Source organism: Erythrolamprus reginae, chromosome Z (genome assembly GCF_031021105.1).
Source record: "Erythrolamprus reginae isolate rEryReg1 chromosome Z, rEryReg1.hap1, whole genome shotgun sequence".
In the NCBI taxonomy this organism is placed as follows: domain Eukaryota; kingdom Metazoa; phylum Chordata; class Lepidosauria; order Squamata; family Dipsadidae; genus Erythrolamprus; species Erythrolamprus reginae.
In genome coordinates, this window is record NC_091963.1 from 1,660,000 (window position 1) to 1,732,088 (window position 72,089).

The 72,089-nt window shown below is 43.7% G+C and overlaps 2 protein-coding genes across 5 annotated transcripts; both read left to right on the forward strand.

Moving 5' to 3' along the window:
* The first annotated feature begins 20,556 nt into the window (after positions 1-20,556).
* LOC139153037 (zinc finger protein 282-like) lies at positions 20,557-53,125 on the forward strand. Of its 2 annotated transcripts, none has more exons than XM_070726557.1 (7): positions 20,557-20,684; positions 23,960-24,361; positions 27,161-27,242; positions 32,311-32,427; positions 33,896-34,012; positions 35,546-35,668; positions 50,953-53,125. In XM_070726557.1, exons 1-7 carry the CDS (start codon positions 20,661-20,663, stop codon positions 51,672-51,674), a joined length of 1,587 nt encoding a protein of 528 aa, XP_070582658.1. In that variant the 5' UTR covers positions 20,557-20,660; the 3' UTR covers positions 51,675-53,125. The 2 variants fall into 2 exon arrangements, with proteins under 2 accessions (XP_070582658.1, XP_070582657.1); XM_070726556.1 differs by lacking the exon at positions 27,161-27,242 and adding an exon at positions 27,312-27,438.
* Positions 53,126-62,328: 9,203 nt separating this feature from the next.
* Positions 62,329-70,813, forward strand: LOC139175705 (zinc finger protein 777-like). 3 transcript variants are annotated; one of them, XM_070766925.1, is made up of 5 exons: positions 62,329-62,447; positions 65,536-65,671; positions 66,146-66,235; positions 67,471-68,819; positions 68,910-70,813. In XM_070766925.1, exons 1-5 carry the CDS (start codon positions 62,430-62,432, stop codon positions 68,934-68,936), a joined length of 1,620 nt encoding a protein of 539 aa, XP_070623026.1. In that variant the 5' UTR covers positions 62,329-62,429; the 3' UTR covers positions 68,937-70,813. The 3 variants fall into 3 exon arrangements, with proteins under 3 accessions (XP_070623026.1, XP_070623028.1, XP_070623027.1); XM_070766927.1 differs by having other exon boundaries at positions 62,353-62,447; positions 66,150-66,235; XM_070766926.1 differs by lacking the exon at positions 62,329-62,447 and adding an exon at positions 64,799-64,874.
* Positions 70,814-72,089: the final 1,276 nt, after the last annotated feature.

Here is a 72,089-nt window from a genome sequence, read left to right on the forward strand (position 1 = left end):
GTAGATGATCCCTTAAAGAGCTTATAATGGAATATTATGAATGGGGACCTGAAAGAGATTGGACAAAGGGAATAATCCGTTTGTGTAAAATGCCAGAAAGGCATAGGATTCCACGAGAGAAATTTAAAAGAATCACCAAAACAAATCAATAAATGATAAAATTCTAAAAAGGCTGAGAGATGGCGGATAGAGAAACAGTATTTTGTAAGGGAGTAACAATATTGAAAAACAATAGAAATAAGTAGAACATTTAAATTGGGAAAATAGTAGCGCACACACATATATAATAGGACTTATCTTAAATACAGATACATTAGGATTAGAAAATGGAACACTAGGACTAGGTATATTTAAACATGATTATCATTAACAGGATGGGAAAATATATTGGAAAATATAACCTATAAGAACTACAAATCCAGGAAACTTCGAGATATAAACTTGGGGCTGATTAGATCTTACTGATAAATGGTTTTAATGGTGTTTATAGAAAGTTGAGAAACTGAAAATGTGGTTGAACGCTGAGTGACATCTATAATATCAAAATGTTAGCAGTTAATAAGTATATAAAGAATATATTACAACTATAATGAGCACATTAACGTTACAAGTTTGAAGATAACAATACTGTATTTGTAATTATATTATTACTGTGACCACTGTGTGAAAAAAATGTTAACCCAGTCATTATACTGACCACAAAAAAAATGTCGGTTGTTAAAGAAAAACTGCAAATAAAGCTTAAAAATAAAAATAAAACAGACCCTATACCAGAGTTGTCAAAATCATTTTCATAGAGGGTCGCCTCAGGGCTCGGCGGTGGGGTGGGAACTGGGTGGGTGTGGCCAATGGGTTGGGCGTGGCCAATTTGACGCTACTCACTGGGCGTGGCTGACTGGGTGGGCGTGGTCAGTGTGATGCCACTCACGGGGTGTGGCTGATTGGGTGGGCGTCGCCAGCTTGATACTACCACCCAAACTGTTGCCATGTTTTTATTATTATTATTATTATTATTATTATTATTATTTATTAGATTTGTATGCTGCCGCTCTCCGTAGACTCGGGGCGGCTCACAATACAGTAAAACAGTTCATAACAAATCTAATAATTTACAATTTAAATTATTTAAAAAACACCATTATTAAGCAGACATACATACAAACATACCATACATAAATTGTATAGGCCCGGGGGAGATATTTCAATTCCCCCATGCCTGACGACAAAGGTGGGTTTTGAGGAGTTTACGAAAGGCAAGGAGGGTAGGGGCAGTTCTAATCTCTGGGGGAAGCAGGTTCCAGAGAGTCGGGGCCGCCACAGAGAAGGCTCTTCCCCTGGGTCCCGCCAAACGACATTGTTTAGTCGACGGAACCCAGAGAAAGCCCACTATGTGGGACCTAATTGGTCGCTGGGATTCGTGCAGCAGAAGGCGGGCTCGGAGATATTCTGGTCCGATGCCATGAAGGGCTTTAAAGGTCATGTTTCCTCTCGTCATTGGGTAAACTGGGCCAAAGCTATAAATCAAGGATTGTCCATCCTTGCTCCCAACCTTATACACTTAGTCCTCGATTTACAACAATTCATTGACCTTTTCAAAAAAAAGTTGATAATGTCCTTGGAGAAAGTGACTCAATGGTCGGTTATCACACTTAACGACCATGGGCGCATTCCTATGGTCAAACCTCAGAGGTTTGGCAATTAATTCATCTTTATGACAATTACTGCATTCCTGGGAGTCACATGGTGAGCCACATGGTCTCTTTGTGACAACGGAATCTGGATTCACTTAACAACCATGTTTCTTATTTTTTTAAAATATCTTTATTAAATTGCATAGACAAACATGACACACATAACATGTAACACTTAGTGGAGCTACAGTCGCTCCGCTCAGAGTAGAAGTCATCTTTGTATTAAAAAAGAAAAAAAGAAAAGATCTTATCATTGTTTAACATCATCTATAAAATACATGGAAATATCAATTATAAGGTAATAAGTAAAAACACATCTAAAGTATATAAAAACATATACAGTAGTACCTCTAGATACGAGCTGCTCCACATGCGAGTATTCCAAGTTACGAGCCACGAGGGGGGAGAAATTTCTTTTCGAGACCAGAGCTCAAATTCGGGATACCAGCCAAGCGTCCACTAGGTGGCGCAAGAATTCTTGCTTCTGGTTATCTTGGAGGGGAAAAACAAAGTCTAAAGCCATTTGTTCCAGATTTGACATACGAGCTCCGTTCTGGAACGAATTAAACTCGTATCTAGAGGTACTACTGTATAGAAATTTTAAAATTACGACTTAAATTGAACTAAGATAACAAAAATAAAAGAAGAAAAAAGGAATTTACATTCATCTAATACAGTATGACTACTAAATGCAAGTATATTTAAAGTAATATAACAATAAGATTATCTCTTTTTCTTTATATCCCACCAGATGTATACCTTTTGTCAAACATCATAAAATTCTGATTCTTCTTCGTTGTCTAACCTTCTGGTCATCATGTCGAGCTCAGCGCATTCTAAGACTTTCTTAAATATGTCTGTTTCTTAACCAGTGCAGGGATTCATTTAAGAACGGTGGCAAAAAGGTTCTTAAAATGGGACCCAATTCAGTTAACCAATGTCTCACTTAGCAACAGAAATTCTGGACTGGATTCTGGTTGTAAGTCAGGGACTACCCGTATATGAGAGAGAGGCTCATCATTTTATAGGTCCTTGACTTACGACTGCAGTTGTGCCCAAAATTTGTTTAGTGACTGTTGGACATTACAATATGTACTGCCAGTCATCACAAATAAGGACACAGCAGCATGCCCACTATACAGGAGGTCCTCGGCTTACGACCACAATGGTGCCTCAAAATTTTCCTAACCGATAACAGGTTGTTAAGTGAATTTTGTCCTGCTTTATGACCTGGCTTCCCACTAAGTGAATCACTATTCCTTAATCACAAAAGGGATCACATGCCTCAGGGGAGACCACAACTGTCGTAAACACGAATTTCAGTGGCCGGGGGGGTGCTGCTGCGGTTATAAACGTGGTCCTAAATCCCTTTTTCTCAGTGCCGTTTTAGCGGTCATTAAATGAGTCATTGTCCCTTGGAGAAGACCTGAGATGGGATTGTGCACTTCTCAATTTAGTCTCTGTTGTAGTTGGCTCTGGCCCAGCTCCTGCCCCAGGGAATGGGGAGGTGGATGCAGGGGAAACTTCAACATGTCACAGGCCTGTGTTATTGCCGACAGAATCAGTTCAGAATTTAGTTTCCTCGGACGAAGAAGAAGGTGGGAGTGACTCGGCAGAGGAGGGCTTGGCACACAGCCCAGGCAGTCAATCTCCCTTATCTTCTATAGCTTCAGATGATGACGTCTTGGACCCACGCAAGCGCAGAATTATGCGTAGAAGAGACCAAGTAAGAACATATTACAGGAAATAAGGGAGGCCACCTGTGTTTGGGTGGGGGCTCCAGTAATTAGGGCTGCTGCTATAAATAGCAGCATGTGGGTTTGGCCGTTGTGGAAGAATATCCGATCGGAGTTCATCAGGAATGTTGTGTTGCTGGACTTTGTTGCTTTTTCACGCCTTTGAAATCAAAGCAGAGCAACATGTGGGTGTGAAGGGGTGTGAAGTTTCTTCACAGCTGCTAGCTAAGTACTTAATGACTGCTTAAGGGAAACTACAGACTACCCGGTTTTTTTGGGACGAGTGCTCTTTGCAATACAAAAAGAGTGCTTAGTTTATTTTGAATTTTGTGGTAAAGAACTTTGTTTTGAATTTTCAAACGTGTGTGTGTCTGAAATTTGTACCCTTGAATTTTCGGGAGGCTCCTATCAGAGAGCCTGGCAGAACAGTCTCCAACCTGGGATTTTCCTAATGGTCAAATAACTAAATTCTAATTTTGGCCACAACCAAAATGTATTTATTAGATTTATATACTGCCCCTCTCTGAGGACTCAGGGCGGGTTACGACATATAAAATACAATGCAACATCATAATCCAATTAATTTAAAAAGTTAATCTAAAACCCTCGTATATTAAAATCGCTCATTACCATTCACACAACAAGCATACACTACACTCGTCGGCTAGGGGGCTGGAGTCTAATCGGCCCAAGCCTGGCGGCATAGATGGGTCTTAAGACTTGCAAAAGGCGAGCAGGGTGGGGGCGTTGCAGATCTCCTGGGGAAGCTGATTCCAGAGGTTCGGAGCCCCCACAGAGAAGGCTCTTCCCCTGGATCCTGCCAAGCGACACTGTCTAGTAGATGGGACAATTCACGTACTACATCCTTTCCCCAGATTAAAAATAGCCCTTGATTTACGACGGTTTGTTTAGTGACCATTCCAAGTTACATTGGCACTGAAAAAAAGCGACTTGGGACCCTTCTCACACTTAAGATCGTTGTAGGATCCCTGTGGCCACATGATTGAAATACAATCACTTGGTCACTGGCAAGTGGCCAGGCCCATGATGGCGAACCTAGGGCAAGCGACGTGGTAGCACTCGGACTCATATCTCTGGGTCACATCTCTGCTCCAGGTCCTCGGAGAGGGGCGGCATACAAGTCTAATTTAATAATAATAATAATAATAATAATAATAATAATAATAATAATCATCTGCCAGAAAGCGAGCTGTTGTACTAGCTCTGCTCCAGCAGGGTGGCCAGCTGATTTTCGGGGAAGCCAGGGGGCCATTTTCGGTCTCCGAGGGTCCAAGAAAGCCTCTGGGGTCTGCGGAGGGTGAAAAATAGCCTACCGAAAGCTGGGAAATGGCCCATTTCCGGCTTCTGGAGAGCCTCCAGGAGGGCAGGAGAGGCTGTTTTTGGCCTGCACAGGCTCCAGAGAAAACGGGCCTACCTGCTCCATCTTTTTTTTTAATTTTTTTTTTAAAAAAAAATACTTTATTAGTTATTTACATTTAAAAAAGGGTTTAAACAATACAACAGTACAACATTTACAAAGTGCATAAAATTACATAATTATTTATGCATAGAAATCCATAGAAGAAAAAAAGAGAAAAAGAATGAGAAGACAAGGGGAATAACAACTTATATATATACACTCAAGACGGAGTAAAGCCTTGTGCTTTATACATGGGTTGTTTTGGTATCAGAGCTTAATATTTACACCTGCTAAATTGCAGGCTAATTGTTTTTTGCAGCATATTCATTTATAACAATATTTTTCCCTCTTATTATTACACATATATCTTGTTAATTTATCCATTTCTATGTGATTGCTTTCATATCCTCTATATTTTTCCATGGTATAATAGTGCCTTACAACGGTAATATTTCCTCTTAACAATATTTTAGTTTTTCTCTCTTAGATTTGTAGCTTTTAAATATATATATATATATCTTTTAAAATATTTTTATTGATTTTTATAATATAAAACACACACACAACATATAACATGTAACATGTGCTCAGTGATTCCACCACCAGACAATCACTCATACCCCACCACCAGCTGGGGGTATTTCTTGTATAAATCATTTAAACCCAAGAGTGAAATATTTCTTTACATATTATAGAGTGATTCCAACTTGTTTCTTATAGCTTGGTCTCGGATCCTACTCGCCATATATCGTCTTACCTTGTCCCATCGCCCCATCAGCTGTGGCAAATCAGTTTCATTCATCGAATTCATCCTTTTATCCGTAATCTCAAATTGAATGTGGTCCACCATATACCTAGGCCAATTTTGCATTGTCCATTTTGTCGCGTCTTTCCACCCCAAGACTATTACCGCCTGAGCGCTTCCTATCGCTGCTTGTTTTATTTCTCTGTATTCTCCCATCTCACTACTTTTTACTAATAATGCCATTTCCTTAGTAATCGTCCATCTTATATTTAATATCCTATTAATATCCTCTTGCCCTTTTTGCCAAAAGTTCTGCCCCACTGGGCATTCCCAGAGCATATGCATAAACACTCCTTTATCTTGGCACCCATGCCAACAGATACCTTTAACGTTCTGCTGAAAGTGTGCAAGTTGAACGGGTGTGTAATACCACTTATGTAATATTTTCCTTCTCATTTCCCTAGCTCTTGTATTCTTGATTTTCCTTATATTCTCTACTGTATTTTCCATCTCTTGCGCCTCTACTTGTATCTCATTCTGCCACCATTTAGTCAATCCTTGGGTCACATCCCCCTCTGACTTCACTAACATCTTATATATATTGCTTGCTTGCACCTTGGTACCCTCAGTTTTTTCTCTTATTATTTTCTCCAGCTGGTCCATCGAGAAACCGGGGAGTGGTCATGCGCGCATGTACAATTGGCAGGGCAGCGTGAGGGAGAGTTGTACACACATGGGCCGGAGGTGGGGCGCCGGGGGCATTGAATTATGGGTGTGAGCATGCGCACATGTGTGATAGCGTGAGCTCCCTTTTGGCACCTGAGGAAAAACAGGTTCTCCATCACTGGGCTAGGTTGTTAAGTGAATTTGCCTTCCTCACTGACTCTCCTTGCCAGAAGTTCCCTGTTTGTCCCAGACTTATGACGCTTCACTTAGATATTAAAAGCAACAACAGCAGTGGGGGAAAAATTCAATTCAATTCAATTTATTAGATTTGTATGCCACCCCTCTCCGAAGACTCGCTTCCCCACACTTACAACCATCGTAGCATCTCAATGATCCAAATTCTGAGACATTGTCAACTGGCATTTATACACACACACATCGCCCCTCCCTCCCCCGAGGACTTAGGATGGTCGTTGCATTCCCCAGGATCAAGTGATCCCCTCTTGAGACTGTCCGACCACAAGCTGAGTCAATGTGGGCAGACAAATTCGCTTAACGACCATGTTGCCTGTAGGTCCTCGACTTACAACTTCAAGTTATGTTTACAATGCAAAGTTACGTTGCTAAGTGAGGTACGTTGAGATTGGGCCTGTTTTATGACTTTAAATCGCCACGTTTGCTAAATGAATCACTGCGGTTGGTAGGTCGTTAAGCAGATCTGACCACCTCCATTGACTTGGCTTGTCGGAAGGTCACGAAAGGAATCACGGGCCCTCTGGGGACATCGCGTCACAAATTTGAATCGGTTGCCAAGAGTCGAAATTTTGATCACTAGAGGGACATTGCTATGGTTGTTAGTGCAAAACAGAGCTTTTCCCCCCGCTGCCATTGTCACTGAGTGAACAGTCATAAGTCTAGGACAACTGGGGGATGTTTGGCAACGAGAGCCCATGCTGAAGCCAGATTCACTTAATGACCTAGCCTCTGCAGTGATTCACTAAACAATGGAGGCAGGAAAGTTCGCCAAATGCGGGTACAACTAATTTCAAAGCTGTCTTGCTTAGCAACAAAGTGGGGGGGGGGGCTCAATTGTGGTCGTATGTTGAGGATTGGCTATATTTTTAGCCTACTTATTTCAAAATCACCCATTAGTCGATTTGCTGCTGCCCCCTGGTGGACATGGCAAACTTGTCAGAGACTCTCACAAATCTCAGGTTTTTTTCTGTGCCATTTTAACTTCGGACGGACACTAAGCGAGTCATCGCACATTGAGACCGACGGAGGTAGTCGTCGACTTAAAAATCATTGATTTAGTTACCGAAGTTGCCGTGGGACTGAACAACATGACTTAGATTCTTTTCCACACTTCACAAACGTTACATGGCGATGGGGGAAAGATTAGAAGTAACGTGAGAAAATATTATTTGACTGAAAGAGTAATAGATGCTTGGAACAAACTTCCAGCAGACGTGGTTGGTAAATCCACAGTAACTGAATTTAAACATGCCTGGGATAAACATAGATCCATTGTAAGATAAAATACAGAAAATAGTAAACGGGCAGACTAGATGGATCATGAGGTCTTTTTCTGCCGTCAATCTTCTATTTTTCTAAAAAGTTCAGACATAGCACATAAAATCATCTGCTTCAATGTCCTTCCTGTCAATGACTACTTCAACTTCAACCACAACAACACAAGAGCACACAACAGATACAAACTTAAGGTAAACCGCTCTAAACTTGACTGCAGGAAATACGATTTAATTACCGAGTAGTTGATGCATGGAACTCACTACTAGACACTCACTCTAGTATCATCACCTGACCCCCAAAACGTTACCCTTGGACTATCCATCGTTGACCTCTCCTGATTCCTAAGAGGTCAGTAAGGGGCGTGCATAAGTGCACCAGAGTGCCTCCCATCCCCTATCCTAAGGTTTCTCACTTATTAGCACCATGTATATGAATACTGTATTATTATATATTTACACACCTCCAATATGTACTTGACAAAGAAATAAAATAAACAAACAAACATTTAGCCAGCAATTCATATAACAGCTGCCGTGTCCCATGGTCGTGTGATTTCTCCTTTGTGCCCCTCTGACAAATATGGTCAACAGGGAGGCTAAATTTGCTTAACCACAGTGTGACTAACATAACAAACTCTTGCAATTCACTTAACAACCACAGCAAGGAAAGTTGTAAAATGCAGCAAAACTAAATTGACTCTCTCGTTTTATAGCCGAAGGTTTGGGATGCCTTGTAAGTCAAACATGCCTTTTTGGGCACAATGTTAAATTTCAATAATTTTTATTAGTTTGTTTGCTTTGTAACAATCGCTTATTTATTTATTTGTTTGTTTGTTTGTTTATTTATTTATTTATTTAGTTAGTTAGTCAGTCCAATACATATTACACATTGAAGAGAATAGATATTTAGTAATATAAATAAAGAAAAGAATAGAAGAAAAGATATAAAAGTGTAGGGGAACAAATTTGAAAGGAAGAAAAGATAAATGAGATAAGGAGAGGCAATTGGAGAGGGGACGGAAGGCACACTGGTGCACTTGTACTCGCCCCTTACTGACCTCTAAGGAACCTGGAGAGGTCAATCGTGGATAATCTAAGGGTAAAGTGTTGGGGGTTTGGGGATGACACTATGGAGTCCGGTAATGAGTTCCACGCTTCGACAACTCGGTTACTGAAGTCATATTTTTTACAGTCAGGTTTGGAGCAGTTAATATTAAGGTTGAATCTGTTGCGTGCTCTTGTGTTGTTGTGGTTGAAGCTGAAGTAGTCACTGACAGGCAGGACGTTGCAGCATATGATCTTGTGGGCAATGCTTACATTGTGTTTGAGGCGTCGTAGTTTGTTGGAAAGGGGCTTCAGTCATCGAGTCCAGCCCACTGACCAAGCGGGAAAACGTCTCTCATATCTGACAAACTGTCCAATGTATAATTAAAAACGTTCCAGGTTATCTACATTTAATAAATAAATGCAGGTAGTCCTCATCAAACGGCAGTAATTGAGCCCCAAATGCATGAAGTGAGACGCGAAGGGATCTTGGTCTCTTCTTGCTACTGTTGTGAAAGTGAACCTGTTAAGTTCGAGGCTGATACTTAATGGTCCATGAGCCACAGAGTTTGGGGAGTCCTAAATGAGTTTGTTACCCACCAAGCGGACCCTACTTAGCTTCCCAAACGTGCACAGTTACGACTCTTTAATCCAGGGATAGACAAAGTTGGCTCTTATCTGTGTCTCCCGCGCAGGCGCGACATTCTCTGCCAGCAGGTGTCGCTGCCGAACAACTTGCCGCCGGATGCACATTCGGCGAGGTAGCGTCGCTCCGGATGAAAAGCGGCAGCCAATCGCGCCATAGCCACGCCCCCTGAGCTCCAGCCCCCCCTCGAAGGGTTAATTCATCGCTGGGGAAAGTCGCGTGTAGTTCCACCGGCTTTGATGCTCCGCCAGAAGGCTAAAGTGGTTGTAAAACCCTGCAGGGCAGGCCGTTTGCTGACATTTGGGCCGCGGGTTCCCAGGTTTTCTCCTTTAAATGTTGCAATGGGAACGGATTTAATTGAAAACTTTTTAAAACTTTCATTACAAACTCACATCTCCATTGCATTTTCCCCATTTAGAAAAAGAGGGGGTAAATTTTACAGGAGTCCAAGGGGGGGGGGAAGCAATGACTTTTAAAGAACACAGAACGAAATGCAACTGGAATAATTTGCACTACTGTACTTTTAATCCGTGTCTTTAAAATCCTTTATTCGTTTCTTATTCATCTGTGTTTTTTTAAAAAAGCACAATATTCAGTTCTGTTGTTTCACAATATCACTGAGTTTTAAGGGCTGTGCACTTCCAGCTCCCAGAATTAATTAATTAGTTTGTTTATTTATTTTGTCCAATACACATTGAAGAGAATAAACATGTAATATATATAAGGAAAAGGATAGAAGAAAAGATATAAAAATAGAGGAGAAGATATATGAAAGGAAGAAAAGATATATGAGATAAAGGAGAGACAATTGGCCTGGCGATGAAAGGCACACTGGTGCACTTATGCACGCCCCTTACTTACTGACCTCTTAGGAATCTGGAGAGGTCAACCTTGGATAGTCTAAGGGGAAAATGTTGGGAGTTTCAGGATGACGCTATGGAGTCCGGTAATGAGTTCCACGCTTCAACAACTCAATTGCTGAAGTCGTATTTTTTACAGTCAAGTTTGGAGCGGGTAATATTAAGTTTGAATCTGTTGTGTGCTCTTGTGTTGTTGTGGTTGAAGCTGCAGTAGTCATTGACAGGCAGGACGTTGCAGCATACGATCTTGTGGGTAATACTTAGATCTTGTTTAAGACGTCTTAGTTCTAAGCTTTCTAGGCCCAGGATTGAAAGTCTAGTCTCATAGGGTATTCTATTTCCAGTGGAGGAGTGAAGGGCTCTTCTGGTGAAGGATCTTTGGACATTTTCAAGAGTGTTAATGTCTGAGATGCGATATGGGTTCCAAACAGATGAGCTGTATTCAAGGATGGATCTGGCAAAAGTTTTGTAGGCTCTGGTGAGTAGTATGAGATTGCCGGAGCAGAAGCTATGTAGGATCAGGTTAACAACTCTAGTGATGTGTGGACTTCAACTCCCAGACTTCTCCAGTTAACCCAGCATTCTGCCTGGGGAATTCTGGGAGTTGAAGGCCTTCCCTCTTGAAGCATGTGGGCTGGAAATCCCAGGGCTACAGAGGAGAGGGGCAAAGAAGAAGACAGGAGGGCGCCCTCTGGTGTCTCTTTGAGGGAGTGCCTGGTTAGGAAATGGGAAGAAGAAAGAAAATTGACCAGACAGGTTGGGGAAGAAAAGCAAGCAAGATGGGATGGGGCACCACCAGGAAATTTTAAGGGATTTTAAATATTTGGCTGGGAAGGGAGAACCCTCCCTGGAAAAAGGGGCTGGCTTCAGTGGGTCATGGCGGGATCATTTTGTCTCCCAAGTGTCTGTGAAGTGTTCGCAGCTGAGCTAGGAAACTCATACAACTCTGAGTCTCTGGAGAGGGGCGGCATAGAAATCTAATTAATAATAATAATAATAATAATAATAATAATAATAATAATAATAATAATATTAATAATAAAAACTGCATTGGTTGCCGATCAGTTTCCGATCACAATTCAAAGTGTTGGTTATGACCTACAAAGCCCTTCATGGCATCGGACCAGAATATCTCTGGAACCGCCTTCTGCCGCATGAATCCCAGCGGCCAGTTAGGTCTCACAGAGTTGGCCTTCTCGGGGTCCCGTCAACCAAACAATGCCGCTTGGCGAGACCCAGGGGAAGAGCCTTCTCTGTGGCGGCCCCAACCCTTTGGAACCAACTCCTCCCAGATATCAGAGTTGCCCCCACCCTCCTTGCCTTTCGTAAGCTCCTTAAAACCCACCTCTCGTCAGGCATGGGGGAATTGAGACTTTCCCTTCCTCCTAGGCTTATAAAATTTATGCATGGTATGTCTGTACGTATGATTGGTTTCTTAAATTTGGGTTTTTAAATTAACTTAAATATTAGATTTGTTTATATTGTCTTATTATTGTTGTTAGCCGCCCCAAATAAATAGCTAGCTAGCTAGCTAGCTAGCTAGCTAGCTAGATAGATAGATAGATAGATAGATAGATAGATAGATAGATAGATAGATAAAAATAATAGAATAGAATAGAATAGAATTTTATTGGCCAAGTGTGATTGGACACACAAGGAATTTGTCTTGGTGCAGATGCTCTCAGCGTACATAAAAGAAAAAGAGACATTTGTCAAGAATCATGTGGTACGACACTTAACGATTGTCATGGGGGTCAAATAAGCAATGAAAAAACAATATTAATAAAAATCTTAGGATATAAGCAACAAGTTACAATCATACAGTCAACATGGGAGGAAATGGGTGAAAGGAATGATGAGAAAAACTAGTAGAATAGAAGTGCAGATTTAGTAGAAAGTCTGACAGTGTTGAGGGAATTATTTGTTTAGCAGAGTGATGGCGTTCGGGGAAAAACTGTCCTTGTGTCTAGTTGTCTTAGTGTGCAGTGCTCTGTAGTGACGTTTTGAGGGTAGGAGTTGAAACAGTTTGTGTCCAGGATGCGAGGGGTCAGTAAATATAAAGTGAATCTGATGGGATACCACCAGGAAATCTTAGGGTACAGGCTTCGGTGGGGAAGTTAAAAAGGATCACTGAGAATTGGAAGTCAGTCTGCTTGGAGAAGTGCGGCATATAATTTTAATAAGTGAACAAATTCCATTATTCTTTAACAACAACAGAATTGGTAGGGACCTTGGAGGTCTTCTAGTCCAACCCCCCTGCGTAGGCAGAAAAACCTACACTACTTCAGACAGATGGCTATCCAACACCTGCGTAAAAACTTCCAGTGTTGGAGCATTCACAACTTCTGGTGGCAGGCTGTTCCACTGATTAATTGCTCTGTCAGGAAATTCCTCCTTAGTTCTAAGTTGCTTCTCTCCTAGTTTAGTTTCCACCCATTGCTTCTTGTTCTACCCTCAGGTGCTTTGGAGAATAGGTTGACTCCCTCCCTGAGATATTGGAAGGCTGCTATCGTCTTTCCTTTCATTAAACTAGCCAGGCCCAGTCCCTGCAACAATTCTTCATATCAAGAACGTTGTTGCTGGTGGAACAACGGGATATAAATGAAACCAAAAAAGGAATGGACTGTCAGCTAAGCAATGCCGGCTGGCAGGCCCTAAGGGAAGAGCCTTCTCTGTGGTGGCCCTGGCCCTCTGGAATCAGCTCCTCCCAGAAATTCGTACTGCCCTTCACCCTCCTGGCCTTTCCCAAGGTTTTAAAAGCTTACTTTTGTCAGCAGGCCTGGGGATGTTGAGTGCTAACACCTTGCTCTGGACGATGATACGGATGCATGTGATGAGATGAATGTGGAAGAGAGTTTTTTAAGAACTAGGGTTTTCAGTCCACATGTTAGATTTGGATTTCTTATATGTTCTATTTTTGTATTGATTCTTGTTGTGAATGGACGGTCAGCCTGCCTGTCTGTCCGACCGTCTGTCCGTCCATCCATCTATCTATCTATAATCTGGAGCAGTGTTTCCCAACCTTGGCAACTTGAAGATATTTGGACTTCAACTCCCGGAATTCCCCAGCCAGCGAATGCTGGCTGGGGAATTCTGGAAGTTGAAGTCCAGATGTCTTCAAGTTACCAAGCTTGGGAAACACTGGTCTGGAGGACAGAAGGGAAAGGGGGGACATGATCGAAACATTTAAGTATGTTAAAGGGTTAAATAAGGTTCAGGAGGGAAGTGTTTTTAATAGGAAAGTGAACCCAAGAACAAGGGGGCACAATCTGAGGTTAGTTGGGGGGAAAGATCAGAAGCAACATGAGAAAATATTATTTTACTGAAAGAGTAGTAGATGCTTGGAACAAACTTCCAGCAGATGTGGTTGGTAAATCTGGAGGAACTGAATTTAAACATACCTGGGATATACCCATCCTAAGATGAAATACAGGAAATAATATAAGGGCAGACTAGATGGACCACTAGGTCTTTTTCTGCCGTCAATTTTCTTTGTTTCTATGTTTCTACCTACTTCTCTACCTACCTACCTACTTACCTACCTGCCTGCCTGCCTGCCTGCCTACCTACCTACCTACCTACCTACCTACAGTATCTACCTACCTACCTACCTACCTATCTATCTATCTATCTATCTATCATCTACCTACCTACCTATCTATCTATCTACCTACCTACAGTATCTATCTATCTATCTATCTATCTATCTATCTATCTATCTATCTATCTATCTATCTATCTATCATCTATCTATCTATCTATCTACCTACCTACCTACCTACCTACCTACCTACCTACCTATCTACCTACCTACCTACCTACCTACAGTATCTATCTATCTATCTATCTATCTATCTATCTATCTATCTATCTATCTATCTATCTATCTATCTATCATCTTACATGGTACCCAACTCCTCAAGGACTCTGGGCAGCTTACAACAAATAAAAACAATATTTTAAAGGACAATTTAAAAAATAATTACAAAACCCCAGTAAAAAGTGATACATATCTCTCATTATCTTCCATGGCTGGATCTAGATGGTATCTCATTGGGTCAACGGCCCCTTATGACTATTATTGAAAAGAAAAGTGGCTCTGTTGGTCACTGATAGGTTTTTTTGAACCATCAGAAATGTTTATTTGTAACTTTTGAGTTGTTTTCTTTATTATTCTCACTTTAACAGATGAAAATAAACGAAGGAAACCCGGGGGGGGGGGGATGTTATTTGGTTGCATAATAATTCTGCACACTCATAACTGCCCTTGAAAATGTCCAAAGATACTTCACAAGAAGAGCCCTTCATTCCTCCACTCGAAACAGAGCACCCTACGAGACTAGACTTACAATCCTGGGTCTTGAAAGCTTAGAACTACTACGCCTTAAACATGATCTAAGTATTGCCCACAAGATCATATGCTGCAATGTCCTGCCTGTCAAAGACTACTTCAGCTTCAACCACAACAACACAAGAGCCCACAACAGATTCAATCTTAATATTAACCGCTCCAAATTTGACTGTAAAAAATATGACTTTAGTAATTGGGTTGTTGAAGCGTTGAACTCATTACCGGACTCCATAGTATCATCCCCTAACCCCCAACATTTTACCCTTAGACTATCCACGGTTGACCTCTCCAGATTCCTAAGAGGTCAGTAAGGGGCGTGCATAAGCCCAGTAGAGTGCCTTCCGTCCCCTGTCCTATAGTCTCTCCTATATATCGTATTTCTCCTCTACTATATCCTCTATAACCTTCATTGTATATTATTGTGTATTGGACAAAATAAATAAAATAAAATAAATAAATAAAAATAATAATTGTGCACATATAGATATTCTCCTCAGGGAGCCACAACCCCCCCTTTTGCTTTAAAAAAAATATATTCAGGTTTGAGGATTATTTTGATTTTGATTTTATTTTATTTTATTGGATTTGTATGCCGCCCCTCTCCACAGACTCGGGGCGGCTAACAACAGTAGTAAACAGCATATGACAATCCAATATAAACAGTTAAGAGCCCCTATTGTAAAACCAACATACATACAGACATACCATGCATAAAATTGTAAAGGCCTAGGGGGAAAGAGTATCTCAGTTCCCCCATGCCTGGCGGCAGAGGTGGGTTTTAAGAAGCTTACGAAAGGCAAGGAGGGTGGGGGCAATTCTAATCTCTGGGGGGAGTTGGTTCCAGAGGGTTGGGGCCGCCACAGAGAAGGCTCTTCCTCTGGGTCCCACCAAGCTACATTGTTTAGTTGACGGGACCCGGAGAAGACCCACTCTGTGGGACCTAACTGGTCGCTGGGATTCGTGCAGCAGAAGGCGGTCCCTGAGATATTCTGGTCCAGTGCCATGAAGGGCTTTATAGGTCATAACCAATACTTTGAATTGTGACCGGAAACTGCACGAGTCAAAAAGAGGCCTGTGAAAATATTGACTGACCCCTCACATATACTGGACATAAACTGTTTCAACTGCTACCCTCAAAATGTCACTACAGAGCATTGCATACCAAGACAACTAGACACAAGGACATATTTTTCCCGAACGCCATCACTCTGCTAAACAAATAATTCCCTCAACACTGTCAAACTATTCACTAAGTCTGCACTACGATTATTGCTAGTTTTTTCTCAGCATTCCTATCACCCTTTTCCTCCTACCTATGACTGTATGACGTTAACTTGTTGCGTGTTTCCTTAAGATCTGGATTAATATTGATGGTTTCTTCATTGCTTATTTGACCCCTATGACAATCATTAAGTGTTGGACCTCATGATTCTTGACGAATGTCTCTTTTTCTTTTATGTACACTGAGAGCATCTGCACCAAGACAATTTCCTTGTGTGTCCAATCACACTTGGCCAATAAAGAATTCTATTCTATTAAGGTTTTGGATTGACCAAGAGCGCTGTTGTTTGTAAAAGTAACCCTCAAAAATACAATTTGCCTAATAATTGTGCACACAGTGTATTGGAGGAGAGATAAGGGCACAATGGGAATATGTTGCATATTTTTTAGCTGTTATAGACAAAGAAATATAAGTGGGGGGGACGGAAATGGTCTGCAGGGATGGGGGTGCACTGTATGATTTGTGGGTTTTTCCTTTTTTTTGGTATTTAGATGTATATGTACTGTGTTTGTATTACTTTGTATTACTTTTCAACCCAACAGGACCGACACAGACTTCAGAGGAGAATCAGAACTGCAGAAAAAACAATGGCTGCCAACTTGCCTTCCATTGAGGACCTGTAGACTGCACGAGTCAAAAAGAGGGTGGGGAAAATATTTACTGACCCCTCTAATCCTGGACACAAATTGTTTCAACTCCTGCCCTCAAAACGTCTCTACAGAGCACTGCACACCAAGACAACTAGACACAAGAACAGTTTTTTCCCCGAACGCCATCACTCTGCTAAACAAATAATTCCCTCAACACTGTCAGACTTTCTCCTAAATCTGCACTTCTATTCTACTAGTTTTTCTCATCATTCCTATCACCCATTTCCTCCCATGTTGACTGTATGACTGTAACTTGTTGCTTGTATCCTAAGATTTTTATTAATATTGCTTCTTCATTGCTTATTTGACCCCTATGACCATCATTAAGTGTTGCACCACATGATTCTTGACAAATGTATATTTTATTTTATGTGCGCTGAGAGCATCTGCACCAAGACAAATTCCTTGTGTGTCCAATCACACTTCGCCAATAAAAAATTCTATTCTATTCTATTACTTGTATTTAAAATATTCAATAAAAATTATTTTTAATAAATAAAAATAAATAAATAGGGGCCCGCTGAAGCCCACTGTTTTTTCCGCCCCTGAAAGAGTCTGAGGAAACTGACAATTTTGCATCTCATGGCTGAGCAAACGGGGAGAATAAAAGAAGAGCCCAGAGCTGGGATGGGAGACCAAGAGGAGATTCTTACCAGTGTAGACTTGGCTAAGCGAAGACCGAGGTGAGATTCAAAGAAGTTGAGCTGGACCAGTTTTGCTCCCCACCTGCTGAAAGCGTGAATGAAAAGCAGGGGGCTCCACAGAGTTATAGGTTTCACACAAGCTGGAAATCGGATGGGGCACCACCAGGAAATCGCAGGGGTGCAGGATACTGGGGATGCAGGAAATCCACTGACATGCCCTGGCTGAGCAAATGGGTGAGAAAAGAGACCAAGGATGGGGGACCAAGAGGAGATCCTCTCTAAAATCTACTAGGCTGGAAGAAGATGCAAAGATAAAGCTGGGAGGTCGGATGGGGCACCACCAGGAAATCCCAGACTAGGAGGTGGATTCGAAAGCTGCCCGGAAGAAGGCAGGAGGGGACCAACTCTGTTTCCAATCTGCTTGGCTGGGAATGAAGATGGCTAGTTTACAGGTGTTCTGTTGAACTCTCTGGTCGAATCCTCCTGAAAATTCACAGGTACAAATTTCAGACACACACACGTTTGAAAATTCAAAACAATGTTCTTTATAATGAAAATTCACTTAAACCAAGCCCTCTTTTGGTATAGCCAAGAGCACTGGTCTCCAAACAAACTGGTAATTTGCACAAGTCCCTTATCAGTTCTGTGATACTTACATTGCAGCTGTGAGGCAATTCACAGTCCTTCTTCTTTCACAAAGTGACACACACTTTGCTCTGGTTTAGTTTCAAAGCGGGGAAAAATCAGCACACAAAAGGTCAAAGTCAGCAAAGCAGTCACGAAACACAACGATCAGATAATCCTCCACAATGGCCAAACCCACAGAGCGGAGAGCCATGCATAGGTAGCAACAACTGAGAGATTATTATCAAAGAAAATGAGGCCACCTGTGGTTGGGTGGGGCTGTGGTCATTAGTGAGGCTACTATAAAGAGCAGCCTCACTAATGACCACAGCCCCACCCAACCACAGGTGGCCTCATTTTCTTTGATAATAATCTCTCAGTTGTTGTTGCCTATGCATCGCTCTCCGCATGTGTGGCTGTAGATATTGTAGGCCGTGGATATTGCCTACCTGGACTTCAGCAAAGCCTTTGATACGGTTCCACATAAAGAGCTGATAGATAAATTAGTGAAGATTGGACTTAATCCCTGGATAGTTCAATGGATTTGCAGCTGGCTGAAGCATAGACACCAGAGGGTTGTTGTGAATGGCGAGTATTCTGAGCAGAGTCAGGTTACAAGCGGTGTGCCACAAGGGTCTGTTCTGGGTCCTATTCTTTTTAATATGTTTGTGAGTGACATAGGGGAAGGTCTGGTAGGGAAGGTTTGCCTATTTGCCGATGACTCTAAAGTGTGCAATAGGGTTGATATTCCTGGAGGCGTCGGCAATATGGTAAATGATTTAGCTTTACTAGATAAATGGTCAAAGCAATGGAAACTGCAGTTTAATGTTTCCAAATGTAAAATAATGCACTTGGGGAAAAGGAATCCTCAATCTGACTATTGTATTGGCAGTTCTGTGTTAGCAAATACTTCAAAAGAAAAGGATTTAGGCGTAGTGATTTCTGACAGTCTCAAAATGGGTGAACAGTGCAGTCAGGCAGTAGGGAAAGCAAGTAGGATGCTTGGCTGCATAGCTAGAGGTATAACAAGCAGGAAGAGGGAGATTATGATCCCGCTATATAGAATGCTGGTGAGACCACATTTGGAATACTGTGTTCAGTTCTGGAGACCTCACCTACAAAAAGATATTGACAAAATTGAACGGGTCCAAAGACGGGCTACAAGAATGGTGGAAGGTCTTAAGTATAAAACGTATCAGGAAAGACTTAATGAACTCAATCTGTATAGTCTGGAGGACAGAAGGAAAAGGGGGGACATGATTGAAACATTTAAATATATTAAAGGGTTAAATAAGGTCCAGGAGGGGAGTGTTTTTAATAGGAAAGTGAACACAAGAACAAGGGGACACAATCTGAGGTTAGTTGGGGGAAAGATCAAAAGCAACATGAGAAAATATTATTTTACTGAAAGAGTAGTAGATCCTTGGAACAAACTTCCAGCAGACGTGGTAGATAAATCCACAGTAACTGAATTTAAACATGCCTGGGATAAACATATATCCATCCTAAGATAAAATACAGAAAATAGTATAAGGGCAGACTAGATGGACCATGGGGTCTTTTTCTGCCGTCAGACTTCTATGTTTCTATGTTTCTATGTATCATTAACTCTTGTTCCGAATCCAAGGAGGAGCTAGATAATTGATCTCCTTCTGAGCTGTCTGCCCCACTCTCCTCCTCCCTGTCACGGAGATCAGAACTGCCCCTACTCTTCCTGCCTTCCGTAAACTCCTCAAAACCCACCTTTGCCATCAGGCATGGGGAAACTAAACATCTTCCCCTGGGCACGTTGAATTTATATATGGTATGCTTGTGTGTGTGTATGTTAGTATAGGGGTTTTTCTTAAATTTATAATATTTTAATTAATTGGATTATGTATTGGATTGTCTTTTCACTTGTTGTGAGCCGCCCCGAGTTTTCGGAGAGGGGCGGCATACAAATCCAAATAATAAATAAATAAATAAATAAATGTCTTCTTGGTCAGAGGAGCCTTCATCAACAGATTCCACCAGGGCAAAACAGGCCTGCAGCATGTGGATGTCTCCCCCACATCCACAGTCCTTGGGGCAGGAGCTGGGCCAGAGCCAACCACAACAACAGGTAGGTCCTCAACTTACGGCCACAATTGAGCCCCACTTTTCTGTTGCTAAGTGAGGCATTGATGGTGAGCTCTGACCCATTGTGTGACTTTTATTGCCACGGTTGTTAAACGAGTCACTGCACCTGTGAAGTTTGTTTATTTTATTTATTTAATTATTTTGTCCAATACACAATAATACGCAATGAAGGTTATAGAGGATACAGTGGAGAAGAAATACGAGATCTACGGGACTCTCCCTCTCCCTTGGGGCTGGGATGGAGGACCAAGAAGAGATCCCCACTGTAGGAGAGGGGGGCGTGGGATGGACTTTGGCGAGGAAGGCAGAACACAACCAGGCAAACCCGGGAGGAGGGAGCTGGGATGCAGCGCATGGGTCCTAGGTCTTCCCAGGACACGTGTCCTCTCAAAGCACGTGTGAAACAGGGATGGGGGGGGTGGAATCCGCCCAAAGCGCCTTTGAATGGGATGTGGCGGGGGAGGGGTCTGCGGAGGTCCCGGGACGGGGCGGGGCGGAGGGCGGGGCTGTACCTCCCGAGCCCTGCAGGGGGCGCCTCCCGGAGAGGATCCAGCACCGCCCCAGGCTTCCTGGCCCATCAGACGCCGCCGCCGCCGCCAAAGCTGCCTGGCTCCGGCGCCCCCTCCCCACCGCCGCCCCTGCTCCAGCGCCATGGCGGAGTGGGCCCCCGCCCAGGTGAGACCCCCCCCTCCCCTCCCCTCCCCCACGCGGGCCGGGGTCTCCCTGCAGGCCCCGCAGCTGGATCCCATTGGAGGGGGAGGGGGGAGGGGGCGGCTGGTGGGGGGGGGGCGAAGGATGTGCTCAGCCCCCCCCCCACCTACCCCGCGCTCTGCCTGCCGCGCTGGAGGAGGGGCGGGGGCAGATGGGGAGGGGGATGCAAGTTTTTTGGGGGGGTCCCTGCTCTCCCCCCTCCACGACACATCTCCCCTCCCCCTCTAAGTGATCCCAGTCCTCTGCCCCCCCTGCATTTGGATCTCTCCCTCCCCCGGCTGCCCCCCATTCCACACGCATCCTCCCCCCACCAAGTGATCCAAGAGATTCCCCCCCCCCATGTCCTGCATTCCAGTCCCAGGGGATTCAGGAGATTCCCTTCCCCTCCCCCCCATGATCTCATCCCATCCGGTGGACCCCCTCACTAGCCCCCCAGGGGGGAACTAGGAGATCCCCCCCCCTTGCCTAGCTTTGCCTTAATGCCACACAATCCTCTGGACGTCCCTCCCCCAAGTGATCCAGGAGATCCTCCCTCCTCTGCCCTCCAAGAGATCCCTCCCCCCAATGACCTCATCCTATCCAGTGGATCCCCTGATTACCCCCCCCCAGGGTAAACCAGGAGATTCCCCCCAATCTCTGGCTGCCCCTGAGCCTCCCCCAGGGATCAGAAGGGATCCCCTCCCGCTTTCTCTCCTGTCTTCATCCCCTCAGGAGCCCAGGAGATTCCCTGAGACCCCTCTCTCTCCAATCCCCCAGAGGTCCATGGGAGGAAGTAGATTCCCACCCCTCCCAGGATTCCCCCTTGCCTCAGGGGTTCTCCCACCCCAAGGAATCCAGGGGAATCCCCCAGGCTGCTCCTTCCCCCCCAAAGGGATCCAGGAGATCACTGACTCTGCGGTGATTGCCCAAGGCTCTAGGAGATTCCCTTCTCCATGATAGCCCTCACCCCAGGGGATCCAGTAGATCCCTCCCCTCCCCCTTTGAAAGGGCACCTCCTGTTCCCCGCTGAGAGGCAGTTTCTGTAAGTCTCCTCAGAGGAAACCTGAGTGGCTCCCATCACAACAACCCTGCAGAGCAGGCCAGGCTCAAAAGTAGAGGCTGGCCTGAAAACACACACACACACACACACGCAAACATACACACACACATTTTGTCTTTCCATCTGCCGCCTCTAATCTCGCACTCTCTGGGCCTGGGGACTCCATTTCCCAGAATCCTCCAGCCAGCCTGCTCACATTGACCAGGGAATTCTGGGAGTTGTAGTCCCCAGGCTTCCTGATGGTACCAGTCCCTGTTTTTATCATCCGCAGGGTGGCTGGTAAATTCCATACACAGGTAGTCCTCGAGTTACAACCACAACCGAACCCCAAAATCCACCATTGCTAAGCGAGACAGTGGTGTGAGTCATGTCCCACTTTATGACCACAGCTGCTGTAAGTTCCTGCGGTTGTTAAGTTAGCAACTCAGTTGCTTCTTAAGTTACTCGGTCGTTAAGTGAATCTGGGTTTCCCCTTTGACTTAAACTAGTCCGAAGGTTGCAAAAGTGGGGAACCGCCTGATCCGCGGACTCCACAACCGTCGTAAATACGAGTCGGTTGCCAAGCGCCTGAATTTGGATCATGTGATCACAGGTGAAGCCGCAGCCGTTACAAATGCGAAAATTGGTCGTACATCTCTTTTTTTTAGTGCCGTCACAACTCCAAATGGTTATAAATCAAGGACTAGCTGTATAGTACCAGCTGCTACATCTTTTATAAATTCAATTTTAGCGGTTTTTATAGATGATTATAATAGCCTTCCTTTTATGAATAGAAATTTACCAAGCTGAAAAGGCCACTGGAATTTATAGAAGTGTTCCAGATACTCTCCCTCTTAATTGCATGTATATTACCCCCCCTTTTTAATATAAATATATGGCTCCACCATTTAACACAGGTTTCTAGTCCATATAAAAGGTTGCAATTTCATCCTGATTGAAGTCTTGCTGTCCGAGCATTGGGCCCTGAGGGAGTGGGGCCTGTTTTGAAACACAGATAATCCTAGATTTATAACCACAAACGAGCCCAAAATTATTGTCGCTAAGCGAGAAGATTGTTAAGTGAGTTTTGCCCCATTCTTTCTTGCTGTCGTGAAGTGAATCCCTGCAGTTTTTAATTCAGTAACAGTGTTAGTTGGTCGTTAGTGCTTCCCTTGACTTTGCTGATCAGGTAGTCAACTGTGACCGTCATAAATGTGAGTCGGTTGTACGAATTTTCATGACATGACCGTAAAGAGGCACTGATAGTCACAAGTGTGAAAAAGGGTCCCGAGTCTATTTTTAACAGTGCCGTCGTAAATAATTATCATTTATTATTTATCGTAATAAATAAAGAACTTTTTTCATTATAATTATAATTATTTATTATTTATTGTAATAAATAATGTTATAATTATTATAATTATTATTTATTGTAATAAAGAAAGAACTTTTTATTATAATTATAATTTATTGTAATAAAGAACTTTTAAAATTATAATTATAATTATTTATTATTTATCATAATAAATAAATAAATAAACAAACCATTTTATTATAATTATTATAATTACTTATTATTTATCATAATAAATAAATAACATTTTATTATAATTATTATAATTATGGTAATAAATAATTGAATTGAATTGAATTATTTATTATTTATCATAATAAATATATAAAGAACTTTTACTTATTCATTAGAGTTGCAAGGGACCTTGTAGGTCATCTAGTCCAACCCCCTGCCTAAGCAACAAGAACTGTTGTAAAGCTGAGGACTTCCTGCCATTGTCCATTGTCCCTTCGGCTGTTTATTTGTTTTTCTTTCTTTCTTTCTTTCTTTCTTTCTTTCTTTCTTTCTTTCTTTCTTTCTATTTTTCTATTTTTCTATTTTTCTATTTTTCTATCTATCTATCTATTTATCTATTTATCTAATATGCCTGTTGCCCTTCTTGAGGCAACTCAATGTGGTGTACATTATAAATGCTACAATATACAGTATAAAGAAAACTAAATTGCTTTAAAAGAATTATACAAATTACTAAAAAGTGGTAAAAGAGGTGGGTCTTCAGAGCTTTACGAAAGACCAGGAGGGAGGGGACGGTACCTATCTCCAGAGGGAGTTTGTTCCAGAGGGCCGGGGCCACCACAGAGAAGGCTCTTCCCCTAGGTCCCATCTCACCCATGACCTGTCCATCTTCCTTTCTTGGTCTTCCCCCAGCTCCAGGAATGGAACGTGGAGGCTCAGCACCTGATGCCCCTCCAGCCTCCTCTGGTCCCTGAGCTGAGCCACATGCGAGAAGCGCAACTGCACACGGCCGAGGCCTCCCTCTGGAGCGTAGTGGCCACCGTCCAAGCCATGGAGAGGAAGATCGACCTGTTGGCCACCCGGCTGCTCAGCTTGGAAGGCCGATCGGGGACGGCCGAGAAAAAGCTGTTGGATTGCGAGAAGACCGCGATGGAGTTCGGCAACCAGCTGGAGAACAAGTGGGCCGTCCTGGGCACCCTCATTCAAGAGTACGGCCTGCTGCAGAGGAGGCTGGAGAACATGGAGAACCTGCTGAAGAACCGCAACTTCTGGGTCCTCCGGCTGCCCCCGGGATCCAAGGGAGAAATCCCCAAGGTCAGGGGTCCTCCAAGAGGAGTGGGGGACTGGTCTCGAGCGGAAGGAGGGATCCTGGGAAGGGGAGAGGCGGGTTCCTCAGAAGGGTTGAGTGGTGGTGGTTCTGCTGAGGGAACCATAAATGGAGTAGATGTGGACATCTTTTATTTGTGCGGTTTTGTTTGTGCAATTTATTTGGGAGATGTATAAAGCCCTTCATGGCACCGGACCAGAATATCTCCGAGACCACCTCCTGCTGCACGAATCCCAGCGACCGATTAGGTCCCACAGAGTTGGCCTTCTCCGGGTCCCGTCAACTAAACAATGTCGGTTGGCGGGCCCCAGGGGAAGAGCCTTCTCTGTGGTGGCCCCGACCCTCTGGAACCAGCTCTCCCCAGAGATTAGAACTGCCCCTACCCTCCTTGCCTTTTGTAAACTCCTCAAAACCCACCTTTGCCGTCAGGCATGGGGGAACTGAGATATCTCCCCTGGGCGTATACAATTTATGTATGGTATGTTTGTATGTATGTCTGCTTATTAATGGGTTTTTAAAAACATTTTAAATAGTAAATTATTAGATTTGTCATGAACTGTTTTATTGTGTTGTGAGCCGCCCCGAGTCTACGGAGAGGGGCGGCATACAAATCTAATAAATAAATAAATAAATAAAAGATGTATATGCCGCCCAACTCCAATTGGATTCTGGGCGGTTTACAAAATAACAATAATTAAGAAACAGTATAAAAATATGGGTTAAAATAACAACAATAGCAAAAAAACCACCAGAATAAAATGCATTAATAACCCTTAATATCATACACACATTCATGATCCCAGGCCTGCCGGAAAAGCCAAGTCTTAATTGCTTTCCGGAAGACCGGTAGGATGGGGATAACACAGATATTCAGAGGCAGTTGGTTCCAAAGCATTGGAGCCGCCACAGAGAAGGCCCTTCCCTCTGGCCCCGTCAACTGGCATTGTTTGGTGGACGGGACCTGGAGAAGGCCAACTCTGTGGGCCCTTTTTGGTCACTGAGACATATGAGGTAAAAGGCGGTCCCGTAAGTTGTGTGGTCTTCTCTCCTGTGGTGGTTTCCAGACGTTGCGTTGGGACCACGACTTCCATAATTGTGGTCCCTCAGATGGGTAGGATGGGAATTGCCTTCCCGAAGTATCTGGAGACTTAAATCGACGAAGGTCCTCCAACTTTTTTGATGGGACACAAATCCTGATTTAGTGGTCTCTCCACTGGGGAGATTTCCGGGGCGGATTGCTCTTACCTGAATAACAATGCGCTGTGTGCCCACATCATGATGAATCACACGCACGACTCCCCTCATGAGACTTTGCTTCCACACATGCTCAGGAAGCAAAAAAACTGCGTGAGGGGACGCAAGCATGAGTAAGATTTTGGTGAATTTTTACTTCCGCGCATGTTTGGAAGCAAAAAAATTGCTGAAATTGCGTGTGAATTTGTTCCCTCACAAGAGTTTGTTTCCGCACATGCGCAGGAAGAAAAATAAAACAATTTTTTTTTAAAAAAATGATTGTGCCGCGCGGTGTGAAGATCACACCCGAGCCATTGCGTACCAATTTTGCAACTACAGGAACAGGGGTCTGGGGTATACCGGTAGCAACCCACCCCTGGGAGACTCCATTTATGGTCTGTCACAGAAGCTTCCTTGAGACAAATCCTTTCTCCCCTCCCCCCACACCTTAGACATATTTTACCTCAGAGGATGGTTGTGTGTGGGAGATTACAATTTGCAAAATGAAAAATCCAAAATTAGGAAAGCATTTTTTCTTTTTAAAAAAAGACATGTCTCCTATTTTTTTTCTATTTCCAAATTGTGACAGGATTTAAAATTGAATTCACATTTGTCATTTTTAAAGCAGAGACTTAGAAAAATTAAAACTGCAAACTGCGAAGGGAAGAAAAATCATATTTTTCTACTTATTATTCAATACTGGATTTCTACTGCTGGAATGTACTTTTTGTATTTTTTTAAAAAAATAAGAAAACAAATTATAATCTTAAAAATAAAAAAACCTTAAGAAAATTAAAAATACAAACTAGGAAGAAGATTTTTTTAAAAAATGTATCATATTTTCTACTGGTCAGTTTTCACTGGATTACTTTTACTAATCAAATAGTCTTTAATCTTGAAAAGAGTGTTTTTAAAAAAAATAAAATTTAAACTAGGAAGGAAAACAACATAATTTTAATGTGTCTATTGTCATTTAATTCACAATAAAATCACTTTTAGTATTTTTTTATTGGCGAAACAATTTTTAATAATGAAAAACAGAAAGATATTAGAAATGAATTTTTTATTTGTAATATTTTAAAGAATTTTTAATCATATAAGAGAAAAATCTTAAAAATAAAATCAAAATACAAACTAGGAAGAAAAATGTTAAAATGTATCTTGTTTTTTTATTTATCAATTGTCACTGGATTTGCAAGGAATTCACCTTTAGCAAATTTCTTAGGCACAAAACAATCTTTCATCTTAAAAAGAAAAAATAATAATAATAATAAAAAAGAAACTTTAAAAATTAAAATATCAACTAGAAAGAAAAAGACCAAAATGTACGTTTTCCTCCTTATCAGTTGGCACTGGATTGGCAATTAATTTCATTTTGGGTATTTTTTTTAGCAAGGAAGTCATGTTTCACTTTAAAAAAGAGAACATAGAAAAATTAAAAGTAGATTTTTTTTAAAATTAAAAATGGAATTTAAAATTTTTAAATTTAAATTTTAAAAACCCCCAATAAACTGGGAAGGATGTCTCATTTTTCTTTTCATCTTTTTTACCAGATTATTCAGGGAAGGACCGGAGTGGTGGACATTCAGGGATGTAACTTCGTGATTGGGAAGGCGGAACAAATTCAGGGTCTGGGTGCGAAAGCTACCTTTTGTCCTTCTTGAAGTCTTTTGTGTGTGTGTTTTTTTTTGTTTAAATTTGCAGATGCCGGTTACGTTTGTGGACATTGCGGTTTATTTCTCCGCCGAAGAGTGGAAGAATTTGGCTGACTGGCAGAAAGACCTGTACAACAATCTTCTGAAGGAGAACTACGAATCCTTGCTAGCACTCGGTATAACCAGGTTAATCGGCAGCCCGCCGGTCTCTTTATATGTCCTTACAGCTAGTCCTCGACTTACAAAGCCCTATTGGGATCAGTACGTCCATGGTTAAACATTGCAGCTCGATTATGTCGGTTTTGTCTACGGTTGCTAAGTGAATCGTCACCGTTGTTAAGCGAAGCTGCCCTTATTTGATTTTAAAGTCGCAGATGACGACCTATTTACCTCAGAGTCCCGAGACTCTGAGGTAAATAGGAGCTCGTTGTCAACTGCCTAAATGGCAATTGGTGATTCCAAGAATGCTGCGACGGTCGTATGTGTGAGGACCGGTTCTAAGTCACTTTTCCCCCCTCAAGGCACCATTGAAGGGTCAAAGAGACACTTAAAACAAAGGGTCGTAAATCAAGAACTACCTGAACGTGCATTTTGGGAAATGTTGCCATATTCCAAACAGTCCTTGAATTATAGCTGTGGCGGTTAGTGAATGCTCAAAGTTATGGCACTGAAAAAAGGGGAAAAATTTTTTTCACTTGTTTTTCCTCACTTATGCCTGTTGCAGCATCTCCAACATTCATACAGTTGACTGTTGACTCATATTTATGGCAGTTGCTGCGTCCTCAAGGTCACACTTAGTAAGCGGTATGGGCCACACTGTGTACCGCTAGCAAATCGAGTTGCACGCCCAGCTCTGCATCTTTGACGTATGTGCGTGACTCAGCGAGATTTTACTTCTGTGCATGCGCAGGAAGCAAAATGTTGCGAGGGGATGCACGCACAGGAGAGATATCGGCAATTTTTGCTTTTGCGCATGCGTGTAAGAAAAAAAAATGCCGAAATCTCTCTTGCATGTGCATCCTCTCACAAGATTTTGTGCGGGAAGCAGAATCTTCTGAGGGGACACACGCACAAGAGAGATTTTGGCAAATGTTTGTTTCTGCGCATAAGCGGAAGCAAACCCCCCCCCACCAAAATCTCTCTTTCTTGCGCAACCTCTCGCAAGATTTTGCTTCTGTACATGCGCGGAAGAAAAAAAATAGCTGAAACCTCTCTGTTGCGCATCCTCTCGCCAGATTTTGCTTCCTGTGCATGCGCAGAAGCAAAATCTCACTGAGACATGTACATGCACAGGAAACAAAATCTTGCGAGGGGATGCGCGCATGAGAGAGGTTTTGGCAATTTTTTGTTTCTGCACATAAGCGGAAGCAAAAAAAAATCACTGAAATTCTCTCTTGCGCAACCTCTCAGAAAATTTTGCTTCATGCGCAGGGGCAAAATCTCGCTGGGTAAGGCACATGTGCAGGAAGCAAAATCTTGTGTGGGGAAGTGCGCATGAGAGAGATTTCAGCTATTTTTTACTTCTGTACATGGGCGGAAGAAAAAGATAGCTGAAACCTCTCTGTTGCGCATCCTCTCGCCAGATTTTGCTTCCCGTGCATGCGCAGAAGCAAAATCTCACTGAGACACGCACATGCACAGGAAGCAAAATCTTGTGAGGGGCTGTGCGCATGCATGGAAGAAAAAAATCACCGAAATCTCTCGGTCTTGCGTAACCTCTCGCAAGATTTTGCTTCCTGCACATGCAAAATCTTAGGTGGGGATGCGCGCATGAGAGAGGCTTTGGCAAATTTTTGTTTCTGCACATAGGCGGAAGCAAAAAAACCCACCGAAATCTGTCTTTCTTGCGCAACCTCTCGCAAAATTTTGCTTCATGCGAAGGGGCAAAGTCTCACTGGGTCAGGCACATGCGCAGGAAGCAAATTCTTGCGTGGGGAAGCATGCATAAGAGAGATTTCGGCCTTTTTTTGCTTCTGCGCATGCGCGGAAGAAAAAAAAATAGCCGAAGCCTCTCTGTTGCGCATCCTCTCACAAGATTTTGCTTCCCGCGCATGCACAGAATCTCACTGAGACACACACACATGCGCAGGAAGCAAAATCTTGTGAGGGGATGCGCGCATGAGAGAGAGATTTTGGTGATATTTTTGCTATGAGCGGAAGCACAAATATCGCCGAAATCTCTCCCTCTTGCGCCTCCTCTCACAAGATTTTGCTTCCCGTGTGGGTGCAGGAGCAAAATCTCATTGGAATGCATGTGTATGCGTGCTGGCGACCTGAAACTGTGCGTGCATCACAACTGAAACGGCGGTAAGTAAGAACCCCCCGCCTGGTCACGTGGTCTCCTTTTGCGACCACTTGACAAATAAAGTCACCAGGGAAGTTGGATTTGCGGAACGTCTGTGTGACTGGTACAGTAACCGCCATGGATTCACTTAATGACCAGAAAGACTGTAAAATGGGGCAATATTTATTTGTATTTGTATTTATTTGATTTGTATGCCGCCCCTCTCTGCAGACTCGGGGCGGCTCACAGCAGTGATAAAAAACAATACATGGTGACAAATCTAATAATTAAAATCTAAAAATAAGAGTTTTACATTAAAAAGACTAAAAGAAAAAACCCCAATATATAAAAACATACATACAGTCATATCATACAGAAAACTACATAGGCAAGGGGAGATGTCTCAGTTCCCCCATGCCTGATGACAGAGGTGGGTTTTAAGGAGTTTACGAAAGACAAGGAGGTTGGGGGCAATCCTAATCTCGGGGGGGAGCTGGTTCCAGAGGGTCAGAGCCACCACAGAGAAGGCTTTTCCCCTGGGTCCCGCCAGACATGGTTTAGTCGACGGGACCCGGAGGAGACCAATTCTTTGGGACCTAACCAGACGCTGGGATTCGTGCGGCAGAAGGCGGTCGCGCAGATAACCTGCTCCAGTGCCATGAAGGGCTTTATAGGTCATAACCAACACTTTGAATTGTGACCAGAAACTGATCGGCAACCAATGCAGACTGCGGAGTGTTGGTGTAACATGGGCATATTTGGGGAAGCCCATGATTGCTCTCGCAGCTGCATTCTGCACGATCTGAAGTTTCCAAACACTCTTCAAAGGTAGCCCCATGTAGAGAGCGTTACAGTAGTTGAACCTTGAGGTGATGAGGGCATGAGTGACTGCGACCAGTGACTCCCAGTCCAGATAGGGCCGCAATTGGTGCACCAGGTGAACCTGGACAAACGACCCCCTCGCCACAGTGGAAAGATGTTTCTCTAATGTGAGCTGTGGATCGAGGAGGACGCCCAAGTTGCAGACCCTCTCTGAGGGGGTCAATAATTCCCCCTCCAGGTTGATGGATGGACAGATGGAATTGTCTTTGGGAGGCAAAACCCACAGCCACTCCGTCTTGTCGGGGTTGAGCTTGAGCCTCTTGACACCCATCCAGACCCCAACAGCCTCCAGACACCGGCACATCACATCCACTGCTTCATTGACTGGACACAGGGTGGAGATGTAAAGCTGGGTATCATCTGCGTACTGATGATACCTCACCCCATGCCCTTGGATGATCTCACCCAGCGGTTTCATGTAGATATTAAACAGCAGGGGGGAGAGCACCGACCCCTGAGGCACCCCACAAGGGAGAGACCTCGGGGTCGACCTCTGACCCCCCACTAACACTGACTGCGAACTCGAGCAGCACAGGCAGGGCTGTTGACACGCAGCTGGGAGGCAGGTACGTGAGTAACAATCCCACCTAAACCCCTAAGTCCAACTTCACCAGGAGGGACTCGCAACCCGCAATCTCTGGAGCAATGAGGCTACGCAGGCAAAGGCTCTCCCTGACTATAATAGCCACTCCTTCCCCCCTTCCCTGGGGTCGAGGCTGATGCCATATCCGAAACCCGGCTGGGCAAATTTCAGAGAGAGGAACTCCTCCCTCCGGGCCCAGCCAGGTTTCGGTCACACAAGACAGTTCGGCCTCCTCATCCAGGATCAGATCCCGGATGAGGAGAGCTTTATTTACCACCGACCTGACATTGAGTAGCAGCAGCCTGAGCCCAGGGCCAGAATTACACTCATCACCAGTGCTTGAGTTGAGCTCATGGAGTCGGAAGAAGGGATCGCTACTAAGCAGCGATCCCTCCTTCCCCTGGAGCGGCTAGCTCCATGGCTCCCACCATATCTGCCTCTCCCCAGCAAGACCGGGATATTTTGACCCTCTGCCACCCCAGAGATAAGTGCCCCCTCCCCTCTTGCCTCTCCAGTGACAGGTGTGCCAAAAATGTCATCCATACCATATCCATTCACTTCATACATATTATAATCCCACCCACCCACCCCATTCCATCTACCATCCCCTTCCCATCCACTCCCATTGACACCATTCCATTCATTCCAGTAGTCGTAAACATCCATTGTTGGGTGACTCTAATAATTAATTTAAATGCAATTTAGTTAAAATACAAATAAGATAGTCCCATTCACTCATAACACATATAAATTAACCCCCTAAAATTATTTAAAAAGCAATAAAACATATAATGCATGGACAAAAAATAGCCTAGACATAATCAATTTGCTAATATGTAGTTCTTAAAAAGGAAAAGCATAAAGCAACAGCAGCAGCTAGAGGGCGCCAAACTCCAAGCTGGTTAAGCTGGTTAGTTCTCAAAGTTGTATGAGTTCTAGAAAAGTCAAGTATCAAAACCTGAGTCTCAGGGTATAAATACAAGATGGTCTTTTTAGGGGTGGCAATACTTCCTTAACAACCGCATCACAATGAGCGGATGTTTGGGCCCCGTCGTAGTTGTGAATCGGGGACTGAAGCGCCACAGGAGAGGTTGTAAACGGGGCGAAACTCCCTTAGCGCCTATCTCACTTAACAACGGAAGCTCTTGGTTGTAAGTCTGGGATTGCCTGTATTGCTGGACCGGTGGGGGGGGGGGGGGTTGGGGGGGAGTGTTTCGCAATGCTGACCCTGCAAGGTGGGAGAAGTCGATGGGGGAGGGGCAGCCGAGATCCCTTTTTGACCGCCTCCCCCTTTTCCAGGCGTCAACGTCGCCAAGCCCGAGGGGCACCCCAGGACCGAGCGGGGAGCGCCTGAACCCAGCGCCCCAGAGCCGCCGAGCACGAAGGAGCGCGACATGGTCCCTGAGCCTTGTACAGGTGGGGGCAGGGGTGGGAGGGGGGCCGTGAAAGGGGCATTTGAGGTGGGGGGGGCTTTGGTTTGAGAGGGTATGGGGGGGCGGACTAGATGGTCTCCGAGGTCCCTCCTGTTATTCTGTAAGGGTCCCCTGGTTGATTAGCGGGTTGGAATAGATGACCTTTGAGGTCCCCTTCAGCTCTATCCTGATTCCAGATTGTGAGGTTTGGGTCTCCCATGCACGCGCACACACAACGCAACACACCACACACATACACACACTTCGCAACAAAGCAAAGCTTTTCGTTTCGTCTTCCTTGCTTTTCTGCCAGTTGCTCCTCTTTCTCCGAGTCTCTTTTTATCTCTCTTCCTCCCCTTGTTCTCCCCTCTTCCTTCTCTTTTATCTTTGCCTGCCTCCCTTCCCCCCCCCAGGAATGTCATTCCTGCTTTCTCCTTCCCTTCCGCCCTCCCTCTTTCACGCTTAACTCCTCCCTCCCTCTCCTTTTTTCCATCCTTCTAACATTCTTCTTTTTCCTTCCTCCCCTCCTCCATTCTTTTATGCATTCCTGCTTCCTCCTGCTCTCCCTCACTCCTTCTTTCTTTCTTTCTTTCCTTCATTCCTTCCCCACTCCTCCCTCCCTCCCTCCTTCTTTCTTTCTTTTTTTCTTTCCGTCATTCCTTCCCCACTCCTCCCTCCCTCCTTCTTTCTTTATTTCTTTCTTTCCTTCATTCCTTCTCCACTCCTCCCTCCCTCCTTCCTTCCTTCCTTCCTTCATTCCTTCTCCACTCCTCCCTCCGTCCTTCCTTCCTTAACTGCTCCCTCCCTCTCTCTTTTCCTTCCTTCCTTCCTTCCTTCCTTCCTTCTTAATGATGGTTTTTTAGATGTTTTTTTTAAATATTAGATTTGTTACATTGTTATATTGTTATATTGTTATTATTATTGTTGTGAGCCGCCCTGAGAGGGGCGGCATACAAATCTAATAAATAATAATAATAATAATAATAATAATTGTTGTTGTTATTGTTATTTTCCCCTCCTTTATTTCCTTCCTTCTTTCTTGACTCTTCCCTTCCTCCCTCCTTCCTTCCCTCCCTCCTTCCTTCCTTAACTCCTTTCTCTCTTTCTCTCTTTCTCTCCTTCCCTCCTTCCTTCCCTCCTTCCTTCCCTCCCTCCCTTCCTTCCCTAGAACCATATACATGCCAATGCAAACTGTCCAATCCTGGTCCACCCTTTCTAGCCAACCACTGAATAAAAGCACCATTGCTTCATGCAACTCCAATACCCACATTCGGCCTTGCCCACCCCCCAAATGTGTCTTGCTTCACCATCGCTGGAAGGACGCCCCCTCCCTGCCCCCTCCAGCGAAGTGAATTTTTGAGCCTGGGGGCCGGGGGGGGTTGGGGGGCTGCCTGGTGCCCTCCGCCCCATGCTGTGGGGGCTCCCAGGCTGCTGTGTTTCCAAGTGGTGTCATGTCTCTCCCTCGAACCCAGGACCCTTGGCCTCCACGCCGGACATCCTGACACGCATCAAGCAGGAGGGGGCATTCAGCGGAGGAGGAGGAGGTCCTTTCTCCGAGGACAGAGGCCTGGTGGCTGACCCGTGCGCAGGTGATGGGCGAGAGGGCAGAGGGCTGTGGTCCCAAATTCTGATCCTCCCACACAAGGGGAGGGGGGGTTGAAAAAATGGCAGAGTTTTAATAGCACCGATATTTTTAATGCCTGATATTTTCAATGTACAAAGGGTCGCCCAGAAAGTAATGCACCACATTTTTTTCTTCAACAATTATTTATTGAACACAATGAAACTTACACACCCGAAAGAAGGATGTGTCTTCTACTCTCCCTATTTTTCCACGTAATCTCCGTCCCATTCTGTGGCCTCCCTCCAGCGGGACACAAGGGCGTGTATGCCCTGTCTGTGCCATTCCTTGTCCAGGTCACAAAGCCATTTCTGCACTGTGCCAATCACCTCTAGTGGCCTCCCCCTCTGTGCCCGGCGACTAACCGTACTTCTGTCGACTGCAGATTCTCCATAAACTGTATACACAAACGTTGGTGAATGTTCCCAACAGTTTCTTTCTCCGCAGCTTATAATGTACATCACTTACAGACGCCATTTCAAAACACGGCTGCAGCTACGCGATCTGTCTGAAGAAATGCGAAATTTACACACGCACTCCTGACAGTTCAAATAACGTATATCTAAAGTTTCGCTGCGGAAAAAAAATGTGGTGCATTGCTTTCTGGGCGACCCTCGTACGATAGCCCGACCCATTGAAAGGACTGGGTTGGCCGCTGGAGAGAACATCATGGATTGAATTAACCATGGCTTGTTTGTGTGGCTTACACCCATCGGATGATCCAGCCTGGTTGGTTTAACACAGTTGGGGTTCAAGCATAGCCCCTTTAAGAGGCATTTAATGGGGCATTCTGGGAGACTTCAGCTCCCAGAATGCCCCATTTCTCATGCTTGTAAGAGTCAAGAGTCCACCCCTCTTAAAAAATGGCTTAGTTTAGCTGTGTAGATTGAATGCATGCACAGCCAATTGCTCCGTGTGCAAATGTGTCTGATTCTGACACCTCTGGGTGGCTGTTCCCACTCGCCGCCCATAGTCCGTCAGGATTTGAGCAGCCTATAAATAAAATTTTATTAAATAAAATTTAATAATTTAATTTAATTAAATTTAATAATATAATAATTTAATTTAATTTAATAATTTAATTTAATTTAATAATTTAATTTTTAATTTTAATTTTAATTTTAATTTTAATTTTAATTTAATAGTAAATTAAATTTAATTTTTAATTTTAATTTATTTTAAATTTAAATTTAATGTAATTAAATTTAATATTTTAATTTAATTTAATTTTAAATTTAATTTAAATTTTAATAATTTAATTTAATAATTCAATTTAATAATTATTTAACTTAACTTAACTTAATTTAATTATTTAATTTAATTAATTTATATGCCACCTAATCCTGTAGGACTCAGGGTGGCTTACAACAAATAAAATAAATTGGTGGCCTTGGAGCTGGTCTGTTTCTCCGTCCCTTTTTTTGGTGGGGGGCTCTGGAGGGCTGGCGGAGGTCCCCAAATCCTTTTTGTGAATTCAGGATCCCCCTCTGCTCTCCCGCAGGCGCCCAGGGACTCATGTCTGCCCATGACTTTTTATCCTGGATTAAACAAGAAGAGAACTCGTGTGTCCGGCATCAATGGGACACGTCGGAACGGGAGACGCTCCCTGTGCACGGGGGCCTGGGTAAGTCCTACACTCACTCACCCCGCTAGTGGGAGGGGGGGCACTGTAAGTCACGACTGCAGTCGAGCGCAAAATCCCCGCAGCTAAATCACAGACATCCGTTAAGTGGAGTTCCCGCTCCGTTTTTTGACCTTCCTCACCCCGTTTGTTCAGTGGATCACTGACGGCGTTAAGTTAGGAACACGATCCTTAAGCGACTCCGGATTCTTCTTGATCATCGCAAAAGAGGATCACATGACCTAGGGGACACTGCCGCCATCACGAATATGAGTCGGTGGCTGAGCATCTAAATTTTCATCGAGGGAACCATGGGGCACATGGTCATAAATGTGAGGAACGGTCCTTAGTTCCTCTTTTTCATGACCGTCATAACTTCAAATGTTCACTAAACATAACTGTATTGTAAGTCAAGGATTACCCATTATTCAAAAAAAATGAGAGAGGAATGAATGTGACTGATTTTGTTGAAATTGACCAATTTTTGCTGAAATTGACCAGCAGGAAAAAAAAGCCTTGACTTAACGCCTACACTGGGCACGACAATTTATATCTTTAAGCAAGGCGGGAATTGAGTGCTGGATGCTGCTCTTTTTCGCCACAGTGGTTAGACGAAGCAGTGCAGTTGTTAAGTGAATCGTGCCGTCGTTAAGCGAAACCAGCTTCTATCTTTGACTTGGTTTGTGGGGAACCGTCTGGGAAGATCCCAAATGGAGATCATGTGATTCATTGTGACTGTTGTATCTATTAATACAGATTGCAACATGCCCCAATTTTGATCAGGTTGGCTGTAAGGATTCCGGGATAGTCGTAAGTTTGAGGACTGGTTATAAGCCACTTTTCTTTCCCGGTGCTGTTGGAATTTTGAACAATTGTTAAACGAATGATTATAAAGAGATTCTGATTGCTTAAGATCCTTTTTGGCAAAGAGAAAAGCAATCCTATACCAGTGATGGTGAACCTTTCTGGTTCACATGCCAAAAGTGTGCATGTGCGTGTGCTAGCGTGCATTTACATGCCCACACCCCTGCCCTCCGCACATGCACACCGTCCCTCACCCTGCACATGCGCACAATCCTCCATCCCTGCACATGCGCCTAGGCCTCATTGAGGCCTGGGACGGTTAAAAAACAGCCCAATGGGCAAACCGGAAGTTCGGAAAAACAGACTTCCGGTTTGTCCGTTGTGCTGTTTTTTGTACTCTGGAGGGTTCAGGGAAGCTTCCTGAAGTCCTGGAGTGTGAAAAATTGCCTAACAAGCAATCCAGAAGTCCATTTTTCTGAACTTCCGGTTTGCCCGTGATGGCGAACCTTTCTGGTTCACGTGCCAAAGGGGTGCGTGTGCTAGTGTGCGTTTACGTGCCCACACCCCTGCCCTCCCCCCCAGGCATGCACACCGTCCCTTGCCCTGCACATTCGCACAGGCCTCACTGAGGCCTGGGACGATAAAAAAACATCCCAAAGGCAAACCGGAAGTTCGGAAAAACGGACTTCCGTTTTGTCCGTTGTGCTGTTTTTTGCACTCCGGAGGGTTCAGGGAAACTTCCTGAAGCCCTGAGGTGCGAAAAACCGCCCAACGGGCAAACCGGAAGTCTATTTTTCTGAACTTCCGGTTTGCCCGTTGAGCTGTTTTTTTCCACCGCTAAAGCCTCCAGGGGGCGATAATCAGCTGGCTAGTGTGCGCGTGTGTGCTGGAGCTGACCTAGGGCAACATCTCACATCCCCTGCAATATGGGTCTGTGTGACATCTGCTTCCCCATCGCAGTTCAAGGCTCAAGGCCATCTCGCTGACTCTGTTTTTGAGTTGGAGACACGCAGCTTATATTGTGCCCTCGACTTACATCCATTTCTTCTTCAAAGTACTGAAGAGAAAAAAGCCCGGTCCTCATTCTTATGACTAGCGCATCACCTCACGGCCACATGATCACAATCCGAGAGCCATTACAGCCTGTCACAATGGCCCGTTGTCACATGATCACAATTTGTGACGCTTTTTTGGATCGTTTGCCACAACGAGATCATTTAATTATTTACTTATTTATTCATTTGATTTCTATGCCTCCCTTCTCGAAGCGACTCAGTACAACATTGGAAATAAACATAATATACATATGAAATCTAATTATTTTTAAAGACATATACAGTGTTCCCTCGATTTCTGCGGGGGATGCGTTCTGAGACCACCCGCGAAAGTCGAATTTCCGCAAAGTAGAGATGTGGAAGTAAATACACCATTTTTGGCTATGGACAGTATCACAAGCCTTCCCTTAAGACTTTAAACCCCTAAATTACCATTTCCCATTCCCTTAACAACCATTTACTCACCATTATTACTGGTACTCACCATTGAATAAGACACTTAGTGATCCTGATATTTATAAACATAATTGTTTATTAACAATAATTATTTTTTTTGTTATTTATTTGCAAACATTATTAGTTTGGCGATGACGTATGACATCATCGGGTGGGAAAAACCATAGTATAGGAAAAAAACCGTGAAGTATTTTTTAATTAATATTTTTTGAAAAACTGTGGTGTAGGCTATTCGCGAAGTTCGAACCCGCGAAAATCGAGGGAAGACTGTATATATATAGTTAGCAAAAATCTAAAACTCCATTATGCACTCATCCACATTCAATCATTCATATCGGCCGGGGACAATCTTGTAACTCACAGCCCCAATGCCTGCCGGCAGAGGGAGGGGGATAGGGGTAGGGGGCAGTACGTATCTCTGGAGAGCGTTCATTCCAGAGGGCCAGGGCCACCACAGAGAAGGCTCTTCCCTTAGGCCCCCCCCCCAACGATATTGTCTGGTTGACGGGACCTGGAGAAGGCTGACTCTGTGGGACATGACCACCCACTGGGATACATAATGTTTAACGACCAAGGTATTCGCCGAATGGCTGTAGTAAAAACAGTCTGGCTTGACTTTACCACCGAAATGACATGTGAGAGACATTCCAATGTCGGTGGGGGTCGTAGGGCAGACTAGATGGACCACGAGGTCTTTTTCTGCCGTCAATCTTCTATATTTCTATGTAAATTAAGGACTACTTATAAAGCAGATATTTATTTATTTATTTATTCATTCATTCATTCATTCATTCATTCATTCATTCATTCATTAAATTTGTATGCCGGCCCTCTCCGTAGACTCGGGGCGGCTCACAGCAGTAATAGAAAAACAATATACAATACAAATCTTATAATTAAAACTAAAAACCCGTAATTTAAAAACATGCGCACAACACACCATACATAAACAACATAGGCCTGGGGAAGTTATCTCAGTTCCCCCATGCCTGACGGCAGAGGTGGGTTTTAAGGAGTTTACGAAAGGCAAGGTGGGTGGGGGCAGTTTTGATCTCAGGGGGGAGCTGGTTCCAGAGGGTCGGGGCTGCCACAGAGAAGGTTATGTTGGTCAGGTATAGATTTTGATTCCCAGAATTCCTCAGCCACTACTAAGGTTAGTTACTAGTTAGAGCTGTAAATGAAGAAGTAGCCCTTACTTTTTATTTGGGTTGGGGCTTTTTTGCAATTTGAAATATGCCAGCTTTGAAAACCCTTGAAGTCTCAAATTTATTTTTTATTTTTAAAAAATTAATAGATTTTCCATTAATTACATTTCTAGTGCGTAAAAAAACTTCGTGTTGCGCAGGTATTTAGGTTGCTTTACATTCTTAACATTCTTAATCTCTACTCCCTTTTTTCCCAACCTTGGTAAAATAATGTTTGGTAATACAGTATTCTAATCTACATCTTCTTTCTATTTAATTTTCAACGTCAAGCTATCTGCTGCTGCACAATTTAATATTTTCCTATCTCAATTTTATTATGGCTTAAATTGTGATGAATTTGAATCGGTCACTGTGTTCCAACATTTCCGCAGATATTTTTGTGTAAATTTAAGAATGTCAGATAAAAAACGCAATTATGACCAGGGAAGAAGGTTGATTGCATCTGGCGCCGACAGGATGTCAACAATTCTAACTGGAAAAATTCAAAGTTTTTTTTTGAGTCCCAGAAAAGATTGGCACTCGGTTAGTAGCCCTATGGGATAAATCCAAGCAATTAGAAGTACTTGGGAACAAAACTTTTTTTTAAAATAAACTTTATAAAATTAACAGACAAATATACAAACATTTAACATATTGTTGGGGTTACAATTACCCCTCATCTCAGAAGTCTATTTTTATACAGAAAAAGAATACACTATTGATTCATTAAGTCAACATACTAATTTAACTAATTTAAATGAAAAGAATAATTTTGTTCAGACATTATAATAAAAAGAATGAAAAAAGAAAAAAAAAGAAAATCACTTTAATATATTTACACTTTTCCATAGCATTTATATTTTTTTTTATTTTTTTTTATCCATGTATACACTTTATTCCAAATAATATAAAATTCTGATTCTTCTTGATTGTTCAACCGTCTTGTCATCATATCCATCTCTGCAAAATCTAAAATTTTCTTTATTACCTCTTCTTCCTTGGGAGTATTTTCTCCCTTCCAATTTTGTGCATAAACTATCCTGGCCGCTGTCAAAATATGAATAACTAAATAAAAAATATATTTCTTATATTTCTGCTTCGTTATACCCAATAAGTAAAATTCTGGGGGTTTTTCTATCTCTTGTGATGTCATTTCTTTCATCAATTTTTCTATCATTTTCCAATATAATTTGGCTTTATTACAAGCCCACCATTGATGATAAAAATAACCTATTTCTTTTTTACATTTCCAGCAGTTTGGGGACATGTTGGGAAACATCTTGGCGATTCTATTTGGCGGGAGATGCCATCTATAGAACATCTTAATTTGATTTTCTTTTAATGAATGAGCAAAACCTTTAATTGCTTTCTCCCCCACTCAAAAAAATATTATTTTAAGTGATTTTATTTATTTATTTATTCATTGGACTTATTAATTGGACTTATATGCCGCCCCTGTCCGTGATCGTCTCAATGCATTGGATAAATTTTATAATTAGAATAACAGAGTTGGAAGGGACCTTGGAGGTCTTATAGTTCAGTGTTTCCCAACCTTGGCATCTTGAAGAGATCTGGACTTCAACTCCCAGAATTCCCCAGAATATTTCCGTTGTAAAATACAACCAGAAACTTACACAAACACAGATGTCTGATTCAATAAATTCTTTATATACATAATTATATATATACAGTGTTCCCTCGATTTTTGCGGGTTCGAACTTCGCGAAAAGTCTATACCACTGTTTTTCAAAAATATTAATTAAAAAATACTTTGCGGTTTCCCCCCTATACTACGGTTTTCCCCGCCCGATGACGTCATATGTCATCACCAAACTTTCATCCAACTTTAATAAATATTTTTTTAATAAACTTTTAATAAAGAAACATGGTGAGTAATAAACTAAATGGTTGCTAAGGGAATGGGAAATTACAATTTAGGGGCTTAAAGTGTTAAGGGAAGGCTTGTGATACTGTTCATAGCCAAAAATAGTGTATTTACTTCCGCATCTCTACTTTGTGGAAATTCAACTTTGGCGGGCCGTCTCGGAACGCATCCCCTGCGAAAATCGAGGGAACACTGTATTCACAATACCATTAGCAGAGTTCTTCTTCAATGTAGTTACAAGTAAGCACAAACAGGAAAGTTAGTTTCATTTCAGAAGAGCAGACAAGCGCAGAGTGCAGAGTGGACCTGGAGCCCCGCCCCAGCCTTAAGCTTAAAATTCCAGTTTCGATTCTCTGCGCAGATTCAGAGGCGGTTAGCTCCTATTGGCTAACTGAGTTGCTATTCCTATTCATTGGCTGATCTTGTTACCGTTGGCTCATGAATATCTTAACAATCAAAAACACTCTGCGCATGTGCAGAAGCGTTGCATGTGTGCCCTCGCGCGCTCCCATTCCTGAAGGTAACAGAAACCGACTACTGCCCAGGATGCTACATACAAGTAGTCCTCTAATTATGACTGCACTCGAGCCCCAAATTTACATTGCTAAGCGAGACATTTGTTAAGTGAGTTTTGACCTGTTTTAGAAACCTTCTTGCCACAGTAGTTAAGTTCTGAAAAAGCTGAGTCCTCATACTTATGACTATCACACCACTATATGTCCACATGATCACAATCTGGGCACATTTACGACATGTGTCAATAGAAACATAGAAGATTGACGGCAGAAAAAGACCTCCTGGTCCATCTAGTCTGCCCTTATACTATTTCCTGTATTTTATCTTAGGATGGATATATGTTTATCCCAGGCATGTTTAAATTCAGTTCTTGTGGATTTACCAACCACATCTGCTGGAAGTTTGTTCCAAGCATCTGCTACTTTTTCAGTCAAATAACATTTTCTGACATTGCTTCTGATCTTTCCCCCAACTAACCTCAGATTGTGCCCCCTTCTTCTCGTGTTCACTTTCCTATTAAAAACACTTCCCTCCTGAACCTTATTTAACCCTTTAACCTATTTAAATGTTTTGATCGTGTCCCTCCTTTCCCTTCCGACCTCTAGACTATACGGACTGAGTTCATGAAGCCTTTCCTGATAGGTTTTATGTTTAGAATCTTCCACCATTCTTGTAGCCCGTCTTTGGACCCATTCAATTTGATCCATATCCTTTTGTAGGTGAGGTCTCCAGAACTGAACACAGTATTCCAAGTGTGGTCTCACCAGCGCTCTATACAGCGGGATCACAATCTCCCTCTTCCTGCTTGTGATACCTCTGACTATGCAGCGAAGCCTTCTACTCGCTTTCCCTATAGCCTGACCACACTGTTCACTCATTTGGAGACTGTCAGAAATCAATAATAATAATAATAATAATAATAATAATAATAATAATAATAATAATTCTGAAGCATAACACACCAGACATCCTGATTGTGGAGAAAAAGAAAGTATGGATCATCGACATCGCAATCCCAGGAGACAGCAGAATTGAGGAGAAGCAGCTAGAGAAATTAGTGAAATACGAAGATCTAAAAATCGAGCTGCAATGACTCTGGCATAAGCCCGTGAAAGTGGTCCCAGTGGTCCTTGGCACGCTGGGCGCAGGGCCAAAGGATCTCAGTGGACATTTGAAAACCATTGGAATTGACAAAATCTCCATCTGTCAATTGCAAAAGGCCGCTTCACTGGGATCGGCAAACATAATTCGCCACTACATCACGCAGTCCTAGGTGCCTGGGAAGCGCCCGACTGGTGATGAAATATGAAATCCAGCATAGTGATCTCGTTTGCTGTGTTGTATTGACATAATAATAATAATTTATTAGATTTGTATGCTGCCCCTCTCTGTGGACTTGGAGCAGCCACCCCATAATGTCACCCAGAGCAGCGCGCTCATTTCCATTTCCGCTACTGGTGCAGTGTTCACCTCTCCCCAGTTCCGTTAGAAACCTGATTCTGATCGCAATTCATGGTGCTTTTTTGACAATTTGCTGCAAAACATTCGCCCCGCCTGTTTGAAAGAATGTGGTTGTGCTTTTGACCGTGGTGTTTGCTTAGCCCCCCCCCCCCGTGATAAAAATGGCCATAAAATCAGATCTGACTTGACTTTACAACTGCAGTGATGGAAATTTTGAACTCCATTTTTGGTTGTAAGTCAAGGACTACTTTACAGAGTGTCCAGGAAACTTGGAAAACAGGGAAATCAGTAGTTTGGTAAATATCAGGGAATTTGTGGGGGAAAAACAGAATAAAGAGAGAATAAATAAAGAAAGGTGTTTGCCCAGGTTCGCCTGGTGCACCAGTTGTGGCCCTATTTGGACCGGGACTCACTGCTCACAGTCACTCATGCCCTCATCACCTCAAGGCTCGACTACTGTAATGCTCTCTACATGGGGCTACCTTTGAAGAGTGTTCGGAAACTCCAGATTGTGCAGAATGCAGCTGCGAGAGCAATCATGGGCTTACCTAGGTATGCCCATGTTTCGCCATAACTCCGCAGTCTGCATTGGTTGCCGATCAGTTTCCGGTCACAATTCAAAGTGTTGGTTATGACCTATAAAGCCCTTCATGGCACCGGACCAGAATATCTCCGGGACCGCCTTCTGCTGCACGAATCCCAGCGACCAGTTAGGTCCCACAGAGTGGGTCTTCTCCGGGTCCTGTCAACTAAACAATATCGCTTGGCGGGACCCAGGGGAAGGGCCTTCTCTGTGGTGGCCCCGACCCTCTGGAACCAACTCCCCCCAGAGATTAGAATTGCTCCCACCCTCCTCGCCTTTCGTAAGCTTCTCAAAACCCACCTCTGCCGCCAGGCATGGGGGATTGAGCTACTCTTTCCCCCTAGGCCTTTACAATTTTATGCATGGTATGTCTGTATGTATGTTGGTTTTACAATAGGGGCTTTTAACTGTTTATATTGGATTGTCATATGCTGTTTACTACTGTTGTTAGCCGCCCCGAGTCTACAGAGAGGGGCGGCATACAAATCCAATAAAATAAAATCAAAATCAAATCAATAAATTAGGGGGGGGGGACCAAACTGTATTAAAATGTTTAAAAGTCAGGGAAAAATCATATTTAAAAAAACCAACGGATCGTGCTGCCTGGCAGAGTCAAGCAAAGTGGAGAATTCTGGGAGTTGAAGTCCACAAGTCTTAAAGTTGCCATGTTTGTAGACCTCAGTCTTGTAGTAACTGAGTTTGAGAAACACGTATGTCCTCCTTTCTATTGGATTATAAAGGTAGGGACAGTCCTTGATTTACAGCAGCTCACTTAGAAATGATTCCAATTTACAGCGGCATTGAAAGAAAATGATTTATCACCATTTCTCAGACTTAACGACCATTGCAACCATGTCCATGTGATCAAAATTCAGATTCTTGGCAATTGCTTCATACTTACAGACCAAGCAACGTCAATGGGGAAGCCAGATTCACTTAACAACCGGGAAAGAGTAGTAGATGCTTGGAACAAACTTCCAGCAGACGTGGTTGGTAAATCCACAGGAACTGAATTTAAACATGCCTGGGATCCTAAGATAAAACACAGGAAATAGTATAAGGGCAGACTAGATGGACCATGAGGTCTTTCTCTGCCGTCAATCTTCTATGTTTCTATGTTACTAATTTACCCACTGCAGTGATTCACTTCATATCTTAATGTTGTAAAATGTGGCAGATTTCACTTAACAGATGTCTCACTTAGCAACAGAAAATTAGGGCATTGTTGTGGTCGTAAATTGAGGGATTACCAGTACAGTGGTACCTCTACTTACGAACTTAATTCATTCCGTGAGCAGGTTCCTAAGTAGAAAAGTTGATAAGAAGAAGCAATTTTTCCCATAGGAATCAGTGTAAAAACAAATAACGTGCGATTGGGGAAACCACAGGGAGGATGGAGGCCCAGTTTCCTCCCAAGAGATTCCCAGAAAGGTCCCATGGAGGCTTCTCCCCACCTTTTCCGGCCCTGTTTCCTCCCAGGAGATTCCTAGAGAGGCCCCACGGAGGCTTCTCCCTGCCTTTTCCGGCCCTGTTTTCTTCCAGGAGATTCCTAGAGAGGCCCCATGGAGGCTTCTCCCCACCATTTCTGCCCCTGTTTCCTCCCAGGAGATTGCAAAGAGGCCCGGTGGAGGCTTCTCTCCACCTTTTCTGGCCTTGTTTCCTCCCAGGAGATTCCTAGAGAGGCCCCACGGAGGCTTCTCCCTGCCTTTTCCGGTTACAGTTTCGGAGGCTTGGGTTTGTAAGTCAAAAATGTTTTGAACACCTGGTTCTTATCTAGAAAAGTTCATAAGTGGAGACATTCTTAGGTAGAGGTACCACTGTTATTTGGAAATTCATTGGATTTGGTACACAATGCAATTTGACACCAAAAATTTTGTTCCCCAGTACTCATCGTGTCAACTAATGGGCAGAGTGGAATGGGACCTTGGAGGTCTTCTAGTCCAGCCCCCTGCTCAAACAGGAGAACCTATATACAATCTCTGACAAGTATAGTCTGGAGAACAGAAAAGAAAGGGGGGACATGATCGAAACATTTAAATACATTAAAGGGTTAAATAAGGTCCAGGAGGGAAGTGTTTTTAATAGGAAAGTGAACACAAGAACAAGGGGGCACAATCTGAAGTTAGTTGGGGGAAAGATCAGAAGCAACGCGAGAAAATATTATTTGACTGAAAGAGTAGTAGATCCTTGGAACAAACTTCCAGCAGACGTGGTTGGTAAATCCACAGCAACTGAATTTAAACATGCCTGGGATAAACATATATATCCATCCTAAGATAAAACACAGGAAATAGTACAAGGGCAGACTAGATGGAAAATGAGGTCTTTTTCTGCCGTCAGTCTTCTATGTTTCTATGACAAGTAGTTGTCCAGTTTCTTCTTAAAAGTCTCCAGGGAGGAAGCATCCATAACCTCTGGTGGTGAGCAGTTCCACTGGTTAACTCTCCTCACTTTTAGGAAGTTTTCTCCTTAATTCCAGGTTGCTTCTCCCTTTAGTTAGTTTCCAACCATTATTTCTTGTCCTGCTATCTGGGGCTTTGCAGAATAATTTGAACCCCCCTCCCTCCTTTTTTTTTGGTGTCTGTCCCTGAAATACTGGAATGGTGCTATCATGTCACCCTTAATTCGTCTGTTGTTTAGACTAGACAGACTCAAACACGCAGTGGTTCTTCCTATGGTTTAGCCTCTTTAGGCCTTTGATTATCTTAGCTGGTGTTCTCTGAAATTTCTCCAAAGTCTCAACATATTTTTTTTGCAGCATGGTAACCAAAATTGGTTGCAGCGTTCCAGGTGTGGTCTTGCTGGGGTTACTTACTTGATTCTATGCCTCTGTTGATACAACCCAGGATTATATTAACTTTTTTTAATTGCTGCTGCCTATTGCTGGCCCATATTTAAATGATCATCCATTAGGGTTTTTTCCCCAGTTACTGCTTTTTTAAAAAAATATATATTTTAATAATAAACAAAACAAAACCTGCAGACACACTTTTAGATCTTCAGTAATACCTTGTCTTACGAACTTAATTGGTTCTGGGAGGAGGTTCGTAAGGCGAAAAGTTTGTAAGACAAAACAATGTTTCCCATAGGAAACACTGTAAAGTCAGTTAATGTGTGCAAGAAACCCCCCCCATCCCCCGCAAAAATGGCGCTCCACTGGGCGCCACCGCCCGGCTGTCGCCTTTTGAAACAGGTGGGGTTTCCCATGGAGGGGAGCCTCAGGGGAATCCCAGCAGCGCAAAAACGGGCGCTTCGGCTGGAAAAAGGGGTGAGTTTTGGGCTTGCACGCATTAATCGCTTTACCCTTGATTCCTATGGGAAACATCGTTTCATCTTACAAACTTTTCACCTTATAAACCTCGTCCCGTTACCAATTAAGTTCGTAAGATGAGGTGTCACTTTATATCTGTTGTGATTCCGTCTGAGGCTCCTCAGGGAACGGCTGAACCTCTGCCGGCTCCATGCTCAGAGGGGGAGGAGGAGGAACAGGAGGAGGAGGAGGAGGCCCAGGCAGACGGGGAGGAGGAACATCAGGCCGAGGGAGAGGGAGAACAGCCAGAGTCCCCCGGGGTGGAGCTCTCCCCAGCAAGCAGCCAGGAGCCCTTAGATGAAAACGCACAAGCCATCATCGATCTCAGGCAGAGAAGAGCAGCACAACGAAGGGGACAATTAGCCAGGTATTTCCAGCCCTAAAGAGGCAACAGCTGGGTTTGGGTGTGGTTCTCCCCAGAAAGGCTGAAAAGGCAGGCCCACCCTTCCTGTATTGTGGAGTATTATCTTTGGGAGTCCTGGGACCTGGCTGTGATCTTTGGCGTCTCTGAAGGCTGAAACCTTGGGGGGAAGGCGTGGGTCTTATTCTCTACAGTGGTGTGTGCGCCAGCAAGAAGTCTGCTGTATTGTCTGGCCGTCAGGACTCTGCTGTGAAGCCTCATAGCCTGCCTGTTGGGAAGAACAGGTTTTTCTCTGTGTTTGTTTTTCAAACTATAAAGTGCCTTTGCTTTTACCAGCGTGTCTGGCTGCTTTTTCCAGTTGGTGTTGAAGTCTGGGGGCACCCAGACAGAACAATATCTAAAGTTTCGCATTCGTACCATTACTGTAGGCTGAGGGGGAAAAATGTGGTGCATTACTTTCTGGGCGACCCTTGTATATCTAAAAACAGGCATCTTCAGGGACTTTAAAATCCCCCAAAGCAAAAACTTTTTAAACTATCATTTCTGCACTTGAAGGAAAGCAAAAACTCTTATTAAACTCCATCCTAAGATAAAAATACAGGAAATAGTATAAGTGCAGACTAGATGGAGCATGAGGTCCTTTTCTGCCGTCAGTCTTCTATGTTTCTATGTTATTAATTATCCTGAGCAAGTTAAAGACGGGTTTCACCTTATCGTCCCATGGAACAGGTCATTGGCCACAGTGTTCAATTGAGAATCGTCCTTTTGTTTTGATAACCGTGCATAAGTGTCCTTGGTTCTCACGGTTGAAGATTGTAGCCTCCACATTCCACCCCACCCTTCCCACCCACCCCCAGTTCTTTAAAAAAAAAGAAGCTAAAACATATAAAGGAGGGCTACAGGGACCTGCCATGGCTAATCTGGAGAAGGCCCAGGGGAGTTATGATACCAGTCTTCCAATATCTCAGAGGCTTTCCTAGAGAAGTCAACCTGTTTTCCAAAACACCCGAAGGACAGACAAGGACTAGAGCAGTGTTTTTCAACCAGTGTGCCGCGGCACACTAGTGTGCCGTGAGACATTGTCAGGTGTGCCGCAAAGCTCAGAGAAAGAAAGAAAACAAGAGAGAGAGAAAGAGAAAATGAGAGAGAAAGAAAGAGAGAGAGAAAGAAAGCGGGAGAAGAGAAAGAAAGAAAGAAAGCGGGAGAGAGAAAAAGAAAATGAGAGAGAGAAAGAGAAAACGAGAGAGAGAAAGAAAGAGAAAGAGAGAAAGAAAGCGGGAGAGAGAGAAAGAAAGAAAGCGGGAGAGAGAAAAAGAAAACGAGAGAGAAAGAGAACAAGAGAGAGAAAGAAAGAAAGAGGGAGGGAGGGATGGTGGGAGAGATAAAGACATAGAGTGAGGGAGGGAGGGAGAAAGAGCAAAAAAGAGGAAGGAAGGAAGAGAGAAAGAAAGAAAGAGGGATGGAGAGAGAAAAAAGAAGGGAGAGAAAGAGGGAGGGAGGGAGAAATAGAGCAAAAGGAAGGAAGAGAGAGAAAAAAAATTGTCCAAACTTTTTTTAGCGCCCCCCCCCCCCCCCCCAAAAAATGTGCCCCAGGGTTTTGCAAATGTAAAAAATGTGCCATGGCTCAAAAAAGGGTTGAAAATCACTGGATTAGAGGATGGAAACTGAAGAAGGAGAGATTCAACCTAAGAATAAGGAGAAATTTCCAGCAGGGAGAACAACCCACCCATGGAACAGAAGTTGCCTTGGGAAGCGGTGGGAGACTTTCAAAAAGAGACTGGGATTCCACCTGTCAGAAATGGGGTAGGGTCTCCTGCCTGGTCAGTGGGCTGCACTAGATGACCTGTAAGGTCCCTTCCAACTCTGTTCATCTGATTTAGCAATAACACTGGTCAACACAAACACACACACAAAATCATCAGCAAAGGTAATAGGTCTGTTTTATGGAGTTTGATGTGCTGACTCCAAAAATATGCTTAGTTTTGCTCTTCTCACATAAAGTTTCTGATATAGAAACATTTACGCTATTACATTATTTCTGATACGTAGGTTACTGTTTTCTTAATGTCATCAGTATATTTCCTATACCTTATAATAATGATGTTGATCTGTGAAAACTATGCCTGCTCCAGAAAAACTATATACATTTTTAAAGTCAAAACAAAGATAATTGATTCAGAAAAGTACAAAGTCAATTGCGATGATTTCAAAACATATTTTTTTGTAGACCTGGATAATAGTCACAGGAAGCTTAAGCCTTTTTCAGTCCTGACACATCCTTTGTTTGGTACTCAATCCACAAGTTAGAAGTTGGTGCAATTCTCTACATCAGTGGTTCTCAACCTGGGGGCCGGGACCCCTTTGGGAGTCGAACGACCGTTTCACAGGGGTCACTTAAGACCACATGAATAAAGGCAAATTTCCCACAGTGTTAGGAACTAAAGCTTCTATTCTGGCACCTTGGAACCATATTTTTACAATCGACCAATCAGGCGTTTACAGTGGGGAGTGTCCTTCTGACCTTCCTGCCAATCAGCTTCAAGCTCTGTTGGGAGAATTGGCGCTAGGCTTATGGTTGGGGTTCACCACAACATGAGGAACTGTATGAAGGGGTCGCAGCATTAGAAAGGTTGAGAACTATTGTTCTAGAATCATAGAATCCCTGAGTTGGAAGGGACGTCCAGGGTCATCGGGTCCAACCCCCTGCTCAATGCAGGATTCCTCAAACCATCCCAGAAAGTTGACTGTCCACTCTCTGTTTGAAGACCTCCAGTGAAGGTGAGCCTACCACCTCCTGTGGCAAACTGTTCCACTGGTTTATCACCCTTACTGTTAGAAAGTTTTTTTTCTGATATCTCATCTAAATCTAGTCCCCTGCAGTTTCATCCCATTGTTTCTGGTCCTTCCGTGGGCTAATGAGAACAATGCGGATCCCTCTGCTCTGTGACAGCCCTTCAGATATTTGTAGACAGCTATCAAGTCTCCTCTCAGCCTTCTCCTTTGCAGACTAAACATCCCCAGAACCTTTAACCGTTCCTCACAGGACGTGGTTTCCAGACCACTCACCATCCTTGTAACTCTCCTTTGAAATTGGTCTAGTTTATCAATGTCCTTTTTTAAATTGGGGCCCCCAAAACTGAACACAGTATTCCAAGTGTGGTCGTACCAAAGGACTCTAGAGAGGAATGATTACTTCACGTGAGCGAGATTCTATGCGCCTCTTGATGCACCCCAAGATTGTGTTGGCCTTTTTTTTTGCAGCTGCTTCACACTGTCGAGTCATAGAAACATAGAAGACTGACGGCAGAAAAAGACCTCATGGTCCATCTACTCTGCCCTTATACTATTTTCTGTATTTTATCTTAGGATGGATATATATTTATCCCAGGCAGCTTTAAATTCAGTTACTGTGGATTTACCAACCACGTCTGCTGGAAGTTTGTTCCAAGCATCTACTACTCTTTCAGTCAAATAATGTTTTCTCATGTTGCTTTTGATCTTTCCCCCAACTAATGTCGTCAGTATATTTCCTGTACCTTATATATGTTCTACGTTATTCCTTAGGGGAGAAAGTTGTTTGGTACTCAGTTTTGGGCCGCGTCTTCCTGAACTAATGAAGGCTGCCTGTCGAGGATGTCACTGATTTCATTTTCCCTTCGCTTTCTGTTCCAGCTGGAGACGCAATGACCATCAAAGCCGAGCAGCCGCGACTGTGCCCGGAAGAGTCGTCGAGGCCTCGGGAGATGGTCTTCCAAGGAGAATCTCCTGCGGCGGCGGTCCTCGCTGTCCCTCCAGCGGCGGAAGGCTACGAGGCTCCCCGTGGGCCGCCCGTCAGTCCCACCAAGTGTAGAGCGGGTAAATCTCTGGAGTTAGACAGTGAGCTGCAGAGCATCCTTGGCCCCCCTCAGGGCTCGGCCGAACGGCCCCACGGCTGCAGCGAGTGCGGCAAAATGTTCGGGGTGAAAAAGAGCCTGAAAGTCCACCAGCGCAGCCACCACGGCCAAGCCCGGCCATACGAGTGTGCCGAGTGCCGCAAGAGCTTCAATTGCCACTCGGGCTTGGTGCGGCACCAGATGACCCACCGGGGCGAGCGCCCGTACAAGTGCGCCGAGTGCGGCAAGTGTTACAGCCGCAAGGAGCACCTGCAGAACCACCAGCGGCTGCACACGGGTGAGCGCCCCTTCCAGTGCCCCGTCTGCGGGAAGCGGTTCATCCGGAAGCAGAACCTGCTCAAGCACCAGCGCATCCACACGGGCGAGCGCCCCTACCAATGCGCTGAGTGCGGGCGCAGCTTCCGCTACAAGGAGTCGCTCAAGGACCACCTGAGGACTCACAGCAGTGAGGCCGCGGCCCAGCGGCTCCTGCCCGGGTTGGCGGGCGACGGTCTCCCTTAGCGCCCCACGGCAGCGGGAAAGAGCCCAGACTCTCAGCCCGTCCAATCGAGCCCCCCCTCCTCCCCACCCAGCACTCCCTCTCCAGCCCCTAGTCCGTGATGGCGAACTTTTTTTCCCTCAGGTGCCGAAAGAGCGTGTGTAAACACTATCGTGCATGCGCGAGTGCCCACAGCCATAATTCAATGCCCGGGGAGGGCAAAAACATCTCCACCCGCTCCCCGGAGGCCCTCTGGAGGCCAGAAACGGCCTGTTTCCCAACTTCTGGTGGGCCCAGTAGGCTCGTGTTTTGCCCTCCCCAGGCGCCAAAGGCTTCCCTGGAGCTGCAGGAGGGTAAACCCCCCCCCCTCTATCCTCCTGGAGGCTCTTTGGAAGCCAAAAACGCCCTCCCAGAGCCTCGGTGTGAGCCAAAAATCAGCTGGCCGGCACACACATCCGTGTTGGAGCTGAGCTGGGGCAACGGCTCACGTGCAGCAGATATGGCTCCGCGTGCCACCTCTGGCGCCCGTGCCATAGGTTCGCCATCACTGCGCCTAGTCCCATGCCTTAATTCTAGCTGAGGTGGGGAGAAAAAACAGTTGGACAGATGGACAGGAGTAGACAAGACTCTGTGCCAACTGCCCTAAAACCGTTGGACACGACTCAGTGTGTAGAGAAAAGGTTTAGCTGTTTGCAAACTAACTACGGGCTAAAAAAAATCACGCCCACCCCAAAGTACAGAAGGATCCCAGCCCTTCGGGGGCGGGGGGGGGTTTAGGATGTGGGGAGATGAGGACAGATGGGTCTGAAATGTTTCCTGACCCCCCAATTCCCTCCTTCCTTCCCTCCTCACGTGTGCAGGATGTCATTATAAGACCCTTAACAACAAATCGGTCCCATTTTTCTGGATGGTCAAGGACAGCGTGTGTCCTTCGGGCTTCTCTTGGATGCCACCGGCTGCACAGGTGTACTGTTTTTTCTGACAGAGTGGACTCGCAACCTATCGCGGCAGAACCACGCTCCGGGATGGGTCCTTTGCTTTAAAACAAACAAAAAATGTTTTTTCCAGATGGGAAAGTCACGCGGAAAACTTTTACGTTGTGTAGCCCGCACTCCGTGGGACTTCTTATTCGAGCCGCCAGTTTCTTTTTCCTTTTTGACCTCCTTTTCTGGCTTCCCAGTTTTATTGCGAGTGGGGGAGGGGGAAAAATAAAACCTGATGAATGTTTGGAAGAAATCTCGTGGGTCTGACCTGCAGCCACCATATTAATTTGCTCCTCCCTGGGCTCTTTCTCCCTCTCCCTCCTCGGCTGCTTCTAGGATTTTAAAACTCCCTTTTATCTCATAAAATGTGGGCCGACTCGTTTTGTTTTGTAAACGAACAATATATTATTCACCCACACAGAGAAAGGTTCTTTTCAGGATGTAGTTTTGTATTGAAGGTGCATTGCAAATAAAGACAAATTGCCAACAAAGAGAGAGAGAATCGCTTGCATTTTTTTTTTTTTGCTCATTCGCTTCAGATAATCACACTTGGCCAATAAAAATTCTATTCTATTCTATTCTATAATGTTGGCAGAAAGAAAATGGGAAATAATACAGGTAGTCCTAGACTTACGGGAGTTCATTTAGTTACAACAGCACTGAAAAAAGTGACTTACAACTACTCTTCACACCTCTGACCGTTGTAGAAGCCTCTTGGTCATGTCATCAAAATTTGGGTGCTTGGCAACTGACCCATATTATTATTTATTTGTTTTGTCAAGTACATATTTATTTATTTATTTATTTATTTATTTATTTATTTATTGGATTTGTATGCCGCCCCTCTCTGCAGACTCGGGGCGGCTAACAACAATGATAAAAAACAACATGTAACAATCCAATTCAATAAAACAACTAAAAACCCTTATTATAAAAACCAAACATACACACAAACATACCATGCATAACTTGTAATGGCCTAGGGGAAGGAATATCCTAACTCCCCCATGCCTGGCGACAAAGGTGGGTCTTGAGTAATTTGCGAAAGACAAGGAGGGTGGGGGCCGTTCTAATCTCTGGGGGGAGTTGATTCCAGAGGGCCGGGGCTGCCACAGAGAAGGCTCTTCCCCTGGGGCCCGCCAAACGACATTGGTCGACGGGACCTGGAGAAAGCCAACTCTGTGGGACCTTATCGGCCGCTGGGATTCGTGCGGTAGAAGGCGGTTCCGGAGGTATTCTGGCCCAATGCCATGTAGGGCTTTAAAGGTCATGACCAACACTTTGAATTGTGACCGGAAACCGATCGGCAGCCAGTGCAGGCCACGGAGTGTTGTAGATACGTGGGCGAATCTGGGAAGCCCCACGATGGCTCTCGCGGTCGCATTCTGCACGATCTGAAGTTTCCGAACACTTTTCAAAGGTAGCCCCATGTAGAGAGTGTTGCAGTAATCGAACCTCGAGGTGATGAGGGCGTGAGTGACTGTGAGCAATGACTCCCTGTCCAAATAGGGCTGCAACTGGTGCACCAGGTGAACCTGGGCAAACGCCCTCCTCGCCACAGCCGAAAGATGATGTTCCAATGTCAATATTGGTGGTATACAAAATATAATAATATATACAAAATATAATAATATATACATGGTACTAGTGAAAGAGAAACCTTAGGACAGGGGGCGGAAGGCACTCTGGGGCACTTATGCACACCCCTTACTGACCTCTTAGGAATCGGGAGAGGTCAACAGTGGAGAGTCTAAGGGTAAAGTTTTGGGGGTTAGAAGATGATACTACAGAGTCTGGTAGTGAGTTCCATGCATAAACTAAGTCATATTTCCTGCAGTCGAGTTTAGAGCAGCTTACTTTAAGTTTGTATCTGTTGTGTGCTCGTGTGTTGTTGTGGTTGAGGCTGAAGTCATTGACAGGAAGAACGTTGTAGCAGATGATTTTATGGGCTATGCTTAGGTCGTGTCTAAGGCGACGTAGTTCTAAGCTTTCTAAACCTGGGATTATAAGTCTAAATGCATAGGGGATTCTGTTGCGAGTGGAGGAGTGGAGGGCTCTTCTCGTAAAGTATCTCTGGACGTTTTCTAGAGTGTTTATGTCCGATATGTGGTGTGGGTTCCAGACAGATGAGCTGTATTCAAGGATTGGTGTGGCGAAAGTTTTGTATGCTGTGGTTAGTAGTGTGAGATAAGCGGAGCAGAAGCTACATAGGATTAGGTTAACAACTCTTGAAGCCTTCTTGGCGATGTTGTTGCAGTGGGCTTTGGCATTTAGGTCATTTGATAAGAGTATTTCAAGGTCTTTTGTGGAGTGAGGGTTGTCTGTAAGGTCTTGTTTATCCAGCTTGTATTTGATGCTTGGATTCTCTTTGCCAATGTGCAGGATAAAGCAGTTGTTGGTTGAGATTTGGAGTTGCCGGATGTTTGACCATTCAGACACAAAGTCAAGGTCTTTCTGGAGAGTAGCTGTGTTATTGGCGGTGTCCAGGAGTCACAGGATCTGCCTTTGTGATTTGCAAAATTAACAGGTTTGTTTAATTGCCCTGTGACTATGAACTGCAATGCTTTACTTAACAATGGTGGCAGGAAAGAACGTAAAACAGGGCAAAGCTCATTTAACCAACATCTCTTATGTTGTGGTTGGCTCTGGCCCAGCTCCAGCCCCAGGGAATGGGGAGGTGGATGCAGGGGAAACTTCAACATGTCACAGGCCTGTTTTATTGCCGACAGAGGCAGGTAGTGCAGTTTCCTTGGACAAAGAAGAAGGTGGGAGTGATTTGGAAGAGGAGGGTCTGGCACACAGCACAGGCATTCAATCTCCCTTATCTTCTATAGCTTCAGATGATGACATTTTGGACCCACACAAGCGCAGAATTATGCGTAGAAGAGACCAAGTAAGAACATATTACAGGAAATAAGGGAGGCCACCTGTGTTTGAGTGGGGCTCCAGTAATTAGGGCTGCTGCTATAAACAGCAGCGTGTGGGTTTGGCCATTGTGGAAGAATATCTGTTACAGTTTCGTCAGGAATCTTGTGTTGCTGGACTTTGTTGCTTTTTCACGCCTTTGAAACCAAAGCAGAGCAATGTGTGTGTGTGTGTGTGTGTGTGTGTGTGTGTGTCTCACTTTGTTGGAAGAAGAAGGGGTGTGAAGTTTCTTCACAGCTGCTAGCTAAGTACTTAATGACTGCTTAAGGGAAATTGTACAGACTACCTGGTTGTTTTGGGAAGAGTGCTCTTTGCAATGCAAAAAGAGTGCTCAGTTTATTTTGACTTTTGTGATAAAGAACATTGTTTTGAATTTTCAAACGTGTGTGTGTCTGAAATTTATATCCTTGAATTTTCGGGAGGCTCCTATCAGAGAGCCCGATAGAACATCTTAGCAACATAAATTTTGGGCTTAAGTATAGGGGCATCATCAATGCTAGAAGGGAGTGGGGTTGAAGGGAGGAGGAAGAGGATTTTTGCATTGTTGGAGGGATCTTGGAGTCTTGGTATACAGCCAACTGAATATGAGCCAGCAATGGGCAGTAGCAGCCAAAAAGGCCAACGCAGTCCTGAGTTGCATTAGCAATCTAGGACTAGGGAGATACTATGAAGCCTTAGTTAGACCACAACTAGAGTACTGCATGCAGTTTTGAACACCACACTACAAAGAAAGACATTGAAACTCTAGAGAAAGTGCAGAAGAGAGCAACCAGGATGACAAGGCGACAGGAGACTAAAACATACAAAGAGTGGTTGCAGGAACTGGGCACAGCTATTCTAGCAAAGAGAAGGACCAGGGGAGACAGTCTTCCAATATTTGAGGGGCTGCCACAGAGAGGACAGGCTGTTTTCCAAAGCATCAGAAAGCCAGATGAGGAATAACAGATGAAAGTTGACCAAGGAGGGATTCGACCTGGAAATAAGGAGGAACTTTCTGATGGTGAGAGCGATCAACCAGAACGGCTTGCCAGCGGAGGTTGTGAGAGCTCCTGCATTTGAGACCTTCAAGGGGAGATTAGACTTCCCCATTCTGTCCTGAACGGTGTAGGAACTCCTGCTTGAGCGAAGGGTTGGACTAGATGACCTACAAGGGCCCTTCGAACTCTAATAATAAATGTATAGATAAATAGAACAGATAGATAGATAGGTAGATAGGTAGATACAGTAGATAAGTAGGTAGAAAGATAGGTAGATAGGTGATAAATAGGTAGATAGATATAGATATTATTATTATTATTATTATTATTATTATTATTATTGTTGTTGTTGTTGTTGTTGTTTATTAGATTTGTATGCCACCCCTCTCTGTAGACTAGATAGGTAGATAGATAGATACATAGATAGATACATAGATAGATACATAGATAGATTAGATAAGATAGATAGATAGATAGATACATAGATAGATACATAGATAGATAGATACATAGATAGATACATAGATACATACATAGATACATAGATAGATTAGATAAGATAGATAGGTAGGTAGGTAGATAGATAGATAGATAGATAGATAGATACATAGATACATAGATAGATACATAGATAAATAGATAGATTAGATAAGATAGATAGATAGATAGATACATAGATAGATACATAGATACATAGATAGATTAGATAAGATAGATAGATAGATAGATAGATAGATAGATAGATAGATACATAGATAGATAGATAGACAGGTAGGTAGGTAGGTAGGTAGATACATAGATACATAGATAGATACATAGATACATAGATAGATTAGATAAGATAGATAGATAGATAGATACATAGATAGATACATAGATAGATTAGATAAGATAGATTAGATAAGATAGATAGATAGATACATAGATACATAGATACATAGATAGATTAGATAAGATAGTTTAGATAAGATAGATAGATACATAGATACATAGATAGATTAGATAAGATAGATTAGATAAAATGGATAGATAGATAGATAGATACATAGATAGATACATAGATAGATAGATACATAGATACATAGATAGATACATAGATAGATTAGATAAGATAGATTAGATAAAATGGATAGATAGATACATAGATAGATACATAGATAGATAGATACATAGATAGATACATAGATCCATAGATAGATTAGATAAGATAGATTAGATAAAATGGATAGATAGATAGATACATAGATAGATACATAGATAGATACATAGATAGATCCATAGATCCATAGATAGATTAGATAAGATAGATTAGATAAGATAGGTAGGTAGATAGATAGATAGATAGATGATAGATAGATAGATAGATAGATAGATAGATAGATAGATAGATAGATACATAGATAGATACATAGATAGATACATAGATCCATAGATAGATTAGATAAGATAGATTAGATAAGATAGGTAAGTAGATAGATAGATAGATAGATGATAGATAGATAGATAGATAGATAGATACATAGATACATAGATACATAGATAGATTAGATAAGATAGATTAGATAAAATGGATAGATAGATAGATAGATACATAGATAGATACATAGATAGATAGATACATAGATACATAGATAGATACATAGATAGATTAGATAAGATAGATTAGATAAAATGGATAGATAGATAGATACATAGATAGATACATAGATAGATAGATACATAGATACATAGATAGATACATAGATAGATTAGATAAGATAGATTAGATAAAATGGATAGATAGATAGATACATAGATAGATACATAGATAGATAGATACATAGATAGATACATAGATCCATAGATAGATTAGATAAGATAGATTAGATAAGATAGGTAGGTAGATAGATAGATAGATAGATGATAGATAGATAGATAGATAGATAGATAGATAGATAGATACATAGATACATAGATACATAGATAGATACATAGATCCATAGATAGATTAGATAAGATAGATTAGATAAGATAGGTAGGTAGATAGATAGATAGATAGATAGATAGATAGATAGATAGATACATAGATAGATACATAGATAGATACATAGATAGATACATAGATAGATACATAGATAGATAAGATAAGATAGATAGATGGATAGATAGATAGATACATAGATACATAGATAGATACATAGATAGATACATAGATACATAGATAGATACATAGATAGATACATAGATACATAGATAGATCCATAGATAGATTAGACAAGATAGATCCATAGATAGATCCATAGATAGATACATAGATCGATTAGATAAGATAGATAGATAGATAGATAGATACATAGATAGATACATAGATAGATTAGATAAGATAGATTAGATAAGATAAGATAGATACATAGATACATAGATAGATACATAGATAGATTAGATAAAATAGATTAGATAAGATAGATAGATTAGATAAAATAGATTAGATAAGATAGATAGATAGATAGATAGATAGATAGATAGATAGATAGATAGATAGATAGATAGATAGATAGATGATAGATAGTTCTGGAGACCTGACCTACAAAAAGATATTGACAAAGATATTTACCAACCATGTCTGCTGGAAGTTTGTTCCAAGCATCTGTTACTCTTTCAGTAAAATAATATTTTCTCACATTGCTTCCGATCTTTCCCCCAACTAACTTCAGATTGTGTCCCCTTGTTCTTCCACCATTCTTATAGCCCGTCTTTGGACCCGTTCAATTTTGTCAATATCTTTTTGTAGGTGAGGTCTCCAGAACTGAACACAGTATTCCAAATGTGGTCTCACCAGCATTCTATATAAGGGGATCACAATCTCCCTCTTCCTGCTTGTTATATCTCTAGCTATGCAGGCAAGCATCCTACTTGCTTTTCCTACTGCCCGACCCCACTGCTCACCCATTTTGAGATTGTCAGAAATCACTATCCCTAAATCTTTCTCTTCTGAATTTTTTGCTAACACAGAACTGCCAATGCAATACTCAGATTGAGGATTCCTTTTCCCCAAGTGCATTATTTTACATTTGGAAACATTAAATTGCAGTTTCCATTGCTTTGACCATTTATCTAGTAAAGCTAAATCATTTACCATATTACAGACGCCTCCAGGAATATCAACCCTATTGCAAACAGTCATTGGCAAATAGGCAAACCTACCCTACCAAACCTTCCCCTACGTCACTCACAAACATATTAAAAAGAATAGGACGCAGAACAGACCCTTGTGGCACACCGCTTGTAACCTGTCTCTACTCAGAATACTCTCCATTAACAATAACTCTCTGATGTCTACGCTTCAGCCAGCTGCAAATCCACTGAACTATCCAGGGGTTCAGTTCAATCTTCACTAATTTATCTATCAGCTCTTTATGTGGAACCGTGTCAAAGGCTTTGCTGAAGTCCAGGTAGGCAATATCCATGGCACCACCTTGATCCAACACTTTTGTGACATAGTCAAAGAACTCAATGAGATTAGTCTGACATGATTTGCCATCAGTAAAACCATGCAGATTTGAGTCCAATAAGTTATTGTTTTTAGGTGCTGATTTATCCTCTTTTTGAGTAGAGTCTCCATCATTTTAACTACAACTGATGTCAAGCTAACTGGCCTGTAGTTACCAGCTTCTTCTCTACTGCCCTTCTTGTGGATAGGCACAACACTGGCCATTCTCCAATCCTCAGGAACATCTCCTGTGAACAGGGATTGGTTAAACAAATCAGTCAGGGGGGTAGCAATGACAGATCTGAGTTCTTTAAGAACTCTGGGGTGGATGCCATCTGGACCCATTGCCTTATTTATCTTAAATCGTTCAAGATCTTCATCTTTTCCTTCCTTCACTCACAGCGGAAGCTCCCATTGTAAAAGTAACCCATGATTTTACATCAATGTCTAAAATTTGTGGATACATCGAGCCAAGCAAGGCAATGTGTCTAATTTGCTTAGTAATTGTTTGATTCCTGTCTGTCCTCCTCTTTCTGCAATTCTGAAGGAAACATCACTAAAAAAATTTTTTTCAATTGAAAATCAAATTCAATATGTACATTCTACAAGTTGGGGTCCTATTATTAAAATTCTTCCTGTTCACGCTGCCTCTTTCTTTAGGTTGCTAGTAGAAATAATATTACATGTCATAACTATCCTTGTGGTGTGACCAGAACAATCTAGAATTGAACACACTCAAAACCGTAGAAATGGTGGTAGACTTTAGGAGAAACCCTTCCACCTCCCACAATACTAGACAACACAGTATCAACAGTAGAGACCTTCAAATTCTTAGGTTCTATCATATCTCAAGACCTAAAATGGTCCCCTAACATCAAAAACATCATCAAAAAAGCACAACAAAGAATGTTCTTTCTGCGCCAGCTCAGGAAGCTCAAACTGCCCAAGGAGCTGCTGATCCAGTTCTACAGAGGAATCATTGAGTCTGTCATCTGCACCTCCATAACGGTCTGGTTTGGTTCTGCAACCCAACAAGACCGACACAGACTTCAGAGGAGAATCAGAACTGCAGAGAAAACAATGGCTGCCAACCTGCCTTCCCTTGAGGACCTGTAGACTACACGAATCAAAAAGAGGGCGGGGAAAATATTGACTGACCCCTCGCATCCTGGACACAAACTGTTTCAACTCCTACCCTCAAAACGTCGCTACAGAGCACTGCACAGCAAGACAACTAGACACAAGAACAGTTTTTCCCCAAACGCTATCACTCTGCTAAACAAATAATTCCTTCAACACTGTCAGACTTTTTACTAAATCTGCACTTCTGTTTCTACTAGAAGCAATGGGTGGAAACTAAACAAGGAGAGAAGCAACTTAGAACGAAGGAGAAACTTCCTGACGGTCAGAACAATTGATCAGTGGAACAGCCTGCCACCAGAAGTTGTGAATGCTCCAACACTGGAAGTTTTTAAGAAGATGTTGGATAACCCTCTGTCTGAAGTGGTGTAGGGTTTCCTGCCTAAGCAGGAGGTTGGACTAGAAGACCTCCAAGGTCCCTCCCATCTATTCTATTCTATTCTATTCTATTCCATTCCACTCCACTCCATTGCATTCCAGCCTAGCCTAGTCTAATTCTAGAAACATAGAAAATTGATGCAGAAAAAGACCTCCTGCTCCATCAAGTCTGTCCTTATACTATTTTCTGTATTTATCATAGGATGGATCTAGAGTTACTGTGGATTTACCAACCACGTCTGTTGGAAATTTGTTCCAAGCATCTACTACTTTCAATACAATAATACTTTCTCAGGTTGCTTCTGATCTTTCCCCCAACTAACCTTCCATTGTGCCCCCTTGTTCTTGTGTTCACTTTCCTATTAGAAACACTTCCCTCCTGAACCTTATTTAACCCTTTAACGGATTTAACTGATTCAATCGTGCCCCTCCTTTCCCTACCGTCCTCCAGACTCTACAGATGGAGTCCATGAAGTCTTTCCTGAGAAGTATTCTATTCTATTCTATTCTTAATTCTATTCTACTTTCTATTCCATTCCATTCTATTCTATTCCAAGGTCCCGTTCAAATCTGTTGTTTCCTTTATTGGGTAATGGGTAATAAAGATTCATCATATTTAATAGAGACGTAGAATAACCCATGAGACCTGGGCTGCCCAGCCGCGTCTCCACGTTCCTTCCACCCGGAACCCTCGCCCCTTGTGGCCAAGCGCCGTCGGAACTCAGACGCGGGTGGCAAAGACGCGAGTTCGCAGCCGGGGCCGTGGGGGGGGGGGGGCGCAGTCTCCGCCTCCGGGGCTGGTGAATATAAAGGCGAGGCGACTCCTGGCGGGACCCGATCCCCCAGCAGCGTCCACCCGCGGAGCCTCGTCCCTTCCCGCCCCTCGAGGTCCGGAGCAAGGTCGGGATGGGCAACGGCGGAGAGGTAGGGGGGCTCGACGGGGCTCGCGGGCAGGGGTGGCGGGGCGGCGGGGCGCCCGCTTGCACAGGGACCGGCGGCCAGGGGGAAACGGGGCGGTGCAAAGCGGGGGGGGCAGCCCGGGTCTCCACCTCGGGACGGGGTGGACGGGAGACCACCCGGCGATGGGGACAGGGTTTTCCCCGAAGAGACTCGGGAGCCAAGCTCTTGGCAGCGCTACTCACCTTTGACTCTTCGCAGCTCAGCACGTGCGAGAGGCTGAACTTGGACGTGTAACCTTCATCCCGCGTTTTCTTTCTTTAAACTCATTTTACGTTGTGTATTTTCCTTTTTAAAATGCGCCCCCCCCCCGCTCTCTAAGGCGCCTGGGGGCAGTTTACAGGTTATTCCTTAATTTTTCCTCCCCATATATTTCTTCTCTGCGACTGACTCACAATTCAAATCAGTTATTCCATGAAATTTCTATTCTCTTTCTACCTTTTAATTTTTACTTTATTTTAAGCTCTTGTGCTGCCATAAAGTGACACTGGATGAGTTAGAGAATATTAATATCAATACCATTTAGACTTATATACCCCCTTTCATTGGTCCTTTTCCAGCCCTTACAGAATCCGCATATTTATCCCCAACAATATGGGAAGGAGGGAAGGCTGAGTCAACCTTGAGCCCGTGAGGAGATTTGAACCACTGACCTGCAGATCTAGCAGTCAGCTTTAGTGGCCTGCAGTACGGCCCTCTATCCACTGCTCCACATTTATGGCCATAATGGAGTAAGCCGACCATTAGCATTGCTACAAGTCAAGAGTGTTAATCTCTTTTTTTCAGTGTAGCTTCAATTCGAAAACTCACTTAATGCCTTGTTGTAAGTCGAGGACTCCTTCCACTTGTTGCTTGCTTGCTTGCTTGCTTGCTTGCTTGCTTGCTTGCTTCCTTCCTTCCTTCCTTCCTTATTTATTTAATTTGTATGCCGCCCCTCTCCGCAGACTCGGGGCGGCTCACAACAGTAACAGAAAACAATATATAATACAAATTCAATAATTAGAAAGCTTAGCTCGTTCAATGCAACCTGTTTTTACTGTCAGTTCCCTTTGTTTGTTTAAAGTAATTTTATGGCACCCTTGTCTCTCTATGACTGTGGACAGTTTACCAATTATTACTTTTATATGCTACATTTGGCTTTACTAAAATAATTTATTAAATTGAATTAAATTTTACGACCACAGTTGTTAAGTTGCTGATATACGGTTGTTAATCTCTTTTCCCCACTGACCTTTTGCAAAAGGGGCTCGTGTAAATCCCAGGAAACTGCCTCCATCATAAATATGTGTCAGTTTTCAAGCCCCCCCAATTTTGATCCTGTGACCACAGGTGGGGGTGACCACAGCGGTCATTAAATGGGGAAACTGGTCATAAGTCCCCTTTTGCAGCGCTGTTGTAACTTTGAACAAACCGTTATAAACCAAGGAGGGTGATTCTTAAATGGTCACAAATAACTTTTTTTTTTAGTGGTGGTGAATGGCTGTAATTCAAAAAGTCTTGTTTGGCTTTTGCAATTTGAAATAGTCCAGCTTTGAAAATCTATTATTTAATTATGGCTGAAATTGTGACCAGGCACCAAATTCCAGCATCCACACAGGAATTTCTGCAGTTTGGGAAACTAAGTTTTGTTTTTCAGTTCTTGGCCTTGCAGGGCTCAGTGTCAGATAAAGCCAATTGTCTGATTTTTCTTTAATTCCTTTCTTTTGTTTTGAAAACAAGGGGCGGGTGTAACAGTGATTGCAACCTCCCAGAAGGTCAGTTCTTTTGCATCTGGGGCCCACAGGATGGCAATAATTCTGGCACAGAAAATTAAAAAAGTTTTTGAGACCCAAAAAAAATTTGCAATCTCGGGTCAATGAGGATAAATAGGAGACATTCAAGCCATTGGAAGAACTGTTGGAAAACTTTAATTGCTTCCCCCCCCCACCCCCCACCCCCAATTTCTTCTTTGAAGTGGTTCTCTCAATGCTTTGGATCAGGCTGGTTGGTAAGTGGGTGGCACCAAATTTTACTGCCTATTTTGCGACTGTTGTTAAGTGAATCACTTGCTCCTCAAGCAAACCCCCCCCCCATTAGCTTGGTTGGTCGCAAATGGTGGTCACGTGACCCCGGCAACCTGCAGTGTGGTACATGCACTCCTCTACTTACGACCAGAATTGATCCCAAGATCTCTGTTGCTAAGTGAGACATTTGTTAAGTGATCTGCTTTACGACCTTTCTTGCCACAGTTGCTAAGTTAGTGACACCATTGTTAAGTGAGTCCAACTTCTCCTTTGACTTTGCTTGTCGGGAGGTCGCACGGGAGTTCCATGGCCTCGGGACATGGCCACCCTCGTAAGTCAGTGGACAAGCTCTGAATATTAATCACGTGATCCTGAGGAGGCTGCAAAGGTTGTAAGTGTGAACAATGGTCGTGACTTTTTTCAGTGGACGGTCGCTAAACAAGTTGTTCTAAGTTGAGGACTATATATATATAGTATATAGTATAGTGTGTGTATATATATATATAGTCCTCAACTTACAACAACTTGTTTAGCGACTGTCCACTGAAAAAATATATATACATACAAACACACACATTCATACATACACACACACACCTCAAAAAAACAAAAGGAACACTTATAACAACAGAATATAACTCCAAGTAAATCAAACTTCTGTGAAATCAAACTGTCCAGTTAGGAAGCAACACTGATTGACACTCAATTTCACCTGCTGTTGTGCAAATGGAATATTCAATGAGAATATTTCATTCGTCCAGATCCAGGATGTGTTGCATAATCAGACTGGGGCATTCTGGGAGTTGAAGTCCCCACCTCTTAAAAGGTGCAGCTACTCGGCCTCCTTAACCCGGGTTCCAACCTTTGCATGTGTGAAGGGACCCCAAGAGCTGACCCAGAGCTGATGACGTTTCAGCCAAGTTGACTTAAGCTTAAATTTGAAGACCAGACATTGATTCTCTCTTCCTGTCTCCTCTCCATCCTCATTTCCCCCCCACCCCTGACCCCAAAAACTATCGGGGAGGAGAACCAACCTGTGTTTCCCCTTGGAGGAGTCCATGGTGGTGACTTTCGATGACGTCATGATCCACTTCTCGCGGGAAGAGTGGCAGTTGCTCACCGAAGACCAGAAGCAGCTGTACTGGGAGATGCTGAGAGACAACTACCAGTCTCTGGTTTTCGTTGGTGGTGAGCAGTTTTGATCAGGGGGCTCAGGGTCCGGGGTGGCCGGAGGGTCCATAGGAGCATGGGAACTGCGTTCGAGTCCTGCTCGGCCACAGAAGAGGCTTCTGGAAAGGACTTCCTCTGTCTTGGACCGGCCGACCTGGCAGGGTTGTTGTTTGGGGTGAAGAGGAATGGAGAAAGGGGGCTTGAAAAGGGGGGTTGGGATGAAACTGACCAATCCTTTGAACAGCCTGTCAATCAAGATGCCATTTTTGAGAGCTTAACTATTTAACACCCTCTCATCTTGCTTTCCTACCTGGGAATGTGGGACAGTGGGTGAAAGGCAGGGAATTCTGGGTATTGAAGTCCAAGCACACTGGCTGGGGAATTCTGGGAGCTGAAGTCCAGAGTGGGGGAATTCTGGGAGCTGACGTCCAGACAACCCTGAGACGGAGGAACGATGGAGCATTTTCTCTAACCTGCTTGTTTTCTTTCAAGGAAGACGCCCAACAGAAGCAATAGGAGAGTTAATCCTCATCACATTGTCAAGACTTTTAGGAGACCCTCTTCCTGACCCCCTTTCTATTGGTGAGTGAACCGGACAACGAGCAATCAATGCTGGGGCTGTTTATTTATTTTATTTATTTATCAAATATGTGTAGGATAGTAGTATAAACGTAAGTGAAAAGTAACGATAAGGGAAGACCATAGGAGAATAGGAGGGTAGGCACAGTGGTGCGCTTATGCACGGCCCTTACAGACCTCTTAGAAAAGGGGAGGGGTCAACTGCAGACAGTCTTCAGGTGAAAGTTTTTGGGGTTTGGGGGAAGGAAGCAGAGTCAGGGAGTTGATCACGCTATTGCTTAAGTCACGGCGGCAGCCCACATCAAGACAGAGCCGGCCACAGTTAAACAGGTAGGAAGAGGGGGGAGAAAGAAAGAGGGGGCAAGAGGGGGGAGAGACCTCAGCTCAAAGCCCCGCAGAGCTGCTGCCGCCACCTCCCCCCTTCCATCCCAGCGCAGGCCGAGCCTCAATTACTCAGGGAAAGGGCGGAAGGGCCTGATGGGCGCTGCCATCTTTCCCTGAACTGGTGGGGGCAAAGTGGAATGGGGAGTGCGCGGTTTTTCAAATTAAGAAACACCTTGTCGCTCCCCGCCCCCAACTCCGACACCCAGTTCAGCTGGGCAGCCTTGGAAAAGGCTGCGCGGGGGGGTATTTTTCTGTGCGTGCTCGCGCAGGCGTGCACCTTAGAGGGAACATAGCACTTACCCCCTTGCAAGTTCTTTCATTGTTCACACACACACAGAGACACACACGCACAAGGGAGGAAGAGACAAGGATGGGAAAAGCGGAGAGAGGGAAGGAATGAGAGAAAAAGGGAGGAAGAGGGAGAAATGAGAGAGAAAAGAGGGAGAGATAGGAGAGGTACCCAGAATCATTTTTACTTACTTACTTACTTACTTATTTATTTTTTTATGCCACCCAGTCCCAATATTTATTTATTTATTTTTCTATGCCGCTCAGACACTATATTTTTCCGCCCACACCGAAAAAAAATTAGAGGGAACATTGGTGGGTAGTTAGGGTAAGTGCTGAGAAGACCGTTAGCACCTGGTTAGAGCTAGAAAGAAACTTATTCAGAGCAAGTTAGAACAATGAAAAAACTCCTGCAAAGACTTAAGGCTTGGAAAACATTCTTCACAGAGAGAAAAACAATGAAAGAGCCTGCACGAATTCCAAAGTAGGCTGTCTTCTTCCCCCCCATCTCCCAAAGACTGGACGCTTCTCCTCGGTCAGAATTATACATTTTCTTTTTCTTCCAGAAGACAAAGAGAAATCCCCAATGGACCTAGACGGCTGTGGGGAGGAGGTGGCCCCTCTCGAGGGCATTGTTGAAGAAGACCCCCAAGGTAGCTATGTCGAGACGCATCCAGAACAGCCGGGTGTATCGGCAACTGACCAGGGAAGCACGTCCAGTTCTGACGGACAGCCATGGACAGAATCAAGGGAGGCCACTTCAGGCGGCACCAGCACAGAAAGCATCACACGGCCCTGTTGCATGTGGCTCGACTTCTTGCCCGTCATTGTGCCTCCGTCTCACAGGACGCCGATCCTGCCCCAGCACGATTTTGCCACGGGAGCGGGACGCCCCACCACGCAGCACATGCAATTCGCAGATGCCGCTTGCAACATGAACTGCCTGGACTCGTACTGGCCGCCTGTGGCGCCAGCTCTGGCACAGAGCACCATGATGATGCCAGATATCCGGCCACCACCTCCGCCACCTCCTCCCCCTGCAGCCCCCGCCGAGGAGACGAAGCGCTACTTTTGCCCCTGGTGCAAAGAACCGTTCAAACTGCAGGTGAATTTGGAGATGCATTATCGGTACTGCCGTCAGAAGCTGATGCAGCCCAGCATTCTCTTTAAGGTGCTGAAAGGTGGCCAAGACACGAGCGGGCCCAGTGGCAGCCGTGGTCCTGCCCTGCCCCAAAACTTCACCCCGTCGTACGAGGATGGCCAGGGGGCCTTCTTGCCTTGCAGGCTCTGTCCACCCCAGCAAAGCCTGGTAAGGAGCAAAGACATTCCCAGCGCTAGCAGGGGTAGTGCCGAGCCTCTGCACGGTTTGGCGGCCACGACGTTTGCGATGAAGAATCTCTGGCACTGTCTGCAGTGCGGGGAAACGTTTGTGTCCAAATGGCAATTCACGGCCCACATTCAAGCCTGCAGGGCCGATGTGTATGGGCAACAACACCCCCTGCCCACAAATACTCAGGGCCTGGCCGCCACCGAGCTCCCCGAGGACGCCGAAACACCAGAGCCTTGCAACGCACCACCTGTGTGTCCGAGCACCCCTGAAGAGAAGCCGCTCCTTCCGTGCCACAAATGCGGCAAGTACTTAAACAGGTATTACATGTCCACGCACCGGGCCTTCCACGAGGGGCGAAGGTACCAGTGTCTCTGGTGCTACAAGGTTTTCAACTTCCGCAGTGGGGCCATGAGGCACAGGAAACAGCACTACGAGAACGACGTGGGCCTCCACTGCCCCAAATGCGGGAAGCAAGCCGGCGACAAGCATTGCTTCTGCATGACCCAAAAAATCCATGTCTCTCCCGATTCGGATGACGGGGAACCAGGTGCCGACAACGATGATGGGGAACAATCCAGGCTGGAGGTGCGCCAGTAGATGTTTTGCCAAAGACGGGCGGGTTTTTTGTTTTTAAAACATTTCGTAGTTTTTTACTTTACTTTCTATTTTGAACAGGGGTTGCCGAGGTGCCACCAACGATGACTGGTATGAGTTCAAGTGCTGCGGACGGAGGTGGCCTTTTTATCGGCTTTTCGCTCACACTCTGGACCCTCAAGCAGCTTCCTGTGTTCTGCCTGTAGGCTTGAGGATGGACAATAGCCGTTCTGTTCTGTCTTTTACGGCGCTGTATCTTTCAATTCTGGGTAGATGTTATTTTACTTTCATTATTGGTCTCCGGTCACAATTCAAGGGGTTGGTTATTATCTATAAAGCCCTACGTGGCTTAGGACCAGACAACTTATGGGACCATGTCCTGCCGTATACCTCTCAGAGAACTGCAGAAAAAGCAATGACTGCCAACCTGCCTTCCCTTGAGGACCTGTATCCTGCACGAGTTAAAAAGAGGGCCGTGAAAATAGTTACTGAACCTTCACATCCTGGACATAAACTGTTTCAACTCCTACCCTCAAAACGTCGCTATAGCAATACAACTAGACACAAGGACAGTTTTTTCCTGAACACCATCACTCTGCTAAACAAATAATTCCCTCAACACTGTCAAACTTTTTAATAAGTCTGCACTACTATTTCTACTAGTTTTTCTCATCATTCCTATCATCCTTTTCCTCCCACTTAGGACTGTATGACTGTAACTTGTTGCTTGTATCCTAAGATATTTATTAATATTGTTTCTTCATTGCTTATTTGACCCCTATGACAATCATTAAGGGTTGTACCACATGATTCTTGACAAATGTATATTTTCTTTTATGTACACTGAGAGCATCTGCACTAAAGACAAATTCCTTGTGTGTCCCATCACACTTGGCCAATAAAGAATTCTATTCTATTCTATCTATAAGATCGCACAAGGTCCGCCTTCTCTGGTTCCTGCCAACTATGCAATGCAGGTTGGCAGGGCCATGGGACAGGGCCTTCTCTGTGGCCGCCCCGGCTCTATGGAACCAAGTCACCCCCAATGTCCATACTGCTCCCACCCTGCTGGTCTTCTGAAAGGCTACGAAGACCTGGCTTTGCTGGCAGGCCGGGGGGGGGCATGAATTGTATATCTTTCATAGCCAAATCGTATTGAATGATATGTAGGTTATGACTGGATTTCTGAGTTGTGTGTTTTAACTGAGGTTATTCTTTCAATTTTTACTTCTTTTTATTGTTAACTGTACTTTTTTATATTGTTTGTAAGCCGCCCTGCGAGGCACCGAACATAACCCTTGGCTGATAGAACTGTCGGATGAAGAATTGTATTTTATATTCCATAATGTCCACCAATAATTTTACATTGTGCCTTGCCTTGACCTTTAAAACCTCTGTGACAAATCTGGTATATGAGAAACGGATGAGGCACAAATCTATTCCACCAATGCCTTGACAAAGTGTTTTTCAACCTGGAAGATGGGTGGACATCAACTCCCAGAATTCCCTTACCCGCTAAGGATTCTGGGAGTTGAAGTCCACCTAGCTTCTGGTGGCCCCGTTGAGAAATGTTGCTTTGTGACAGGGGTCCCCAAACTTGGCAACTTTTGTGGACGGTGAATCACAGAATTCTCCAGCCAACAAGTCTTAAAAAGTTGCCAAATTTAGAGACCTTTGCTCTGAGAAATACAAAATTAGGAGTGCCAAATGGAGTCAAGCAGATATAGAGAATTATTTTTTTTTACTTCAGCCCACCCGAATCCTCCTCCTACACCCCCCTCAAGGCCCCTCCCCCAAAGCCTAAATTTAAGGTCTATTTTGACTATACTAAGAAGCATAAAAAAGTTGTTTAAAAAAACATTATTTTCATAGTTGACTTCTAAATAATTTTCTTCATCTTGGATGAACTGCAAAGAAAAGGTTTTTGATGAATTTGAAATGTCAATTCATTTAATGAATTGTCAATAAAAGCATAGATGGAAGTCCTTCCTGCGTGTATGAATTCCAAATTCCTCAACTTACGACCACGAGCGAGCCCAACATTTTCGTTGCTAAGCGAGACAGTGCTGTTTTGTGAAGTTTGTTTTGCTGACCGTTGTTAAGTGAATCACTGCGGTTTCCAAGTTAGTCTCATGGTTCTTAAGTAAACCTGCCTTGCCCATTGAGTTTGCTGGTCAGCAGGTCACAAAAGGGGATCACGTGACTCTGACTTATAGCAACCGTCATAAATATGAACCAGTTGGCAAAACAGATTTAAATTTTACACCATCCCTAAACAAATGGTGGCTATGTGGAGAGCGGCCTGTATTTGCTGGCCACAAGACTTTCCTTAGAATAGTTTATTTTTCAGGCACAAATGATAGAAATGTCCTAGAATCCTTGAGATCATCTAGTCTGACCCCGCCACCCCCAGCTCAGAAATCAAGCATCTTGTGAGAGTTGACAGGCCAAGAACTACATTTCACTATGGAATGGATAACTAAAGAAACCACATTCATACGTTTCGTTCCAGGGGCAGGCGGCCAAATTGATGACGATTCATTTAGTTACAGAAAAGTGGCCTAGGACTGTCATCCCCCTGGTGGCATGATTAAAATTTGTTAATTTTGTGCGTGTGTGTGTATACATGTACACTATACATTATACATATAAATGTTACACAGATACATATACTGGTACTTGCGTTATACATATACATGCACATTATACATATACTTGCCTATGTATACATTATACACACACATGCAGTATTTAGTTCATTAATATTGAACAGATGATGGGTAATAGATCAATATTAGATAAAGGGATAAAAGAAGGATTGGGAGTGAAACGAATGCAGCCTTCCAATCCCTGAGGGGCTGCCACGAAGGTATAGGGAGTCAATCTGTTCTCCAAAGCCCCTGAGGGCAGAACAAGAACCAATGGATGGAAACTAAACAAGGAGAGAAGCAACCTAGAACCAAGCAGAACCTTCCTGACAGTCAAAATAATTGACCAGTGGAACAGCCTGCCACCAGAGGTCATGAATGCTCCAACACTGGAGGTTTTTAAGAAGATGTTGGATAACCCTCTGTCTGAAGTGGTGTAGGTTTTCCTGCCTAAGCAGGGGGTTGGACTAGAAGACCTCCAAGGTCCCTCCCATCTATTCTATTCTATTCTGTTCTGTTCTGCTCTCCTCTCCTCTCTTCTAGCCTAGCCTAATTCTACAAACATAGAAACATAGAAGATTGACGGCAGAAAAAGACCTCCTGGTCCATCAAG

Bases quoted from the DNA above. Each gene is read 5' to 3' on its own strand.
- LOC139175705 (XM_070766925.1), top strand. The intron at 65,672-66,145 runs GTGAGCAGTTTT...TTTTCTTTCAAG, and splicing joins GTCTCTGGTTTTCGTTGGTG to GAAGACGCCCAACAGAAGCA. The intron at 66,236-67,470 runs GTGAGTGAACCG...TTTTTCTTCCAG, and splicing joins TCCTGACCCCCTTTCTATTG to AAGACAAAGAGAAATCCCCA.
- LOC139153037 (XM_070726556.1), top strand. From the start codon at position 20,661: ATGGCGGAGTGGGCCCCCGCCCAG. The intron at 20,685-23,959 runs GTGAGACCCCCC...GTCTTCCCCCAG, and splicing joins CGGAGTGGGCCCCCGCCCAG to CTCCAGGAATGGAACGTGGA. The intron at 32,428-33,895 runs GTGGGGGCAGGG...CCTCGAACCCAG, and splicing joins GGTCCCTGAGCCTTGTACAG to GACCCTTGGCCTCCACGCCG.